Source organism: Bufo gargarizans, chromosome 3, assembly GCF_014858855.1.
Source record: "Bufo gargarizans isolate SCDJY-AF-19 chromosome 3, ASM1485885v1, whole genome shotgun sequence".
Classification (NCBI taxonomy): Eukaryota; Metazoa; Chordata; class Amphibia; order Anura; family Bufonidae; genus Bufo; species Bufo gargarizans.
In genome coordinates, this window is record NC_058082.1 from 114803927 (window position 1) to 114876015 (window position 72089).

The 72089-nt window shown below is 45.7% G+C and overlaps 1 long non-coding RNA gene across 1 annotated transcript; it reads left to right on the forward strand.

Annotated features, from left to right (window-relative positions):
* Positions 1 to 17587: 17587 nt before the first annotated feature.
* LOC122932772 lies at positions 17588 to 42097 on the forward strand. The gene is made up of 4 exons (XR_006388341.1): positions 17588 to 17691; positions 38476 to 38564; positions 38947 to 39043; positions 40650 to 42097. It is a non-coding gene; the product is annotated as an uncharacterized LOC122932772 (long non-coding RNA).
* The last annotated feature ends 29992 nt before the right edge of the window (positions 42098 to 72089 follow it).

Genomic DNA, 72089 nt, shown 5'->3' on the forward strand with positions numbered 1-72089 from the left:
GCCAAGAGGTGCATCAAATTACAATCAGGGCTGGGGGCTTTGAAGCAGGGAAATCCCTACCTCTGCTGTCTGTCAGCAAATGGGGGGTGTGAGGACATGGCTGACAGTAAATATTAATCCATATTCCTCACACCTCCGCCTTTTAGAGGGCGCCAGGGGGCAGCACATTCCTGTGTTCCCCCGTGCGCCCATCCGCGCCCTCCCTGGTGGTTAATGGCAAAGTGGTACGGCCGGAGAGCCAGGCTCCTGCGTACCAACCTCCCATTCGTTCCTGACCCAGGTGGTCACCTGGATTGAGCCTGACCCTGAGGCCACAATGGCTGGCATCAGACGGTACCATAAACGGCCGCGTGCAGTCGGCTGCCTGTAGTACCGGGAAGCTAGAAAGGGCATGCTCCAGCGCCTGGAAGGCCGTCTCGCAGTCGTTGGTCAAATCGACTGCGGAGGGCAGCTTCTTCCTGGTGCGGTCCGTCAGGGGCCTCGCCAGGCTACTATAGTGGGGTGCGAACTCCCTATAGTACCCGGCGGAGCCCAGGAAGGATATCGCCTGGTGCTTGTCCCGGAGGGTGATCCAGGATGAGCTGGCATCCCCTCTCCCAGGTTCCGGTTCCGAGGCTTCCCTGCCTACCCGGGGCCCCTCACTTATGCCCAGCTGGCACTTTCCTGGCGTAAGGGTCAAGCCTGCCTGGCAGATCTGCCCGAGCATCTGCGCCAGATGCTCTCGGGGATCCTCCCATGTAGGACCGAAGACGGCAATGACCTCCAGGTACACAGCCGCGTACCCTTCAAGTCCCTTAAGCAGCTTGACTATCCACTGAGAAGTGGCAGGGGCATACTCCATGCCCAAGGGCATCTTGGTGGACACAGTCCTTCCATGCTTGTTTGCTAACATTTCCCGGAAGGGGTGGCCTTCTGGGAGGGCACCTGCCTCCCGTGCCTTCTGCCTTCCCCGGGCGTGGTCCAGGGTGACCAGGTGCATCCTGGCATTGAGCTGCTGGTGCGCGAGGTACGGTCCCTCCCAGGCCGCCTGAAGCTTAGTCTGAGGTACCGAAACCAGTATCCATGCTTGCGGACCCACGTGATGGGTCCTCTCACAAGCTAACTGGTCGTACCCCTGCTTCTGGACGATCGGGGCCTGCCCCATACTGTCGTGCACCAACCGCGACAAGGCCGGCGCTTTTTCCTGGAAGCACACGACACACTAGATGACCGATGCCCCAGGAGTGGCTAGGTCTCCACTCCAAGCCTCTGCCTTAGCGGCCCCTGGGTATCTGGTTACCGGAGTCTCATGCACAGCCCACAGAAATTCTGCCCTGTACGGCTAGGATACCACAAATGGTCGGTCCCTAGGCCACGCCCCTGGTGAGCCCTGTGGGACCGTTTCCTGGCACAACCGACCTTGGTCCCAGACCGCCCTCTGGAGGTCTGAATCCAAGGGAGGCCGTGCCATATGCTCTGTGAGAGCTTTCAAGCTGGCGCTAGCCCCTAACGCCCCCTGAAACCCCTGGTGGGACGTGGTCAGAATGGATGAGACTGCCACGTCCCCTGTCAGTTCTACTAACTGCTGGTCCCTAGGCCACTCCTCCGGTGAGCCCTGCTGGACCGTGACCCGGCACAGCCTTCCTTGGTCCCAGACCACCTGCTTGAGGTCTGAGTCCGAGGGAGGCAGCGCCGCTTGCTCCCTGAGAGCGTTCAGGCTGGCGTCAGCCACTAACGCCACCTGAAACCCCCGACTGGACGTGGTCAGAATAGATGAGACTGCCACGTCCTCTGTCAGGTCCCTGGGACCTGTCTCTGGGCCTCCATCTGACTTGGCAGCCACTTGGTTGGAAGGGGGAAAGCCATCAGACCCCTGAGGGGCCCCTAGGGCCCCAGCACTCCCACCGCGCGTGACAGACGCTGCCACCGCTGGTAGTGCCTGCTTCCCCTCAGCTCCCGACCAAGTCGCCAGTCCAGACGGACTAACCTGGCCCTCTGACATCCCAGTGGTGGAGGAACACTGCACTGAGGCTTTACCTGGGAGCCCTACTTCTCCTGGGACAGCCCTGACCTCATTTGCATCCTCCTCCCCTGCAGCTGTCTGCCCCCTGCTTGTCCCCCCAGTCACCACACTGGAGGACAACAGGGTCCAGCAGGCTTGCTGGCTACACCCTGGGGCTTCAGCCCAGCTGGCAGGAATGCCCCCCTCTCCACTGAGGGGAGAGGCACACATCACATCCCCCACCTCCCCATCAACAGGCATGATGGGTACCTTCACAGTATTATCAGGGGGGGACATTACATCACATTCTGGGGAATCGGACCTTGGGGTGTCAGCGGCCACGTACTTAGACACAAGCCGCCCCAGGTCCGTCCCCAGCAAAACACTGGCAGGGATATTCGCGGATACCCCCACCTCCCTTACTCCTCGACCGGCGCCCCAGTCCAGATAGACCTTGGCGACGGGCAGCACCGGTTCCACTCCTCCAATCCCGGAGATAGTGAGGGATCTCCCGGGCAGTAAATCATGGGGTGTCACCAGTTCAGGCCGTACCAGTGTCATTTCAGCACCGGTGTCTCTAAGTCCCATGGCCACGGCCTGGCCCACGGTGACCGGTTGAACATTGTCAAGGGACCTCCCACCACCCCCACCCACACACAACACAGTGGACGGTTTCCGGGTTGATGACTGGGACGGATCCCTCGGGCGCTGGGGACACATGGCTTTGAAGTGTCCTGGCTGTTTACACAGGTGACAAAGTCGGGGTTCCCCCACCGACGTGGAAAGTGCAGCAGGGGCCGGTGCCCACTTGGGCCTAGGGGCAGGGGTAGCAGGTGCAGCGTGCGTCTTACCCCCTCTCCAGCCGACAGGTTTCCGGGCCTCTGAAGTCCTGTTGTTGGTGTATTCATCGGCCAGGGCTGCTGTTGCGGAGGCCCCCTTCCGGTCACGGAGGTACTGCTGGAGATCCTCTGGGCAGTTCCACAAGAACTGTCTGGGGCGATGAGCTCCTTCAGCTGCTGGACGGTGCTGAGCTCCAATCCTGTGGTCCATTGGTCAACCGCTCTCAGCAAGGCCCGCATGTGATCGGCCCAGCTCTGGGTAGAACCCCGGTGCAAATTCCTGAGCCTTTTCTGGTACGACTCAGGGGTTAAGTTATACTGCCTGACCAGAGCCTGTTTGATTTCCTCATAGCTCAGGATGGTCTCGCTGGGCAGGTACCCGAAGATTTCAAGGGCTTTTCCCCTGAGCCGTGGCGTGAGGAATCTGACCCACTGGTCCTCCGGCAGTTGGTATTGATGGCAGGCTGTCTCAAATGCCAACAAAAAGGTGTCCAGGTCCCCATCTTTGTCCAGTAGGGGAAAGTCCTCTGCCCGCAGTTTGGGAATCCGGACCTCTGGAGACTCACATTGGGCTGGGGAGGGCTGCTGGAATTGAAGCTTCAGCTGGAGCATTTGTAGCTGGTGCTCACGCTCGGCCTGGGCTTGCTCGTGACGCTCTGCAGCCTCTGCTCGCTCGCGACGCTCTGCAGCCTCTGCTTGCTCGCGACGCTCTGCAGCCTCTGCTTGCTCGCGACGCTCTGCAGCCGCCAGTAGGAGCTCAGAGGCTGCCTGGTCTCCAGCCTGGAGACGGTCCATGGCAGCTTGTAGGAGAGCAGCTGAGCCAGCTTGGCTGGGGGGATGGGCAGGTGGAGTGAGGCCCACCGCGGACCTCACTTCTGGCGACTGGCTCCTTGGGGAGCTTTGGCTGTGCTCCCCCTCGCCTTCCACCTCCTCTCCGCCCCCAATTAAAGCATCGGCCATCTCCTTCGATTTGCTCCTTGTGATACTGGCCGGCATTGCAACGGATGGTCACTGACACCACTGCAACCTGATGCACACACACCTTATTGTATCTGCACTCAGACGGTCTAGTTTTGAACTGATCTTAAGACTCCAGCAGCAAGAGCTACTGCTGGTCGTCTTTAGTGTCTGGAAGTATGGGTCTCACACTCACACACACTAGTATCTCGATCCCACTTTGCTGCCACCAATATGTGATGAATACCACCCCTCGTGTCCGCTGACGTCAACCACGTCGAGCTCACGAGACCTGGTATGATCACGGGGTTTACCAAAAACGTGAAGTTACGCCCTCCAGAGGAGCACGTAAGGTCAGGCTGGTATAGTTTACACACACACCTCCTGTCCACGCGGGCACAGAGAGGCAACAAGCTGGAAGGGCCTTTTCACTGCCGCAGTGAAAACAGCCCACACTCAGCCCGGGTAACTGCCACCAGTTTCTCGTTTTATATAAGCCCGGTCCGCTAACGGGATAATATAGGGTCAGAAACCAACCCGCAGTAGCTTATAACTAGGCCAAAACACGGACGTGGGGATTCGTGATCGAGATACAAGATAGCACAAGATTAAATTATAGATTTAACCGCTGTAAGAGCACACTAGATATGACACAATATACACAGACAATATATACAGTGGTCTGAGATTACAGATACAGATTATATGGGTACAACTGGGCTAAGCAGTGTAAAAGTAAGTTACCAAGTATGATGAAAGTTCTTTGTGATGTCCTGAGCTGGAGGCCACACGAGGGGCTGTGATCTCCTGCTATTTCCTGGGTCCCTCTAAACACATGTGTAGGATGTGACCCCTCTTCAGAGAAAAGACGCCGCCTACTTGCTGGCACCAGGCTTTTAACCTGTAGCTGGCCCATCCCCTCCCTGCCTCAGGGAGGGGTCAACTCCCCCTCTTCTGGGCTGACGGTGAATGACCCACAAAACCCTTTAGGGGTCATAGCTCCAGACCAGAGGGTCACAGGGAGATGGTTCTGGGACTAATGGACCTGCCTGGGTTCCGGCTACAAGTAGAGCCCAAACCTGGTACCGGTAGGTGGCTTCTATGGGGAGATATGGGTATCTCCCTACCCCGACTGGGTACGAGTAAACAAAGACCATGGGACCGTACCTCGTGGCCACCGGGACACAAATATGTATCCAGTTTGCGTCTGCGATGGCCAGGTGATTCATAATTCCTAATGAGAGGTAGGTGCCAATATGTCTAGGAAATCTCATTGATCCAGGCAAAAGCAGATACCCACAGAAGGGGGTTTTCCTGCAGATTCAGGTGGCTCCCAACTGCTGCACAGAGGTGTGAACTTCTCCTTGAAGCTTGGACCCCCTGAGGGGTGTCTTCCTGGCCAACTGACACTCAGTTGGCTGGGGGGGGGGAGTGGAAACTTATTTGGCATGTACACTAAATCATGCCAAGAGGTGCATCAAATTACAATCAGGGCTGGGGGCTTTGAAGCAGGGAAATCCCTACCTCTGCTGTCTGTCAGCAAATGGGGGGTGTGAGGACATGGCTGACAGTAAATATTAATCCATATTCCTCACACCCTTGATTTAGATCCATTGGAATGGGTACAGGGCTCTGGAAAGGCACTTGGTGGGTGTGGGTTCAGTCCTGCCTGAGTTGCACTTGGCACAAATGAGGCAAGACTGGGTATGTCTTACCAGGACTGGGGTGATTCCTGGGGCCACCCATATTTTGTCAATTAGTTCTTTCATGATGGTTTTGGATTGGTGGGTGGGCCCATGGGCCACTGAGGCTATTAAGGGATAGAGGGCTCTTGGTAGGCACACTCTCGTTCCTTGTGTCCAGAGTCCAGATTCTTCTTTGAGGGCTGACTCTTTCAACCAGGTTTTCTTTTCCATGGGAGTGGCCTGTTTCTGCATTTGTTTCAGTAGGTCCCATGTGACTTGTTTTTGTTCCAGGTCTTCCTGTGCTACCATAATCTGGTCTGACTGGACTCTGGCCCATTTAGAGGTATCAGCTCAAGTGTGGGCCTTTACCTTGATTACTGCCACTTGGGTGGGCAGAAGTACTGCTGCTATTAGAGCCACTACTGCTGAAGCATTCTTGATTGGGGTTCATTAGGAATGAAGCATCAGGGATCCAGTGTCTGCAGTAGGAGATGAGTCTCAGAAAGGTATGCAGCTGATGAGGGGTGTCCAGGAGTTGGATGTCAGAGATGGCCTTTCTCCTGGCACCGGTGAGGTGCTTGCTACCTTGAGAGATACAATGACCTAGGAAGACAACTTTGGGGAGACACAGCTGCAATTTGGCTTGTGAGACTCGACAGTCAGCAGAAGCCAGGAACTGCAGAAGAGAAACAGAAATGGATAGGCAGACTTGCGGAGAAATCAGGGATGAGGTGCAATATGGTTTGCAGCGAATGCCCTTGCTCATATGAATCAGTGACCTGATAAGTTGTTAATGCCATGAGGAGGCAAGTTTCTTCCGGGTATAGGGCTGTACTAAGGGTGACCGTCCCATCCTCTTTGAGCTGTATGTTAGCTTGGATTTTCTAAAGAAGATCAGAGCCTAACAGATTAAAGTGGCATGTTTGGCTGACAACAAATTGTGACATGAATCCTGCTGGAAGGTGGAGCCAAGGGGTTTTAGTCCTGGCAAATCCAGGGGAAGTGACAGAGTGGCTTGGTAACGGGGTTATGCTGCACGACCCCTTCTAGACCAGAACAGGGTAATTGAATGTCAGTGAGCCAAAAAGGGGGTACAGCAGTCTCACATAAAACACTGCGGACTGCACCAGTGTCTACAAGGGATGAAAGTTCCTTCCCTGCCACCTGGAGGGTGACTCAAGGGGCGGAGACTGCCATACATGGAGTGTCCCCTCCCTGCACTGGTTTGCCAACGTCCTATTGCGATGAGGGAGGCGGAGTGTCTCCCTGTCGCTGTTGATTGGTTGGCCACAGATGTCTGCTACTGCAGTTCCGTTTGATGTGTCCGGGCTTGCCACACCCATAACAGACATGAGGTGGCGGGCGTTCTACACTATCTTCTCCTGACATTATGGCTATCACAGCCGCTCGAGTTTTCTTAGTGTTGCTTTCCAAACCCTTTGCAATTTGCTCCAAGACTTCATGGGTCAGGGATTTCCACTCAGGACGACAGATCACATGGGCGTGGTTTATCTCTGGTTGCAGACCATCGACAAAAGAGCGGGCCAGGATTCTGAGGTGTACAGGTTCATTCTGGCTGGAACCCATGTCCTTGTAATTCTGCTTGACTCTCTGTACAAATCTCTCAACAGTTTTGGTTTTCTTCTGAGCCATGTCCTGCAATGTGGTAGATTGATCAGCTAGCTTTGCTTTTGCCTATTTGTGTAACCTCTCTATGAAGTATTCCCCAGACTCATGATCCCGAGGGTTGAAGTTAAGACTCCTTAGGATAGGGGTGGGGATATGGTCCATTATTAGTGAAGAATACTCCTCTGTCTTGTTTTCCACAATACTATGTAGGTCTGACAATGTACATCCATACGTTTGATGTACTTGTGACAGTTTCCTGAAAAAGGTCATGGGATGGGTTTCAGGATCTGGGAGCAGGTTCACTATGGTAAATAACTGCTGCGGGGTAAAGGAAACATATTTTAGAGGTCCTTGTGGTCGGGTAAGAGATAAGGCTTCCTTTACAACTTCGAAATTGCCCCTTTCTAAAGTTTGCATATTACTTTGTAATTCATTAATCTGGTCCTGGAGCAGAGTTGGTCTGGACAGGCTCAAGGGTTGGGTGCCGGAGCCACTATAGTCTATTGGGGGTGGTCGCTTAGAAGTCTGTATGTTTGAGTCTACAGGACCAACAACGCTGTCCAGATTCTCTTGTTCAGGTACTTCTGACTGTCCCTATCATGATTGAGGCAGGAGGTGGATTACTAGGGGCCATAAACGTCACGTCTGGATTTATCATGGGATATAACGGAGCCACTGGTAAGATTACAGGGGCAACAGGAGGATCAGGGCTGAAGGACATTAATGGTCCAGCCGTGGGCGTCGGCTGGGAATAAGATGGCGCCGTAGCAGGGACTGGGAGGACATGCTTGGGGCTTACAGGGGTGTGACTATGTGGGGATTTTGCTGACAACATACATTACAGACTCACCCACTTCTTTTCTTCTCAGCGCCATTATAGGCTGTGGCTGCCCCAGCCCAACAAGATTACCAGGTTTACAATAATATCTGCCACTAGCTTCATCAAGATTTTGCTCTCCTCCCATCTGTTTAAATTCCTTGCTACAGTCCAGCCACACTTGGACTGTATCCACAAACTTCTCATCTTCTAATCTACCTTTCTTTTCTGTCAGCAAAGTTTGCCATGTTGTACAACACAAAGTACCACCTTTACATATACCATATCCTTTCTCTAGCTTGCTCAGACTTTTCACAAATCGTTTTCCTCTCCTGTCCGCCATGTACTGCTCAGGTGAGCAGTAACCTCTTGGGACACTTGCGTTATGTCCTATCGTCTCTCACACCTACTGGAGCCATCTAGAGACCTCTGTATAAAGTAATAACTGGACCTGATGAAGCTTTGAGTCCCAGAAAAGCACACTCTGGACTGCTGTGGACCACTCTCCCCCCTTCTGTGGTAGAGTCAGACAACCGGGCTGCAGTCCGATACAGGCAAATAGGAGAACTCTCTGTGTCGCAGTCAGTGATACTTGTCAACAGAATTTTCAGTTTTTAAACATAGTACATCAAGACTTTAAAACACATGGGGTTGTTACTTTCATGCCCTCGAGCACGCCCCAAGCTGACACGGCACCCCTCCCTCATACAGGCACGGATGGACTACTCCAAAGCTACACATGGTGGCAAGATAACACGTTGTCCTATCTCTTATCACGGGCCTGCAGTCCCGGTGTCCATCAGTGAGGTCCTCCTCGTCTGGTCATCAGGGGTACTGGATCACAGGGTCATGTCCTTCGAGCCCCACGCTGAGCGTCAACTGTTTTGGATCTGGTCAGGGTACCAGGTAGGTTGATGTACTGCTCCAAATTAGTAGAAAATTATCTTAACGTGCACGGAGAAATCAAACTCTGACACACCCAGTTTGGAGTCAAAGTAAATTTCTACTTTAATTGTAAGTGGTCACACAGAATATACCCTCCCGGTGGGAGGTGACTAAATGTGGTGCATTTTTATTGGTTACTGGGAAGCAAAAGCAAGCATTCAATGGATTAATCTTACACTTCTTTTTCATCAGGATGACTTAACAAATCAACTAACAGCGCAGCTCCGCAGCTACCTAGGGCTTTGGAATGTTCTCCTTCTCCCCCCCATCTTCAAAATAGTGGGAAAGCTGTGTGCATGCCTGGTGGTACATCCAGGAAGCAGGATTTTTCTACTAAGCGGTGTCTGAGCAGTGTGACACAAGTGTATAAAGCAAGCAAGTATCCATACTGTTATAATAGTCCATAACAACTTCACATACTTCAGCAATGATGGGTTCAGCCCTTACTAGCGTTAAACTGTAATATGAACAGCCCAGTCATATTTTTCATCACTGTTCTCAGGCACTGAGGAAGACTATTTAGAGTTCCTATTTTTGGTCTGAATCTACCCCTTGACTTGTGCATCTAATGTCACTGTTTCTAGTCCTGATTCTGGATCACTCGCTAGTTATGTCATCCTCAATAGTTTGCCTAATTCCTTTGGCCTGACTCTGCTTTGTCCATTGATTGTGGCTTTAGTTTGTCTTCTAGAAAATGACTCTGACTACTAGTCCAGGCCTGTTTACTTTATACTGTATCCTGACAGCTACCACCTAATGGAGATCATATTGTAATCTGCAACCTGGGCAATGGCCTTACTTACTTATAGGGGTCAACAGTGAAGAGCAGAGATTCCCTACAGTAGCCTGCTCTGAAGTAGTTGCCCAGCATCCAGATTCATAATAATAACCTAAAACAATCAGAAAAGCTACAATATTCAACATTGTCTCCATAATTAAAGGGGTTCTCTGAGATTTTTATATTGATGCCCTATCCTTAGGATAGGTCATCAATATCACATTGGCACGGTCCCACTCATAGTAATCCTGCCAATTAGCTATATAAGGAGGCTGCAGTGCTCTGTTAGCACTTAAGCCTCTTCCTAGGCCATGTGACATCATGTTCATTGGTCACATGTCCTAGGTGTAGCTCGTTCACATTTATTTGAATGAGCCTGAGCTGCAATACTAAGCACAGCTGCTATCCATGGGATGGTGCTGTGCTTGGTAAGCTGTGAGGAGGCTTTGAAAATTACCAGCTTCCTCAAGCACCTTATCAATGGGGAATTTAGTGATTGACAAACATTGGCCAGGACGATTCGCAAACACGATCAAATGTTGGCGAACCGCAAATTCGCGGCGGGCCCCATTCACCCAAACCTTCAGGTCATATTTCCAGCCACCAAATACTTACTAGAAGTGCACAAATCGTCCCACAACATGGACAGTGACATACCAGAGGGGTATCAATGGCAAAAATTCCTACAAAAAAATATGTATTTTAATCAGGGGACATTTTTATGTGTCTTAAAGAGAAACTCTCAAAAAAGTGCCCTGCTGGAGCCTAGAAAATTTTTATTTTAGGCCACGGGAGTACAGGCCCCAAAAATTAAGCATTCACCTTACAGAAAAGAACAAGTGATTATGTGGCTGGAGGTACATTAGGCGATCACTGAATAACAATTTTACTGTAGGCCAGTGGAGTACAGGCCCCAAACATTAGGCATTCAACAGACAGAAAAAAACAAGTGATTATGTGGCTGGAGGTATAATAGACGGTCATTGGATATCAATTTTACTGCAGGCCAGTACAACTACATGTTAAATACATATGTTTAAAATAACTAAAAATTTTATTAAAAACATGGCTAACAAAATCCTCTCTCTTGAATAAACCCCAAATGATAAAAGGTTGCATTCGATAACTCGTGGTCGTCACAGGTGTTGAATTCCTCCAAGGCCCCAACAATTAGGCATTCACCGTACAGAAAAGATCAAGCGATTATGTGGCTGGAGGTATATTAGACGGTCAATGGATAAAAAATTTACAGCAGGCCAGTGGACTACAGGGCCTAAAAATTATTCATTTACTGTACAGAAAAGAACAATTGATAATGTGGCTGGAGCCTCTCAGCAGAACCGCACACAAATGCTGCACAATACAAATGCACTATATAGAAAGTATATTATACCCCTGCCTCAATCAGCAAAAGCCATGGTCCACAGAGAGCTTCCAAAGCATCAGAGGGATCTCATTGTTAAAAGGTATCAGTCAGGAGAAGGGTACAAAATAATTTCCAAGGCATTAGATATACTATGGAACACAGTGAAGACAGTGACATTACCAAGAACTGAAGAAGTATTGTGGAGTCGCACTCACCAGAACTTATGGTCATCCGAAATGCAGCAGCCTGCCTGGAGTCCTAGATCCATCAGGGCTCCTGAACGTACAGTCCAATGAATAAAGATGGAGGCAGCATGTCCGGTACAAAAAATCCCTTTATTGGAATAAAGGCTATGTGTTAGCCGAAACGTAACTACCTTCTGCACGTTTGTTCACTTAAGCAGCTCCCAATAAAGGGATTTTTTGTACCAGACATGCTGCCTCCATCTTTATTCATTGGACATTACCAAGAACTGGACGTCCCTCTAAAATTGATGAAAAGACGAGAAGAAAACTGGTCTGCCAAGAGGCCTACAGCAACATCAAAGGAGCTGCAGGAATATCTGGCAAGTACTGGCTGTGTGGTACATGTGACAATAATCTCCCATATTTTTCACATGTCTGGACTATGGAGTAGAGTGGCAAGACGAAAGCCTTTTCTTATGAAGAAAAACATCCAAGCCAGGCTACATTTTGCAAAAACACATCTGAAGTCTCCCAAAAACATGTGGGAAAAGGTGTTATGGTCTGATGAAACCAAGGTTTAACTTTTTGGCCATAATTCCAAAAGATATGTTTGGCGCAAAAACAACACTGCACATCACCAAAAGAACACCATACCCACAGTGAAGCATGTGATGGCAGCATCATGCTTTGGGGCTGTTTTTCTTCAGCTGAAATGGGGCCTTAGTTAAGCTAGAGTGAATTATGAACAGTTCCAAATACCAGTCAATATTGGCACAAAACCTTCAGGCTTCTGCTAGAATGCTGAACACGAAGAGGAACTTCATCTTTCAGCATGACAACGACCCAAAGCATACATCCAAATCAACAAAGAAATGGCTTCACCAGAAGAAGATTAAAGTTTTAGAATGGCCGAGCTGCAGCCCAGACCTGAATCCGATTGGAAATCTGTGGGGTGATCTGAAGAGGACTGTGCCCAGGAGATGCTCTCGCAATCTGACAGATTTGGAGTGTTTTTGCAAAGAAGAGTGTGCAAATCTTGCCAAGTCAAAATGTGCCATGCTGATAGACTCCTACCCCCAAAAAATGCGTGCTGTAATAAAATCAAATGGTGCGTCAACAAAGTGTTATAGAAATATCAATAGTTGTAATCAGCTCGCATCAAAGTTTGTGTAAGGATAAAGGTTTGATTGTTTTTGCCTGAAATGTTAGTTTTGTCGAATAGTTATCTTGTCTTTTTGTAACCTTTCTATGTACAGTTTGATTTTGTTTTGATAAGTTTTGTGATATCAGTGGAGTGTCCGGTTATGGTATAGCGCAGTGACCAGTCTGATACAGGAATCATTGTGTGAGCATTAGTGGCAGTTTAGTGGTGAAATCGTCCTATAGTTGATGATTCTGCTTAATGTTTGTATATCTGTGGCTGTTACACTGAATTGTAGACTTGTTTGGCATAATTAATACTGGTACTACAGTGTAGAAAGGTTCTCTGCCAAAAGTATTGGGACAACTCCTAGAAATTGGTACTAGTGTTTTGTTTTTTTGTAACAACCATTGTGGTGTTTGTTTTTTGTGCAATGGAAAGTATTTTTTAAAGAAGTAGCAAAGTTGAAGGACACGGCAGCCATTTTTCAGGCTATGCAGGGATCTACTGATCCATGGCTGCAGGCCCAGAATTGTGTAGCAAACCTGATCGGTACCAAAAAATGGCGCAAAAGGAAAGGCAAGTATGCTCTGATTTTTGCTGCTGGGTGGATAGCGGATAAATATCAGGAGTCTTGTAGGCTAAAGCTGAGTTTGGAAGGAGAAGTGGAAGATTTAAAAGTGGAAATTCTTAAATTGAGAACTCTTGTCCAGCAGACAGCTGAAGCTAGCGCTAATTATGAATGTACTGTGACGTGTAATACTGAGCTGCGCAATGAAAATGAAAGTCTATCTGAAAGCCTGACGCATGCACAGGGTGCTGTAAGGGAATTGCCAGAGTTATTGAAACAACCGTTGGAGAGTAATGTGTCTGGGATTAGAGGCAATGTATGGGCTGAAAGCAGGGATAAGTCTGAGGACTGTGGGTCACATAGTGGAACCGACTCAGGGATGGAGATGGACAATGTGTCTGACCCTGGATTTGGGCATATTAACACAAGGCCAGAAGATTCCTCAGATGAGTCCGTGGTAAGTGGACTCAATACAGATCGTAGTGTGGGATCTACCCATGCTAGGATGGTTAATGTTGTGCGCCAAGTCAAATCGCCATGTGCAAGTTATTGTGGGGGGAGGCGAGCTATTCTTTGTTTCGCATGCAGGGAATACGGGAACATTGCACGATATTGTGACGTTGCTAATAGCAACAGACACAGGTTTGTTAAGTACCCCAGAAGCACACCTAGAAGTGAAGTGGTTTATTCAGCAAGGTGGGGTAATGGTCCCAGACATACTTCTTTGCAAAGGCAGAGAACCCAGGGACCGCTAAGGTCATTTATCAGTGAAGCAGATTTTAAATCACAATATGAACGGCTAAAATGTGAAATAAACCGGTTTTGGGACCTTGTGATGTTAAATCCTGCTTCTCTGGTCAAATGGATCTGAAGCTGTTTGGGGCTGGGCAAATTAACATTTCAATTACTGGGTGGGTAGAATTTCAGGGGAACCCTCCAGGACATTGATTTGTTAATTCAGTCCTATACAAGTGTATGTGTTCCTAAGGTTTTAGTTTTTGTATGTGTTTTGGGTTAAGGTAAAATTTACTTTTTACTGAAGCTCAATGTATGTAATCAAGTGTTTTTTCCTTTTTTATTTTTCAGTCATTTTTGTCTATTTTTGTTTGGGTATTTCTTTGATTAATTTACATTTACATTTTTCTTCTTTTACTGATCCATTTTTATTTTTTAGGTTTTAGTCTATTCATAATTTGGTGCTTTTCTCTTTTTTCTTTCTTTTTCTCTCTCGCTCCCTCTCTTTTCTCTGTAGATTTGGTTAGGAGTACTGGGGGTCTCATGATATTGTGTGGGAACTACTGTCTGAATTCAAGGGCTGCTGCTGAGCGAGAGGTTTTTGATCAGTCACTGCAAAAAGGGCTTTGTGTGCTGTTCAGCTTGACTATATAGAATCATATCGGCAGAGGAAAGTGAGTTGATGAGCATTTTTTTAAGGAGACAAGGTGATATATATCACTTGGGCATACCAATAGCTGTGTGAGTAACCCCGTTCCCCCCAGGAGTACTGTGTGTTTGTTTCCTGTGCACCCCTCGTCCCCACAGAAGGTACTGTGTGTTCTCTGTGCACCCCTTTTTCCACTCCAGGTCAATTGGAAGCCCTTATCACCCGATGTCCACCACCGAGTTCGGGAGTTTCTCCTGGACCCAGACTCAATAACCAGTGTTCATTCTGTTCAACCAGGTGATTGGGTCGTGCTAAAGAAACATCCGAGGACGGGACTAGAGCCAAGATATCTTGGGCCATTCCAGGTGCTGCTGATGCCAACCTCTCTGAAGTTCGAGGGACGAGACAACTGGATCCCCACCGGTCACTGCAAGAAGCTGCTCAACTAAGTCAAAGAATGCAGACTATCACTTTTGTTTATTTGTTACAAGGAGGCATTTGTTGATAGACGATATTAATATTAGCTCTGGCTCCTGCTCCTCGCTTCTTAATCCTGTATAGGTGTCCGGGCAGCTAGGCAACCCATAGATGTGGGATCCTCCAGTTGTGAGGAAGGTATATGGTTATGCCAGGCTAGCAGACACCATTGACAATGGTCAGGCCCATACTGACAGGAGCAGGGCAGGGGCGTAGCTATGACTAGTGAGAGTCAGATTCCTTTTTAAAGCTTTGGGAGGTCTTGGGGCTCACTGGTTTTCCATTGGATCCGGGCGAAAGGAAATAGGACATATACTTATGTTTTTTTGTTTCCATTCCTTCTATACGCCGGAGTGAGATGTTCCTGATGTCTAATCGACTGATATACCAAAGCCCGAACAGACAAGACGCCCTGAAGACCAGACCATGGACCAGATGCAGAGGATTCCAAACCAGCCTGCGTCAGCTCTCAAAGAAAAGAATCTCTGAGTCAAGATTTGTTTTAAGCTACATGTCAAGATTGACTTTCTGTTTTCCATCATCTGTTTTGTTTGATGGATTCAGGACTTTTCGTAGACAAGACAGTTTTTTTTTTTCAAAGAGGAAGATCGAGATTCGTCAAGGGACACTGGGGAGCATATGACAAAGAGGAGGGACTGTTGTGGAAATTGTGTTAGGATGTGTATTTAATATATTGTGTATTGTCATCATGTCTCTCAGTGGTAATGGTAGATTATTGTATACATGTGTTTGTTAGCTAAATTATGGTGTCTTGTCTTCCTATGTCATCACTTCCTGTATGTCATCACTTCCTGCATCCTTGTCTTGGGCCAGCCCCTTTTACACCTTTTGAGTTAATAAAAGTGAAGACACTGAGCAAGGGGGGGAAGTGCTCAGCAAGATTTCAATAAAGATGGTAGCAACTGGGTCTTTCTCTAACTGCGGCTGATGGAAAATGGATTTACCTTTTTCCTTACACAAACTTTGATGCAAGCTGATTACAACTATTAAGGTTTCTACAACAGTGTGCACACTTATGCAACCATAATATTTTAATTTTATATTTTTTTCTTCCCTCTACCTAAAAGATTTCAGTTTGTTCTTCAATTGAGTAGTACAGTTCCACATTAAAGGTGGAAAAAGTTCTGAAATGATTTATCTTTGTCTGTTTTTTTTACAGCACAGAAACCTGACATTTTAACAGGGGTGTAGACTTTTTATATCCACTGTATATCCCACCCCTGCCTCAATCAGTTTTTTGGTGGGGCAACTGGTATATCACACCAGTAGAAATTATTTGTTCCAATAGCGTTTGGCACTCTGTGTGGCTGCAGTATCACATCAGAACCGCACACAACTGCTGCACAATACAAATGCACTATAATATACTTTCTATGTTAGAAACTATATTATAAGTATATCACACCCCTCAGTATATCACACCCCTCAGTATATCACACCTATTGATAGCACACCTATACCAGACTTTTGTGGCCCTATTAGCTAGCGTTTGGTGTCTCTAACAGTCTGTCCCTGCTCCACACAGCAACCTCTGCCTATGCTGGCAAAAGACTGAATGTAAAATGGAGGCCAGATTGGGTTTATTTATAGGGTGAGGGTGTGTCCATGTGCTGAAACGTCTCAATTGGCTATCCTGTCCCACCTGATGGATGTGTCATGGGTCAAAGTTCGGCACAATGCAAAAGAATATGGCGCCGGCGTACATTGAAATATGTTTGTATCTTTTACGAAACCGCAAACGAGCAAAGTTCGCTGCAAAGCGACCGCCAGGCGAACTGCAGGGCTAACTCTAATGGGGATTCCAGGAGTTTGGCCAAAAGTCTAGGCCAAAAGTCCAAGAAAGGCAAATCTTTTAGTGTAGGTCCCATCTGTTAGAAGCCAGCTTGTCACTGGTAGGATGGGCCCGACACAATTTTGATCAAACATGAGCAAAGAGCTTCAAATTTTCATATTGTAAGTATGGCAGTAATGCAATTTACATTTATTCATGTTGTCAGTGTTTGCAGTGTGCCGTTACTTGTAGTCCTTGTTTGCTTTTACATTGCAGCCATGGTAGCTTGCACCTGAACCCCTTCTTTATATATAGTTTGGAGGTGCTGGTGTAACTTTCTTTTACTAACCTGAGGGTAGGCCATCAAAGTCAAAATCCCAGAGAACCCCTTTAATAACAAAGGTTTAGCCACCGCAATGTTTTAATAGACTAATGTATTTATTGGTGTAAAATACATGGACTAGTAACACCAAGGTGCAGGAGAAGATCAACTCAGAACTCCACTTAACACCTCATAATTCTAGCTCCCTGGTATTTCAGTTATAGATTAAGCTATTATTTGTAGACAAGTGACTTTCTATCATTATGTTCCTTGTCACCAATGTTTTACCGTGTAGTTGGAGCCTCTGCTCTATTACAACTCTCATAATTAGGGATGATTAATTGAGCTCTGCATTTTCATTTATCTCAGTTTAATTGTCGGTTCTGAATCATTGAATGAAATGTCCCAAGCAAATGCCCCATGAATAAAAGTAATGTCATTTAGCACATTTAAAGAAATTGTACTGAAATAATGATCACAAAAAATAAATAAAAGAAAGAAATCAATACAAGCAGGAGAACCGGGGGGCATGTACACTCTGGACTACGATGGAAATGAGATAGATAATTAAATTACATCCTCTACATCCTCATTACACAAAATCATGTTAGGTGGAGGAGTGGGTTTTAAAGAGAAACATGCTGTAAATCAACTGTATACACCCACCCTCAATTGTCACCCTCTCCTTAAATAGGACTCTCCTAAGCAGAGACAAATGCTGGGACCTGTTACTTGTAGAAGTCAGCAGAGCAGGACAGAAACTTGGAGAGAATGTGGTGGAAGCTTTCAACATTCTCAAAGCAGGTGAAGAAACACCCTGGAGTAAGTCCTGCTTTTTGTATTATTTTACCTATGTTAGCTTGTAGGTTACTAGTAGACATTGTAGTAAGTGTAAGGTTTGTAGATCTACAGTGATAATACAGTATATACTAACCAGTTTTTATAGTTTTTAGTACAAATGCATCTGCCATGTCACAGCCCTCAATGTTTCTATTATTGGTATTGTACTTCTCATACTGGAGATTTTAGATAGTACAACAGAGCCCAGCTAACCTTCACAAGATAATAAAGCCTAAAGAAAACTGGCCGAAATCCAATGTGAATAAGGTCCAGCAGGTCGAGAAGGATCCAATTAAAATTCAGTCTTTATTATCAAAAAAAGCTGACTCAAGCTGGAGTTTTTAACCTTGGATAATAAAGACTGAATTTTTAGTTGGATCCTTCTTGACCTGCTGGACCTTATTCACAATTGAAAATTTTAGATGCAACATTCATAAGCTGGTTCTAATAAAAGACTTGTCCCACATCAACAGGTGGTCTACTATTTTATTCATACCACCTAGATAATAGTAAATGTTCTTTACCAGTCTCAATGTTATTCATTGACAGATGAGTTGTCACATAATAATGTAGTTCCATAGGAAACAGATTGTTCCATATGGTTAATGTAAGTGGTGAGAGATCTCAGTTACTGTGATGCTATGGACCATTTCTCTTGGATGAGGGATGCCACTGGTCTGTTGGCATGGTCCAAGGTGTTTGCTGCAGGATGCAACCTGTCGTAGTGAAGTCCTCATAAAAAAATGAAAAAACAAGACTTTATCAGGAAAGATTCCTTCTCATTTTTGCTTCCATGTGAGGACACTTCTTTCAGGTACAATATGTATAGGTGTTGTCTGAGCGAGGGGTGGAACTGGTAGTCTCCTACAAGAGAATATAATGTAAGGTGCAAGACTCTGGAAAGCAGCCTAAAGATTATAAACTAGCTACTGAATAGTATGTTTAGGTGAAACTCTACTTTGAAGCCATACAAGCATATTAGAAAATTACATAAATAGCAATTCCCTTGTGTACTGTTACCATATGTTGCATTTTAAAAGTAATGCATTTTTGGATTGCTACTAGATAACAGTTATCACTATTTCTTTATCCCATAATGTAGCATACTGCTATTTATCCATATACATCATTGTTGGTGTGAATGGAATGTGTATATTTTTAATGAAGATGAAAGTAAACCTTTGTATGCGCACTCATGTGCTTGGGAATGATTATGTTTAACACCACAGGGTGAAAGGTCCACACAATTTGGAGAATATCCAGAAGAAAAGTACACTTCCCAGGACCTTTCTCCCCTCCTGGATACATCCCTGAGTATTCCCACTACTCTCATCAAATCGCTTAGAGCTATTGCAGAATAACTACCTCTTGTATCTCGCCATTGTCTCAGCGTGAGGATCTTCGGGTATATAATTCCTCAGTGCTACAGTCCATTCAAAGAGGCATCGCATCACACTGCAGATGAAGTGCTGTATAATGTGGATCCTGGAATCTGGTTCTCTAGTTCTACATAATAGTGTCCATTATGCTCTGTCTGCAATCTGGTGCAATCATTGCTGCTCGAATTGCCAAGATATTATCAATGATATGTCCATGACTGAAATTGCCATTGTGTGCTTTCATTTTACCATAAACTACAAATGTGGCAAAGCTTAGTGTGTTAATACACTGGGGGAATTTGTCATATTGCTGTAATTTGTGTCAAATTTATAAAATGTTGAATTTTGTTTGATAAATGTGGTGTATCTTTAAAGATAACACTTATACAGAGATTTTACTCTAGTATATTTAGAAGTAGGGAGACCAGTGTTAAATGACAAAAACTTGCATTTTTTTTAACAAAAATTGGTAGCACCTAAAATATAAGAATTCTAGCACAAATGCATACTACATCTGTAGACCAGAATTTCACAAACTTCTTCAGCCCAGGGTACCTCAAACGAGACCCCACAAAGCAGAGGTGGACTGACCATAGACCCTATCCTGATAATTCTTGGGGGGCCACCCAAACCCTTTTCTTGGCTGCTGGTCAGGTAAATAACAATCTGGTGCTCCCGCTATTAATTAATGCTGGGAGCACCACTTACATACACAGCTGGCAGCCTCAGATCCCCCTCTTGATTCAAATGTATCGCTGTCCTCAGGACAACCATGTCATTGAATATTGCTCTGGGTGCAGGTCTATCAAACCATAGGCCAGAAGCGGCCTGTGCCCTACATCACAGGCAGATGGTATTATTTTTATTTATTTTTTCTTTGATGGCCACTTGTGGTCCATTAGGGACAATACTGGGGGCACTGTGGGGACATTATTGGGGGTTTGTGAGGGACATTATTCGGGACACGGTGGGGACATTAATGGCAGCACTATAGGGGGCATTATTGGGGCACTATGGGGGGATTTTAAATACTGGGGACACTCTAGGGGGCATTACTGGGGCCTTTTAATACTGGAGCACTATAAGGGGCATTACTTGGACATTTTTTAAGCACTTGGGCACTATACATTGCATTACTGGAACTTTTTTTTTTTTTTTTTCCTATGAGGGGCACCACAGTGGGCATTACTTGAAGTACTTTCAGCTTTTTTTATACTGGGGCATTACTGGTGCCACTGTGGGCATTTCAATACTGGAGCACTATAGGGGAACTGTTAGTTCTGGAGGCATTATTATTGCTGATGGCACTCTAGGGTACATTATAAATATTGAGAGCACTATATGGGCATTAATGCTGACATACAATAGGGGGTATATTAACTGAAGGCAATATAAGGGCATTTGTATTACTAGCATCATTTATTATGCAATATTGAAGAGGCATTTTAGAGGGCATTATCACTACTGGGGCACTATTTCAGCTGTATAGTATTTAGGGATATTGGGGAGTCCAGTGTGCACAGTATTGGGGGTGACAGCAGGATGTCACTGTTAGAGTACAAGGATGGGGAGTGTGTGTTGACAAGATGGGAAGAATGATGGAGAAGTTGGGAATCTAAGATTTCTGTGTTGCAAACTGGAGAGACAAGACATGGTTTAAACAATCATGGTGGTCTGGGTCAAAAGGAGAATATAAGGAAAGAGAACATCTCAAGAGATCGCTGGATGTAAAAAAAATACGTAGTACTGTATTCTCCTGTATGTTTGCTAGCACTAAATTACCAGACAAGATTATGAGAAAAGTAGTGCTAGCTTGGTGCTGTGGTCCACATCTAACCTCTTTAGCCTCCTCCTGATATCTTAAGAGACAACTGAAGGAGGAGGACAGAACATGGTAGCTGGCACTGGTCATCACAGAAGGGCAGCTTCTGGGGAGGTATTGTGTGTTGCTAAGGCAGGATATTCTGCATTGTGGTATTTGGTACTGCCTGGTTAGTATTTTGTGCTATACTGCGACATTTTGTTCTGCAGCAGAACCAAATACCAAAGTGCAGCACAATACACTGCAACAGCTGGCACAAATACCACAGTGCAGCACTAGATACCATAATGTAGAACAAAATATTAACCCAGCTGATCCAAATAAAATAGTGCAGCACAAAATATTGTCCCAGCAGAACCAAATACCACAGTGCAGCACAATATACTGTGCTAGCAATAGTTCTTCTGGTATTTGCTTTTGCTGGGGTAGTATATTGTGCAGCACTGTGGTATTTGGTTCTGCTAGGGCAGTATATTGTGCTACATTTTAGTATTTGGTTCTGCTGTGGGAATATATAGTTCTAATGTGTATTATTTGCTGCTGCTGGATCAGTATATTGTGCTGCACTGTGGTATTTTGTGCTGCTAGATCAGTATATTGTGCTGCACTGTGATTTTTTGCTTTGCTGGGGCAGTATATCGTGCTGCACTGTGGTATTTAATTCTGCTGCAGAACCAAATACCATAGTATGTCACAATATACTGTCCCCCTATGATATTGCTAGGTCTACTATTTAATTTGGCCCCACCGTCTGTCTATTTGGGCCCCCCTACAACATGAGGCCACTTTTAGTTTTTTTTACAGGGATACTTTAAAATTCCAGACCAGCTCTGCCACTAAGGGTCCCAAACTGGCATCAATTAATGGCCTAATTAAGCACAGAGAAAGTGGAAACTCACACATGTCCAGTGTCACTCTATTTAGTCTCTAAGGGACTTTGCTGAAAAGTAAATACTCTCCATCCCTCGTTGTGCCATAGCAAATGGAGTAGTAGCAGTCATGTACAGCCTTCCATTCCATTTTTACATACTCTGTAGGCATGGGACCCCCATTCTTGTGTTTGGTGAGAGTTCCGGCATTTGGACCCCCACCAATCACAAACTCATCACCTATCCTGTAAAGCAATGCTTCTCAACCTTTTCTTGCCAAGTACCTAGTGAAGAGAAGTTCCAACCGAGAACCCCCAAGGAACAAAATAAGGCTGTGTTCTGAGCTTCTGTCAGAAGTTGCTTCTGATTTGATGGAAAGAATAGCGCAGTATGAAGTGCTAATCTTCCTGTCAAAATAACAGACACAACATTTGGACCCATGATGGAGGGCTGTGTGTGCCCAGCAAATACTGCCCATGACAGTAATAGTAGAGAAAAAGGTTTCTGATCAGGCGCAAACACACAGGATCCAATCCGTCTCTTATAGGTGAATCTTCTTTAATTGCATAAAAAGTGTAGAACAACGCGTTTCGGGGCTCAAAGTGTCCCCTTCATCAGGTTAACAGCGTTGTTCTAAACTTTTTATGCAATTAAAGAAGATTCACCTATAAGAGACGGATTGGATCCTGTGTGTTTGCGCCTGATCAGAAACCTTTTTCTCTACAAGCATCCTTTGGGGGATTGGGCCTCCGATCCCAAAGATACCTCTTCTGCGGCTGCATTCACGGATCCCGAAAGTCTCTCTTTTACTTACATACCTACAATAGAGTTGTGTCTATTATTGTACAACCTAAAAAGGTGAGCACCTTAACTTGTTTAACAATTAAGTTTGTATTGAACCTACTACCCTATTGTGCGCCCCCCATACCCCTTTTTTTGTCTCTGTGTTCCCCTCCTGACCGAGGGGAACTCTAGACTTGCCCATGGTTACCAAGACATGACAGTAATAGTGGCATACATAGTGTCTCCCAAAAATAACTTCTCCAAGCTGATACTGTGCCATGGCCCACCCAAACGCTCATAGAAATAATGCTTCAAAAAGTCCTAGCAATATTATTTCTGCTTCCCCCAGAGTGCCCTATTAGTAGTAGTGCAATAATAGTGCCCTATACTGCCCTCAGTAGTAATAATACCCCTTAGTACCCGCAGTAATAATGATGTTCCCCATAGTTAACCTAGTAATAATAATCCCCCTATAGTGCCCCAGTAGTAGTAAAGCCCACCATAGTGCCCCTCAGCAGTAATAATTACCCATATTCCTCCAGTAGTGCTAAATCCCATCATAATGCTCTTAGTAGCAATAAACCCACCATAGTGCCCCTAAGTTTTAACAATGGCCACATATAGTGGCCCCATTAGTAATAATGCCCGTCTATAGTGCCCCAGTAGTAAAAATGCTCCCTTATAGTGTACCCAGGAATACTAGTGCCCTGAGTAGTAAAAAAAGTCCACCATACTGACTCCCAGCAGTAATAAAGCCATTATATTGCCCTCCAGTAGTAATAAAGCCCCCATAGTTTTCTCCAGTAGTAGAAATGCCCCACTTTAGTGCCCCCAGTAGTATGTATGCCTCCTATTTTTTTTCCAGTAGTAATAAAACCCATAATAGTGCCCCTCAGTAGTACTTCCCAAACTGGTAAAGGAAAATAACAAAATAGAATACTCACCTTACTCCCATCCCAAGCCGCTGTCTGCGGTGAGGTGCAGGAACTAGGTAGACCCCAAAATGCTGCCATCTGCATGTTATCTCGTTCAATTCATCTCCATCATGTCTCCCTGTGGATTATCTCTTTGAAAATTTGAACTTGTTATACACCTTTTGGACTCACATGGTTCACATGTGGATTTTTTCTTATTCAGATTTTATCCTTTTGTTAAGAAGGAGTTAATAAAGAAGCAAAGTAATATTTGGAAGCGTCCTGTTGCATTCCTGGACGAGTTTGGGAGCCTCATGAACTATGCACTGGCTGTTGGTGTTGATTTAGTCTTCAGGACACAGGTCTCTTCCGGCCTGCCACCTGGGCTCAGGCAGTTGCGATGACGATGATGTCATTGCATCATCAGCATCATCCTCTTCCTGGCCTGTGGCCTATGAGGGTGATTGGCGGGGGAAGGTAAGACTTGGGCCCTGGAGGACAGTGATACAGTTAAATGTGGAGCAGCTCTAGCAACCAAAGTGAAATATTCCTGGATGCTAGGGCAGACTTGTGTACCACTTGAGGGCTCATGCACAGGACCGTATGTATTTTTCAGTCCGCAAAAAACGGATCCGCAAAAAATACGAATTACATCCGTGTGCATTCCGGATTTTGCGGAACGTAACAGCTGGCCCTTCATAGAACAGTACTATCCTTGTCCATTCACCAGCACTGAAGAACGTACTATCCTTGTCCATAATGCGGACAATAATAGGACATGTTCTATTTTTTTGCGGAATGGAAATACGGACATACGGAAACGGAATGCACACGGAGTAACTTCCTTTTTTTTTTTTTGCGGACCCATTGAAGTGAATGGTTCCGCATACGGTCCTAAAAAATAAAAAAGAACGGACACGGAAAGAAAATACGTTCATGTGCATGACCCCTAACCATGTGGCATGTATTCCAAGTCTTTTTGCACCAGGGACCGGTTTCATGCAAGATAATTTTCGTGTGGACCGGGGGGGAGGGGCGATCGCTAATCGTGCAGATAACAAAACACAATGAAGTGCATATTACTGAATCTGTAGCCAACATCACCAATAATAACACTATATAAAGGCCAAATAATGCCCATGACCATATCCATGTAGGTCCCAGTCATTAAGGATGTTTTTAACCATCGGCTATGGATTTCAGCAATGGATCCGAACTATATGATAAACCCATGCATAACATTTATTTATGAATACGAAAAGGGGCACTGATGTTACTTGTATACAGGTAATTCAGACACAACATAGTGAAAAAATTGTACCTTACCAGATCTCCCTTATTATTGTATAAGTAACATTAAGTGGTTTCTAAAACCTTACAAGATATAAAATATTATTCAAAGGGACCCGAACGGATGCATGATTTGAGGTTCCGGGGCTCTGATGCAAAATTTGGAACAGGTATCCTCCTATATGTGACAGATGAACAGTTGGAGCACCTGAAGTACCTGTTCCCAGATGTGACTGCATCTTTTGCACCTCATGTGATTACCCATTGAAAATGCACACAGTGATGTCACTGCACAGAAATACGTGTTACAATTATATCAAAGAAAGCATAAATATACTGATACATCTGCCACAGGAAAGTCTCAATACAGGGATGATGAGCATATCGATGTCACAACAGCAAAGATAACAGACATCGCTCTGTGCAGCGATATAGTCAGTAATGTCATAGAAATCAAGTCACAGTGATGTTGTGGCACATGGACTAAGGACCATAGTGAAGTAATATCGGGAGAGCAATAGTCACAGTGATGCACACAGTAATGCCATACTACATGGATAATTAAGCATTGTGATGTCATAGGAAAATATTATTGCACACAGTAATGTCACATCAGGAGCGTAACTACCATAGTGGCAGACAATGTGACTGTTATGGGGCCCAGGGCAAGAGGGGGCCCAGTTGGGATCATCCCCTCTTCTACTGTGGGTGAAAACTTGGTCAGGACTCTACCCTCTAAAGCAGGCATGTCCAAACTGCGGCCCTCCAGCTGTTGCAAAACTACAACTCCCAGCATGCCCTAATAGCTGTAAGCTACCCAGGAATGCTGGGAGTTTAAGTTTTGCAACAGCTGGAGGGCCGCAGTTTGGACATGCCTGCTCTAAAGGAACAACTTTACGCAAATGAGGCAGTGGATAAAATTGCCCAAGGGTCATTGAAAAGGGTTTAACTGGAAACCCTTCTGTCTTGTGTGGGGGGCCTGGTTTGATCCTTGCTATGGGGCCCTTACTTCTTTATGTATGCCACTGTGTCATATTATGGGTAGTAAACCGAGTGATGTCACAGATAATAGCTAGGACCACAGTGATGTCACAGATAATAGCTAGGACCACAGTGATGTCACACCACGGGGATCATACATTGCACCATGATGCAGGAATGAAAGATATTGATGTCTTAGTACACAGATAATAAATATTGGGAGAGTATTTCTTATGGAGGCAAATCGACCTTTAGGCCTTCTCAGACCCTAAAAACCAGGGGGGGACGGAAAACTGATGTGTATACAGATGAATGTGCCGGAACCTGCTACACCGCCCCCTTCCATTTCCACCTTCACCACACCACATTTTTTTGCCACTTCAGAAAACTGTCATGAAGAGGTTGCACACAAAATTAGCAACTTTTTAACGCCACAGAAGAGGCGTATATAGCAAGGTAAATATCCCCCAGGTGCAATTACAACTTCTGTACCGGATCTGAGGAAAGTCGCACCAACATTTTGGGATTAGTACGGTAAACTACCATATCAGCCATATGAAAAAGTAATAATGGACTGTTTTTGTTCATTTTCACTGTAAGTGAGCAGATACCTTTATTAAACTGAGTTCAGACAGATGCCGATTGAGTATGGAGGAAATTTCCATAGTTGCAATATGTTTTATACCCCTGCAATTAGGTTGCCATTGCAAAATGTACAAAAACACAGAAAAAATATACTATAAACTATGAAAAATTTGACACATAGTTTTTGACAGTAGAACATTGTGAGCACAAATGTTAGATCTTCCCCACCAACACTGATATCCTGTCCTGAATCGCTCACCGCCATCCACACTTTTATTATTTCCACAGTTTGTAAGTGAGAGCTATTCAGTGTGCCATTGGTCCATTCCAAATGAGACAATCAGCAGCAGTACATAGCCTGGCAGGGGACTCTAGCTTAGTTAAGGTCAAGTGCTTGTGTATAGTATCCAATTGAGGGCAAAGCTTTCTTTCCCTTGGGACAAACACAGGCAAAGTAGACCTGAAGACAGCAACAAAAGCCATTATTCTGAGAAATGGAGAAACAAAACTCTTATTAGTGCGTTAAGGAGGTAGGGTTTGACCCATCAAGTGCTGGACAGGGTTGGGATGCTGCCAGGATGATGTATTGCTACTAAGATTACTATGCAATTTTTTTTGTCCTGTTTCATTTAGCCAGCAATTAATCTTGGAAAGGTTGAGAAAAGTAAATTGCAAAAATATATCTAGATATTTGTACAATTATTTAGTTAAAATAAATGTATAATGGGCTTGGTTACCAGTATATTAAAAAATTAATCGGAAACCCAAAAAATCTGGGGTTTTGGCCCTGGGTGATTTGTCCAGGGTCCAGAATGTAGTGATCGCTCCTGCACTGTTACTTTCAGGGGTACTATTTGCTGGACACAATTATTTTTGAGGGCACTGTGTGGCAATAATTATTTAAGGAGGAACTATCTCTGTGGTCAGTGTTGGACTGGGGTACCTACGGCCCACCAGTAACATTTATTATGGGGGCCCATCGTATGGATACATTCAAATATATTAAATAATCTAACATGTTTTTTATTTGCTAATTTTTTTTTTTTATATGAACATAGTCTGGTTGAAGTGCTGTACATTGAATATATATATATATATATATATATATATGTAGTGCAGGAAGTCTACTGTGTTATGTGCCACTAGTGCAGGGGGTGGGAGACTAGGGGCCCACCTTACTCAGGGGCCCACCGGGGGATTACCCTGTATCGCTGTGGGCCAGTCCGAGCCTGTTTGTGGTGCTACTATTTATGACACTATTATCTTTGCAGTATAGTGTACGGGAAAAAAGAAAACTAGGGCCCTCCCAAGAGCAGGGGCGGGCTGGAAACTTAAAGTGGCCCTGGAAAAAATAGTAGTCTGGTCCAAATTGATAGAGGGCAGGGCCAGCAATACCATATTGTAGCACATTATACTACCCCAACAGAGCCAAATACCACAGTCCATCACAAAATACTGCCAGCAGCGCAAAATACATCCTCAAAAACTTCCACTGGCCGGCCGTGAAGAGGGCCCAGGTGGCCCCCTGGGAATGGGCCCACCGGGAGATTTCCCTGTAAGGTGTATGGTCAATCCGCCCTTGCCCAAGAGTGAAACCTGACAGGTAGACAGCTTACTGAATGAAGTTGTGCATCCTTAGGCACAACTCTGGTCACAATAGCTGAAGCTCTGCTCCTTCGAGTTCAAGCCACAGTTCCTCGAAAAGTAGGAAAGAAAAGGAAGAAAAAATGGGCTATATAAGAGTGCTTCTATGTGTATACAAATATTTTGTTAAAAGGACAGTTAAAATTACTAAGAAAGTGGATTATTAATTTCCTCAGGCACATGTGCCTCTATTTTTGTCCTCCATTTCACGTTTTGTATTTGGGGGCACTGGAGAACACAGCGGGCACAGTTTTGGGGGTAGCAGCAGGATGACACTGTTGGGGCACAGGGACAAGGAGTTTGTGTTGAGAAGGTGGGAAGGATGATAGAAAAGTGAGGAATCCAAGATGTCTGCATAGCAAACTCTGCAGAGATGCAATGTAACTGGAAGAAGTCATCATGGAGGTCTGAAAATGAGGAAAGAAAATGTCTATAACCACAGGGAATGTTGTATTCTCGTTTATGTTTGGTAGTGTTAACTCTAATTTGAAATAATATCTGGCCAGCAGGAAAAGGCGATAAGTAGTTCGAACATTTTTGAAACCCTGGCAACTCCCCTGGTTGGAGTCAAAGTGATTTTGTGATAGATTTATTTTGTTAAAGTGATATTGCATTGTTTAAATATCAAATTAATTCAAACATGAGCTGTGTGCGCTCAAATTTGTGTATTGCTCAGCGTTTCAGGACAATCAGCACATTCCCAAGGAGAATTGTATAAATGGATACATTTTACTGTAGGCCAGTGGACTACAGGCCCCAAAAATTAATCATTCACCGGACAGAAAACATCAAGTGATTATGTGGCTGGAGGTATATTAGACGGTCATCGGATATCAATTTTAATGCAGGCCAGTGGAGTACAGGCCCCAAACATTAGGCATTCACCGAACAGAAAACATCAAGTGATTATGTGGCTGGAGGTATATTAGACGGGCATTGTATATCAATTTTACTGCAAGCCAGTACAAATACATGTCAAATACATATCTTTAAAAGAACAAAAAATAATAAATTGGATTAAAAACATGGCTAACGAAATCCCCCTTCTTGAAAAAACCCAAAATGATAATAGTTAAAATTCTATAACACGTGGTCGTCACAGGTGTTGAATTCCTCCGTGGCCCCAAACATTAGGCATTCACCGGACAAAAAAAGGCCTTTTATGCCGCTGTATTTACATAGGACAGGGACCATAATTTGTTCTGGGTTGTGGCGGATATGTGTGGGCTGGCATGAGTACATTTAATTAAATGTGGTCTTCACAGGTGTTGAATTCCTCAGAGATGCCTCATTCATTTTTAGAAATGTGAGGTAGTCCACACTGTCGTGAGCTACGCGAGTGCGCTTATCGGTCACGATCCCCCCTGCTGCGCTGAACGTCCTTTCAGACAGGACTCTCGACCAGCGGCAAGCCAAGAATTCCATGGCAAATTGTGCCAGCTCTGGCCACAGGTCAAGCCTGCACACCCAGTAGTCCAGGGGTTCCTCGCTTCTCAGAGCGTCCACATCAGCCGTTAACCCAATGTAGTCAAACACCTGACGGTCTAGGCGTTCCCTGGGGCTGGATCCGGAGGGCGGCTGTAGGGTTGGCTGCAAGAATGATCTCATATCTGAAGTGACCAACACATCTTCAAACTGCCATCTTCTTGCATGCACTGTAGGATTGGTACCCGCAACTGTTTCTCTGTGGGTGGAAATTTCTCTGCCAGCGCCCACAACAGCAGAATGCAGCTCTCTCGAAGCAAGGCCTGGAAATGCTGCTTTCTGACAGCCCTCTGTGATGCTGGTAACATGTCCGCCTTTTTGTGTTGGTACCGAGGGTCTAAGTATGTTGCCATCCAGTACTGGTCCTTGCCCTTTATGCTTTTTATACGGGGGTCCCTCTTCAAACACTGGAGCATGAAGGCTCCCATCTGCACTAAATTGGAAGCGGTGGAGCGCCCTGGCTCCTGCTCATCGCCCAGGAGAATGTCGTCCTCGGTCTCCTCCCCCCATCCACGGACAACACCAGGGATCCCAGAAAAGTTTAAAGCATCCTCCTCTGACTCCTCTTCAGACTCCTGCTGACTTGTCTCAGATGTAGTAGCCCCCCCAGGGAATTCATTCAGCATTGCGACTTCCTCATCTTCCTGCTCCTGCTCCTCGACAGCTTGATCAATGACACGACACAATGCATGCTCCAGAAAGAAGGCGTAAGGTACAATGTCACTGATGGCGCCCTGGCTGCAACTGACCAGTTTGGTGATCTCATCAAATGGCCGCAGAAGTCTGCATGCATCGCGTATGATCAGCCACTGGCGTGGTGAAAAAAAAAAAAACTCCCCAGAACCTGTCCTGCTGCAGAGTTTGTACAGGCTTGTCTGGAGCAGCCTAACAAAGCATGTACAAGGTGGAGTTCCAGCGCGTCGGGCAGTCACAAATTAGACGTCTGACGGGCAAGTGGTGTCACCGCTGAACGTCAGCAAAGCGAGCCATGGCCGTGTAAGATCTTCTAAAATGACCAGAGATTTCCCTGGCCTGCCACAAGACGTCCTGGACCACGGGGTATTTGGCAACGAATCACTGCACGACTAAGTTCAGGACGTGTGCCATGCACAGCACGTGTGTCATTTTTCCATGTTTCAGCGCGCTCAGCAGATTGGCACCTCTGTCACACACCAGTTTACCAACTGTCAAATTGAGCGGGGTTAGCCACTGATTGGCCTGTGACCACAGAGATGAGTGCAGGACCGGTGTGGCTCTTGGCTTCCAGGCACAACAGCCGCAGCACAGCATGGCAACGTCTCACCTGGCACGTCAAATAGGTTCTGGGGAGATTGGGGGGTGCAGCGGAAGAGGCAGTAGCATTGGAAAAGGAGGAGTCAGTCGAGGAGGAGATGGAGGATGGAGGAGGAGAAGAAGAGGCAGGCCTGCATGCAATCCGTGGCGGTAACACCAAATCCACATGGGTGCCACGAGTTGCATGCTTGACAGCCGTCAGAAGGTTCACCCAGTGGGCAGTAAAAGTTATGTACCTTCCCTGCCCGTGTTTGCTAGACCACGTGTCTTGGCACCGACACTGTGTGCCAGAGATACATTCACTTGCCGCTGAACATGACCATATAGCTTTGGGATGCCCTTCTGGGAAAAATATTTCCTTCCGGGGACCTTCCATTGTGGTGTGCCAATGGCCACAAATTTTCTAAAGGCCTCTGAGTCCACCAGTTAATATGGCAGTAGTTGGCGGACTAGCAGTTCCGACAAGCCGGCATTCAGCCCTTGGGCAAGAGGGATATGTTCAACTTTTTACGTTCGAACATTTGGGCCACGGAAGCCTGCCTTTTGCCAGATAAACGCGATAACGGCATGGTGGAAATTGGAGTGGAGGACAAATGGGAGGAGAGAGGAGAAGGAGAAGAGGCAGGACATGGAGCGCCAGGAGTGTGGCTTTATGGGTTCTGATGGTGTTGCTCCCACTGGGTTTGGTGATGGGAGGCCAGGTGTCTTCTTAAGGCGGTCGTCCCTAGGTGAGTGTTGGGCTTATCGCGACTTATGCGTTGATTGCACAGGCTGCAGATGGCAACACTATTGTCAGCAGCTGACACGTAAAAAAAAAAAATCCCAAACTGCGGAGCCATCTGCCGGTATCCTGGGAGCGCCAGATGTGACCGTGCATGGTGGAAGGCTCACTCCAGATACATTTGCAGTCTGCTTTTTGCCTCCTGTGCACTGCAAGTTCTGCCTGCTTCTACTCCCTATCTGCTGCTCCGTCTCTCCCTCTGAACGCCCTTCCTCTCTTGTGGGCACCCACATGACGTCCATAGACACGTCATCATCTTTACCTTCACCACCACTGACATTTGAGATCTCGGAGTAGGCAGCAACAGCGGGAAACGCCCTCCTTGGGCTGATCAGTGTACTGTTGTCAGACCGCTAGGTGGCGGCCGTTGCTACCTCCTCTTCCGATGCCAAGAATGACTGCGTATTGGTATGGTCTGGGAATGGATGGAAAAATAATTCCTCTGACTCGAGTGGAGGGGCTATGGTGGTGGTGTCTTTGGGGGTGCACACAGAAGAGAGTGAGGAGGGTGCTGATATAGAGGATGAGGAGGGTGCAGAAGCGGAAGGCTGAGTGAGGCACTCAATCAACTCTGGTGCGTCCTCTGACGTAATCGCACGCACCTTCTCCAACTTCCCACTTAGGCTCCGGCCTGGTGCACCTGCCCAACCCATACCACCCCTGAGGAATGGCCTGCCTCTTCCTCTGCCTATAATTTTCAAAATGACCCTGTGACAAAGTCCCTATAGAAGAGCAGTATTTGTGGGAAGCTGGTGTATCGCAGGCCTCAATCTATATTTGGTGGAAGCCGGTGTATCACACCCCTCAATCAATATTTTGTGGAAGCAGGTATATTGAACCTCTTAATCATTTTTTTTTGGGGGGGGGGGGCAGCAGATATATCACACCAGTTGCAATTAGATATTCGAATAGCGTTTGTCCCTCTGTCTAGCTGCGGTATCTCAGCAGAACCACACACAACTGCTGCACAATACAAATGCACTATAATATACTTTCTATGTTAGAAGGTATATTATAGGTATATCACACCGCTCTATCAGTTTTGTTTGGGGGGGCAACAGGTATATCAGACCTGTTGCTATTACTTATTCCAATAGCGTTTGTCCCTCTTTACAGCTGCAGTATCGCAGCAGAACCGCACACAACTGCTGCACAATACAAATGCACTATAATATACTTTCTATGTTAGAAAGTATATTATAAGTATATCACACCCCACCCTTCAGTATGTCACACCTATCGATAGCACACCAATACCAGTCCTTAAAAGTACTTTTGTGGACCTATTAGCTAGAGTTTGGTGTCCCTAACAGTCTGTCCCTGCTCCACACAGCAACCTCTCCCTACACTGGCAAAAAACAAAATGTAAAATGGCTGCCAGATCGGGTTTAATTATAGGGTAGGGGGTCTGTCCATGTGCTGAAATGTCTCAATTGGCTGTCCTGTCCCACCTGATGGATGTATCATGGGTCAAAGTTCGGCGCTATGCAAAAAATATGGTGTGTGCAAAGTTCACTGCGAAACGACCTCTAGGTGTAACGGCAATGCCCACATTGCTCCTAGAGGCTCATTTGCATATATTTAAACATTATTTTGCTCTGCAATGCGGCATATATGAACATGGGACCAACACAGATGCCTTCAGCTGCCAAGTGCACATGTAACAGGTCAGCCAGTTTCAAAGGTACAAATCTTCTGGAAGATGCCATTTAAAGGTATTGTCTCATCATAGAAAATGGGGGCATATAGCTAGGATATGCCCCTATTGTCTTATAGGTGCAGGTCCCACCACTGGGACACGCACTTATACTGAGCCCCGGTCCGGCCACCATCAAGCCAGTTCCCCACAGAAGTGAATGGGAGCGTAACTTGCATGCGCGGCCCCTGCTCCCTTTCATTTCTATGGGGCTGACGTAAATAGCCCAGCCAGTGCTCGGCTATTTTCGCCGGCCCCATAGAAAATAAATGGAGGGCTGCTGCGCATGCGCAGTGCACCCTCCTTCACTTGCGGGGCTCTGTTCTCGATATAGGTGCGAAAACCAGCGGTGGGACCCGCACCTATAAGACAATGGGGGCATATCCTAGCAATATGCCCCCTATTGTCCATGATGAGACAACCCGTTTAACCTTTATTAACTCTTTCAGAGGGACAGATGAAAAAAAAAAGCATCTGCCATAAATGTTTGGTGTTTTAAATTTTGTTTCATTACTACATATTACCTTGATTCTATGGCTCAGTACTACTGCAATGATGTGTAATGATGTATGATATGTATGCATATAATAATAAAATATGTATAGTTTTTATGTTTTACTGAAAGTGTGGCTGGTCAGCATAAGAACTTTTATGGGTTTTTGCTTCAAGAATGAATGTGCGACTACTGCACCTGCCACTCCTGATCTCTTTGAGCAGCGTTACACGGACCAGAGCGGTGGTTGCCTTTGCCACCCCCAAACAGCTTAACATTATAGTTAATATAATACCACAGAAAAAAAAGCACACAGTAGTGAGGGTGCAAATCCTTCAAATAGACCAGAGACCAAGATCCACTCAATAGTAGTAGAAAAAAAGGCAGCACTCCATCATAATGTGAAAAAGGTGGATGGTTTATTAACCCATCTAGTAGCATATAATACCACACTACATATAATTTGCTCCGGGCTGACAGTCATCATAGTGATATGTACTCTCTCAGTCTAAAAGCATAAAACACACAAGAAAAATAAAAATACAAGATAGAAAAGAAGGAAAAACTTGAATTAGGTGTCTATCTGTAAATTCAAAAAAGTGAGAGTGGGCACCATAACAAGGGCAAAATGGAGGCTCCCTCAAATGCTATTCATGTTATGATGTGATAATGCCATGACAGTCAGATGCCTTTTAACCCTCCTACTAATTTCTTGCAGAATTGTAATGGACACCACACCAGCTAACTAGTTTAACTTTGGGCTAAACCTAAGGGCATTGTCCTGTGGTTCCCTGGTATTCATCCTTCTGCTCCTGTACAGCGATCTGGAGTTCGTTGCAGGGAACCAGCCAGGCCACTACCTCCTGCAGTAGTCCTGGTGTAGTTGGCCGATGACCTATTGGGGTCAGAGACACCAGTGTGAAGCACCAAGGCTCAGGTAAAAAGTGTAGTCTGAACACAGTCCATAATCAGGGCAGGCTAAGTACTTGCGTATTCCAAATAACAATTCCAAGTTTAGGGCAGGCGGAGTACATCTGTAGTCCAGGTCACAGTTTCATGGTCAGGGCAGGCGACAAGGAACAGAATCGGTAGACAGAGAGGGTGCAGTAACTGGGTATTCAACAAGAGGTGGATCCACAGCCCAGCTAAATAGGAAGGCTGATAATCAACTTAACCAGCACCTGGACTAGGGCAGAAGGAAAGGATTCATTATCCTAGCACTGAAAGGAAGTTCACAGAGCACTAGTCCCAATACACACAGGGAGAGTTGAGTGATGCCTGCGCATGTCCAGGAGAGCAGGACAGCGGCAGACATGTGCCACCAGCCTAACAAGGATTTAATGGATTAGTGGCCCTCAGATTGCTTTCCCTTAATTGCATGTGAAAGGTCTTGTGGAGAGGAGTCCTGTATTGGTTCATGTTACCCATGGAAAACAAAGATGGGGCAACCGTGTTTGGGTCCTCGTCATTTATAAGACTCTTAGTAGCCACATCGGCTGCCTCTGTGGTATAATTATTTTTACAACTCAAGTATTAGCCAGCCCGATGATGCCATCATGCCATGGCTGTTTCCTATTTTCAGTCCAAAGAACAGATCCTTGAAAAACAGACAGCTTCTGGGGGCATTCCAGCTTGATAGGCTATTCTGACCTATCAAGCACATGGGACCGTGAAAAACATGGAGTGTGCATGGCCCTGTTCAATTGTATTGGTCAGTGTGCAATCCATTAGCACCCTGAAGACAAATATGGTGGGGTGCATGAGTCGTAAATATGACATATCAATAATGAAAACATGTATAGAACTATAAATATGGTATTAATGTGGAAGACAAAAGCATAATGTAAGTGTAATAGTTTATATAAAATATTTACCTTTATTGTGGTCCATTACAGTCCTCCACAGCTAAATAAATAACATATAATAGATATGTAAGGTGAAAATTGCATTAGACTTGAAGTTTAGTGTCACATAAAGTATGAATATCGGGGTAAATATCAGGTATTTCCAGCTGCCTACTAATCTATCTCAAAGATGCTTCTGCTAAAAATGAATAATAAAACACCTGCATCCAGAGAGCTCTTATATTAACACCTACAGTTCTGTAATATTATTATTCATAGCTGTGACATCATATCCATGAGAACACAATTACTTGGGCTACATGGTGGGAAGAAAATGAATTTTATTCTTCCAATTAAAAGGAAGATCAAAAAGAAGAGTTTCTTCAAGTTTAGCGGTTAGTTGCAGTCTGTCACATAGATAGATAGATAGGATGTTGCTGCTTCATGTATTTTTACACAGCTGTGTTTTGTCCAACATGGGCAAATAATTGTAACAATCTCTGCTCCAGAAGCCAGGCAAAGAAGTAAGAGAGGGAGTAGCCTGAGAGTTGTGGCAATATTTATCTGCTCTTACTTCTTACATGGAGCAGAGAGGCAGAAGAGGTCTTGGCTTGAGAGCAAATACGTTGAATCTGTTCACTACTTAATTCCTGCTGTAAGTGCAGTGGCCCATGCCCGCCACCATCCCACTCTTCATGGCGGCATGGCCACCTCGCTACTCATTTGCTCCCTCACTTCTGCAGTCCAACGACCTGTACTTCCCCCCTCCATTCCCATCTACTCCTACACCTTCAAGGATGCCCGGCTTCCAGAGCAGCTCCCCACTCACTCTTGCAGACTGCAGGCCTACTTTCAGCCAGCACTGCCACTTGCTGCCTGTAGGGTGCACTCTTTCCTGCTCTTAAAGGGCCATCACATGTGCACCCTAATTTTATGCAGCCAATGGCTGATCACGCAGTGGTACTTTAGGCATTCGCTCCAGTGGGGAGGTGCCTGAGCAATATGTTTCAGTTTGCTAGTTCCTGATAAGGTATGTTTGATGTTTGATTGGCCATGTACCAACTTCTGCCTGTTTCCTGGGTTTTGATAATTTACTGCCTGTCCTGACTTCTGTATTGACCCTGAGCTGCCTGCCATGACCCAGGACTGTATACTGGATTGCATATACTCTGCGTCCCCTAACCTTGTCCTGTCCTTGATTACAGTTTTGCCTGATCCCTCAGTGCTGTCCCAGCATTTATTTTTTCCATTTAGATAAATGGCTGTTTGTGTTATTATATCATTACCTTGTTTTGTAATGCTGCCACCCTGTGGTCACTCTTGTTATAGTTTTCCTGAAATGTATTATGTAAATTCAATTGCCTTTGCTCTCTGTTATACTCCTCCCTTTCTGTGAAATCACATTCTGTGCTCTGTTCCTGTGTCTTCCTTTCCTGCAACAGACTCAGAGCTGGTGAGAGCATTTCATTTGGACCTCTAATGTCCTCTAGTATCCTCTAATTTCCTCTGTGTTTTGCTCAAGGTAAACTCAATAAATTACCAAAGCATCTCCATTGTATTCTCCTCACTGGATTTTCACATACATATGGTACCACGACCTAGGGATATTAGTGAGTTCAGCTGTCTACCATTGCTTGTACAGAGATTACCACTCACAACCAGTCAGAGACTTCTCTAACGTACATCTGTGGCAGAATACCCTCAGTGTTCTGCTGCTCCAGTGTCTCCTGATCCCAAACTTCAGCACTAACTTGACAGAGACTACTTTGAGGGGTGGCAGCCTGGTGGTTCCCCTGCAGTAAACCCCAGATCCCCGGGGCACTTAGATAACACCCTTGGGAGTAGAACTAAGATAACATTTGTTCAAGTGATAGCATGGGTCCACACCCACTATGTATCACCTGCATTGAAATTTCTCAATGTCAGTTATTGTACTTTTAACCTGGTTGTTGTGTATGTAAATTGTTAGTATCCTTGCATTTTGGACCGGGCTTGTCTACATGTTTACTCTTTTCCTTCCCATGCATACTGCTGTATTTGACCTCAGACTGTTAAGTGACCATTCTCATGACTTTGCATCTCTGCACTTTTGTCTCTCTTGGTTCTAACTTTGGCTTGCTTCTGACATTGCTATTGGATACTGTTTTGGCTCTGACATTTGTCCACTCTGTTTTTGACCTCCGCTGGTACGACTACTCAACTTGTCCACTCCATCTGCCAGCAGCTCCCCACTTAATGCATCATAGGAATTCATACCACCTGGAGGGACAAGGACTCAGGGTTAACTAGTTTGGTTCCTGAGTGGGATCGGCCTTATTGGGGTGGCTATTCTGCTGTAGGCAAGGCTGCTGTATTTATACGGTTGTTGCAGGGCAAGCTCACAGCTCTTGCTGAACCAGGTAGCTGGCAGTGGATGCGCAGTTTGCAGAACAGGTTACTTGTAGGCTAATGTGAAGAATATCACCTACGATGTGTGCTTAGCCTTTTTTTTATTGTGTATGCCTAGTGATAAGGAGTTATGTCTAACCTTATACTCAGAATATGTCTATATGAAAGAGTGCTGCCCAATCTCTTTGTTTGAATCACTAAAGTCGTGGATTCAAACCCAAACAAGATTTGAACTGTATCTTTGTGGATTTGATTTCCTCTTTCACTCCAATCGGTCAATGCGTCCTTTTGAAATTTAGATTGTGAGCTGTGCTGGAGAGAAAATATTGACAGCACTGCAGAATATGTTAGTACCATATAAGCAACATAAGTACATGAGACTCTAAGATATTGGAAAAATTATGTGCTGATTATTTAATTATGTACTGTAATCAGAACATGATAGTGCCCTGTGTATGTATTGGCGGTACACACTGTTTTGAATATATACTAATATACTATGTTACTTTTGTCCTACAGTTGGTGCCTTTGCTTGGTTTCACAATGTTGGGCATCACTAATGGAACCATCTACCTGATGAAGTCTGCCCTTTCCAACCCAAAATTAAGGTACAGTAAGACAAGAAACACTATGCATCTCTTAACATCGCTTCAATACATTTCCAAAATATCACTGCAGTCCAAACATTTGGATAAGAAAATGCAGATACTGGGCAATGTGATGCCCCAGTATTTCCACTGCTATGACTGGGATTGCTGCTACTTTGTATCACGCTCACACTGACTCCATCTGCTGCACTGCCATCTAATACTTATTGGGTTTCATTCTATCAACCACAAAGAACTGCCATGAAAGAAACTTCTTGGCCAATGTTAACGCAATCAGTGTTCCAAATCTCACAAGATCAGTCCATTAATGTCCTTTATCTGTTCTATGGCAGGGCAGACAAAAAATAATTTGACTTATATTTTCTGTTCTGACTTGTTTCAGTTGGGTAAAGAAAGAAGAACCGGAGCCTTGGTATAAATGAGGTCCAGACCTCTAGAGGAGAGGTGAAGACCTACAGATGCTCTTATAATGAAAACAGGTAGAATGGATTGAAATCTAAATGACTGTACTTGTACATATTGTAGTGGTAGATTGCTCAGCAGATCAGATAGCCCCCACATCAATGTCCTAAAAGCATGTCAATCTCTCTAGTTATTCCTTTCCTGAAACCTCCAGCTGAAATGAGGTATTAGATGGGCTATCATTTCACCTTGTTTTCCTATATTCCCACAAGGTTCAGTTCAGCATGTGCCTTTGGTCTTCGTAGTAAGGCCTGCATCTCCCTATGGGGCTAAATAAAATTCAGACACAATACATTTCCATGTAAATTATGATTACACATGGTGGAGTTAAGATAATGTTTTGGGGTTGATAACATGAGAATCTTTATATTTCATTTTATAATCTTTCCCAAAACTTCTATACATTAAGTTTAGGAAAATAACCAGTCACCTCGCTGAGGTGGACACACATGCTCACTTTTATCCTTCAACTGCCTCCTGAGTTGTGATAGGGAAAAAGTTGCAGCAAAACGGACACGCCCTCTAAGCTGCCAGCTTGATATAGATCTATTTAGTGCAACACGCTCAATGCCTATATACAGTATATATCTATATATATATATATATATATATATATATATAGTGCCACACACTCTTTGCCCCTTGTATATAGTACCAGGTTCTGTGCCCGTTTTATACATTACTGTAGGCCTGTGGCCCTTCTATTATAGTCTGTGCCCCCTGTATACAGTGTCTGTTGCCTGTGCTCCCTATAGTGTCTCCTGCCTGTTGTGTTCCCTGTAGTGTCTCCTCCATGCTGTGCCCCCTGTATACAGTGTCTGTTGCCTGTGCTCCCTATAGTGTCTCCTGCCTGTTGTGTTCCCTGTAGTGTCTCCTCCATGCTGTGCCCCCTGTATACAGTGTCTGTTGCCTGTGCTCCCTATAGTGTCTCCTGCCTGTTGTGTTCCCTGTAGTGTCTCCTCCATGCTGTGCCCCCTGTATATAGTGTCTCCTGCACACTGTACATTCTGTAGTTTCTCCTGCCTGCTATGCCCCCTGTATATAGTGTCTTCTGAATGATGTGCCTCTCCATGTACCCCCATATATAATTACTCCTGTCTACTGTGCCCCCCATGTGCCCCCCATGCCCCCCATATAATATAAAATGTCTCCTGACTCCCGTGCCTCTGGCCTGCTTTGACCACTGTATGTAATGCCTCTTGCCTGATGTGCCACACGCAAACACACCCATAGTATATGGATACTCACCAACTGTCCCCAGTTCCACAATGTCCTGTAGTGATGCAGACCTGGCCTCACAATGACATTGCCGCCATCTCAGAAGAGCAGTTCCTTGTCCTACCAGTGCTGCCAGTTGTTCAGTTGTATCTGCATCCTGGGGACACAGACACAGTTGAGTGTAGGATCCCAGAAACCATTGACCAGGGGCCAAAAGCACGGCTCTTTCTGGCCTAGCGCTGCCTCGTTGCTGGACTCTGCTGACTCCTTCTCCTGATCACATGTCCAGAGAACAGAGTCACTACTGGTGCACTAGTTTATGAAGGCGGTACATTGCATTTATATCTGGTTTATCTATTGTATTATTTTATTTATATATATAATATTTTTTTTTCTTTTTGGTAGGATCTTTAACATTTCTCCTGAAGAAGATGCTGAGCCACTGATTGACCACTGCGAAAAATTGTATTATTCCTTTTCCTTCTACATGAAATCACAGCTATCTCTTTTTACTCTGGGGGAATGAACATCTTGTTTGACCAGTCCAACAATAATATCTTTAAAGTAACACTAAACCTCTATAAACACTTACAAAAAATATTTAAATACATGTATAAAAACCTCCCACTTAGATGTGCCTCCAAGTCTATCAGCTGCACAAGCAAGCAGTTTTGCTGAAATCTTGGAGCACAGAGGAACCCTGTTCTCCCTGTCTCCTCCATCTTCAGCAGGAGACTGGAAGTTCAGGGGAGATGGACGGAGCTTAGCCCCCATTGAGTATAATTGAGTCCATAGTCTGTATAGTGCTGATGAATCTGGGACCAGAGAAACTCCAAGGTAACAATTACAACATAGATAGTAAGGCAAATAAAAATATATAATGGGTTCACCCAAGTAAAAATAATAGCCCCACCTGTGCATATTCCGCTTTATACACCCAATTAAATAAAACTGAATATCTAAAAATATTTAAAAAGACCAAGGCTGTACAGTGGTAAGGTAAAAGCAATTTAATCCATATAAAATTAAAAAGTATAAAAATACAAAACAGTAACAAGAATAAAAATATAAAATCAATTCAATCTTAGTCCCAAATGAAACATGTAGCGGGTCCCTCGCTATAGTAACTGATATTGTGTGGATGAATTAACTGTCCATACAAATGTCCACAATACCAGGCTGGTATCAATGCTAGTATTGGATCCTTGGATCAATGTTGTGATGAGATATATTTAATATTCAGCCAAACCCAAGTTTGTAGAACTCGTGGCAATTAACATGAACATTAATGAGAAGTTAAAGAGTTAGGTGAGGATTGTATGTTTGTTGTTTGCATTTACCTTCAGTAAAATTGCTACTCTTATTATTACCCTAACTTTGTGTAAACTACACAGCTTTTACTGAGACCCGAATAGGCAAATACGACTAGCTACGGCACAATTTGGCAGCTAGAAGGGGTATTTATTTAGGTACATTTAGTATTACCGCTCCACATGCTATGTTACCCAGATTTCCGCTAGATGGCAGGCAATTGATTGAAATGACCATCCTGCTTCTCCCACTCCAATAAAATACCTCCTCTTAAAGTCTGTCAACTGGACAAAATGTCTTTGTGTGCGTCATATTGGCATGTCTAGCAGTCAATGATGTCTCACCAAGAGGTCCACTACCCAAAAGTAGTTTTTATTACTCATTACTTTTTGTTACTCATTATCCACTACTGACTAATTCTCTATACCAGTGATGGCAAACCTTTTAGAGACCGAGTGCCCAAACTGCACCCCAAAACCCACATATTTATCACAAAGTGCCAACATGGGAATTTCCCCTGAATACTACAGTCCAGTATAGTATATCTTCCATGTACTTTTCGCTATAAAAGCCTGTTTACACTCAGTGCGCTGCCTGTGGTGTTCATAGTACGCCTGCGCTGATGAATGGCAGGAAAAGTCTAAGGCCTCCTGCACATGACTGTAGGTGTCCCGTTGCCATATTGAGGACCGCATTTGCGGATCCGCAATACATGGGCACCGCTCCACGTGCATTCCGCATCACGGATGCGGACACTTTCACTTTAATGGGTCCGCCAAATCCGGAGATGCGGAATGGTGCGGAACGGAAGCACAGAACGGAACCCTACGGAGAGGTTCCATGGGGTTTCATCCCGTACTTCCGTTCCGAAAAAAGATAGAACATGTCCTATCTTTTTGCAGATCGTGGACCCATTAAAGTGAATGGGTCCGTGATCCACTGCGGCTGCCCCATGGTCAGTGTTCTTGCATTGCGGCCCGCAGCACGGCCACGGGGTTCGTGTGCAGGAGGCCTAAGGCATATTGGTACACCATAGACTTTTCCAGGGTGCAAGTGCCCACAGAGAGGGCTCTGAGTGCCGCCTCTGGCACCTGTGCCATAGGTTCGCCATCACTGCTCTATACTGTCTTGTATTTTATTAATACTCGTGTTCCATTCTCGTGATTTTAAATAGAAAAGGTGAAACATATGTAGGTAATGCCATTAGCTTGTTATGTCTCCAAATCTGCTTTGAAAATCCATTAATTCCCATTTTCCAGGCCTCTCAAAAAGGCATCATGCAACAGTTCTGGTCCAGTTATGACCCTAATATATTGTATTTCAGCAATTGAAAACACAAATAACCACTTAAGGCAAAAATGAACATACCCATTGGCATCAGTTTTTCAACCCATTATTCATTGACTTCAATAATAATAAAAAAGATTATGACAGAATTCAGGGGTATAGCTATAGAGGATGCCGAGGTAGCAGTAGCACCTTGCATCCACTGTATAATAATCACTCCCATAAATCCTCATGCCCCTCCATGTTCCTAAAATCAGAAATGAATTTGCACTAATAAATGTACCATACTGCTCCAGAAAGTGTCTGCTTCTAGCTGTATATTAGAACTGTATTTTACACTTCTGGTGCAAACAGGATCTTAAAAATGTCTCTATTTAGATGAGTTTTGTGTTATTAATATTGAAAAAAAATTCAGGCAGATAGATATGCATGAAAAAATTGATCTTAAATGCAATCAGCCATAAGTGTTCTTCTCTGACCATCCAAAAAGATGGAAGAATGTAAATAACACAAGCTACCAGGACTACCAGGACTTATTCAAACACCAGCATCTGTGTCACTGCCAAAACCAGTGCAGGAGTGGCCATGACTACAAGAAGTCCAAGATAGGACCATAGGCTCTAAGAGCAAATTTCCTAAAATTTGTTTCGTTCTGATCCCCAAATTAGGCAAAAAAATTGATTCGGAATCAAAAATGCTTTTAATGCCGCGGTCTCCCTCTCTCCTCTCATGTTATCTGACCAGAGTACCCCATATACCAGTTTTGTCCTAAATACCTGTTTCTCATGTCAGCACTTTCGCTTCTTTTTCTCACATCTCTGGATTCTGCCAGGATGTTTACATGCAGAACTTCCTGTTTTCCTCATCTTCCTGTTGGACTTGCTAACTAAATCCGGCATGCTTTGCTCTGCAGTGCTTCATGAGGAGCGCTCCTTCCGGCTTAGATGGAGAAGTGTGGTGTAGAGGAAGTCATTGCTAGAGAGGGAATGGTGTGGCTGGTGGGGAAACCCTGTAAAACAGAATAAAGCATGCTGGGATTAGTTAGAAAAAACAGAAGAAAACAGGAAGATCTGCATGTAAACATTCTGCCAGATGTAGTGATGTTAAGAACAGGGGAAAGAAAGTGCTGACATTTGCGGACAAGAATAGGCATATTTTATTAGTGCCGGCGATGTGCAGTCTGCAAAATGCGGAACGCACATTGCCAGTGTCTGTGTTTTGCAGATCCGCAAAACACACTACGGACGTGTGAATGGAGCCTTAGATGTACACCAAGAAGAAGAATACTTACTGTCCAAAGTGCTCCATATAAAACATAGTCCAGCCTTTTGTTACATTACGACTGTTCTTTTTAGTTTGAATAAACTTTTTTTTTTTTCGTGCAAATTCCGACGACTTTGTTGAACTACTAAGCATGAAAACTATGAGAAACAGAACCCTTGCCATGATCCTGCTGCTGTCAGGATTTGTATATCATACTATAGGAGATGGATGAATGCTATACACCGGAAGAGCTTCACACCTCCCTTGACTAGTGAGGCTTGTGTGGGTGTAGTGATGCTTTATGTCAGCAGGGAAAACTCATAAATACATCATACTGAAAAAAGGCGTGCTAGTTTAATTAATCCAGAACGGAAATCGAACGTTTTCTGTATACGGAAAGTAAAGGAAAATGGATGTAGTGTGGTTAGTTTCTTTTCACTGTCAAGAGAACTGCAGGTGATAGGCTTTGTGATCTGGCAATGTCATCATTATAGGTCTGGTTACTATAGTTCAGTCAGTAGGTAAGCTAATCAGGGCAAAGCTATGGAGGGTATAGAGCTGGCCATAGCACATAGTCCTTGAGGGGGCCCAAAGGTCCCTCTGCTCCATACGAAGACTTCTGATGGGACATGTTAAGAGCATTGTTACAGATTGCTTTTGCTTGGGAGCATCAAGTTACACCTCTGGCTAACACTATAGTCTATCAAAGAAGTGTTGTGGTATGGCTATGAGCTTTGTAAATGAGAATTACTGTAGATCCTGGAAAAATAGCAGAGAAGGAGCGGCAAAAGGGGCAATTACCTATTTTAGTAAGTTTGGGCTTAAGAGCCTAAGGTCCCCACTGGACACCACTTTCTGGCCAGGACTTGACACACAGCATGGGGCAGCCAGTCACTGGCTGGGGCAGGACATGGACCTAGGGGGAAGGGAAAGTGTTTGGCCTGTTTTTGGACAAGTATGGCTTGGGGTCCTGCTCTTTAACAAGTGACCAAAGTTCAATCAATAAATACCAAAAAGGAATGTTTCACCTGTGTAGAAGGTACATAAAGGAAAATTGCTCCAAAAATATAATGAGAAAAACCAATGTACTTTACTGTTGATATTTGTCTATTGATGTAGCAGAGTGTTATACCATATCTGTATGTCTGGATGTTAGCCAGTATTAATAAGAATTAGAAGTGACTACGTAACTGATGTGATTTAATGTGTCTACTGTATGGAACCTACAGAATACAATCAATAAAGGTCATTTTTGAGAATCCTCCTCTTCTCCTGGTATCTGTCTGATTCCACTGCTGGATATAAGGGTTAATTTACTCCGTTACTTTGATGTAATGGAAGCTTTTTATACATCTGTTTGTGTGAAAGGTCAGCATTTCCTGCTTTCTATGACTCTATGGCATTTCTACTGCTAAAGTTCAGTGTACAATCAGCAGCTGCCAGTGAAGGTTTCAGTGTAAGTGTCTATTCACACTGCAGTACATGGAAGTTATGCATCAGCAGGAATTTCTTCACAAATATTCTATGTCCAATGTACAACTCCGATGTATGCCATTGTACCGGCCAGGGATCATCAACCTACGGCACTCCAGCTGTGGTGTAACTACAACTCCCAGCATGCATACTTGTGGTTTTCAGAACTCCTATAGAAGTGAATGGAGCACGCTGAGAGTTGTAGATTCACCACATCTTGAGTGCTAAAGCCTGCTGACCACTGGTATAGGCAATAAGTGACATATGTTGCACCTAAACTCCCAAGCTAAAAATAAAAATGCAGTATTTTGGAGAATATACTATTCCATGCAGTTGAAAAAAACTTATATGTATACTCAACAACCAGAGCACAAATAAAAGCATAACTAGTTTAGTTTTCCTGGGATGCTGTGCGCCACTTATATCACTATTCACTTATGCTAGTGTCAGATAAGTGTGTTCACTGCGTGAAACACATTCCGTGTGGGAGCATGAATTGCCATAGTGAACTCTGCTCTATTCACTGGACCGCATGGAAGTATAATGATTTATAATGCTGTGTGTCTCTGTCCGACCTCAACTCTAGTTATTTGTACTGAGGGCATTATGTTAGAATAAATCATTAGAGTTGAGGTTGGGCAGAGACACACAGCATTATAAATCATTATAATGCCATGCACTCTGGTTAAAAAAGCAGAGTTCACTAAGGGAATTCACGCTCCCACAAGAAGTGTGCTTCGGGCAGTGAACATGCTCGTCTGAAACTGGCCTTGGTGGCAGTGGCTGTTGGTAAGTAGACTTGAGCGGACACCTGGATGTTCGGGTTCGGCAGGTTCGGCCGAACTTGAAAAAACTGTTTGGGTTCGGGACCCAAACTTGACCCGAACTTGACCCCGAACTCGAACCCCATTGAAGTCAATGGGGACCCGAACTTTTGGCCACTAAAATGGCTCTAAAATAGTCCTGGAAAGGGCTAGAGGGCTGCAAAAGGCATCAAAATGTGCTTAAGAGCATGGCAACTGTTTCACCATGTTGTTCAAATGCTGCCTCCTGTTAACACGCTCCATATCAGCAGCTGGGGACTGTTGTTGCGGCGAGGTGACAAAGCTTTTCCACATGTCGGCCATGCTAACCCTGCCTTCTGAGGTGCTGGCGCTGACACAGCTGCGTTGGCGACCTCTTCCTCCTCCCCTGCCTTCGCCTTGTGCTTCCACTTGTCCCCAGGCGTCAGTCGGGAATGCTCTCAGGAGCGCGTCTACCAGCGTGCGCCTGTAGTCGCGTATCTTCCGATCACGCTCCAGTGAGGGAATTAAGGACGGCATATTGTCTTTGTAATGGGGATCCAGCAGGGTGGCCACCCAGTAGTCAGCACACGTTAAAATGTGGGCAACTCTGCAGTCATTGCGCAGGCACTGTAGCATGTAGTCGCTCATATGTGCCAGGCTGCCCAGAGGTAAGGACAAGCTGTCCTCTATGGGAGGCGTATCGTCATCGTCCTCCGTATCCCCCCAGCACCAGTGATGGGCCCGAACTGCGTTGGATGCCACCCCGCTGTGAACATGCTTCATCCTCATCCTCATCCTCCTCCTCCAGTAGTGGGCCCTGGCTGGCCAAATTTGTACCTGGCCTCTGGTGTTGTTTAAAAATCCTCTTTCTGAGCCACTTCTAAAAGACTGGCCTGAAAGTGTTAGAGATGACCTCTCTTCCATCATCGCCCTAAGTGTTTTCTCAAGGAGACATAGAAGTGGTATTGTAACGCTGATAACGGCGTCATTGCCACTGGCCATGTTGGTGGAGCAACAGGGCACACAGGTCTCGCATGGAGGCCCAGTCATTGGTGGTGAAGTGGTGCTGTTCCGCAGTGCGACTCACCCGTGCGTGGTGCAGCTTAAACTCCACTATGGCCTGCTGCTGCTTGCACAGTCTCTCCAGCATGTGCAAGGTGGCGTTCCACCAGGTGGGCACGTCGCATATGAGGCGGTGGGTGGGAAGGCCGACGTTACGCTACAGCGCTGACAGGCGAGCAGCAGCAGGGTGAGAACGCCGAAAGCGCACATAGACGGCCCGCACTATATGCAGCAGCTCAGACATGTCGGGGTAGTTGTGAATGAATTTCTGCACCACCAAATTCAGCACATGTGCCAGGCAAGGGATGTGCGTCAAACCGGTTAGTCCCAGAGCTGCAACGAGATTTCACCCATTATCGCGCACAACCTGGCCCGGCTTGAGGCCCACTGGCAGCAACCACTCGTCGGTCTGTTGTTCTATACCCCTCCACAACTCCTGCGCAGTGTGGGGCCTGTCCCCCAAACACATCAGTTTCAGAACGGCCTGCTGACGTTTACCCCTGGCTGTGCTGAAGTTGCTAGTGAAGGTCTGTCGCTGACCGGATGAGGAGGTGGAAGAGGAGGAGGAAGCCGAGTAGGAAGAGGAGGCAACAGGAGGCAAATAATGATGCCCTGCGATCCTTGGCGGCGGAAGGACGAGCGCCAAACAGCTCTCCGCCTGGGGCCCTGCCGCCACTATATTTACCCAGTGTGCAGTTAGGGAGATATAGCGTCCCTGGCCGTGCTTACTGGTCCACATATATGTGGTTAGGTGGACCTTGCCACAGATGGCGTTGCGCAGTGCACACTTGATTTTATCCAATACTTGGTTGTGCAGGGAAGGCACGGCTCTCCTGGAGAAGTAGTGGCAGCTGGGAACGACGTACTGTGGGACAGCAAGCGACATGAGCTGTTTGAAGCTGCCCGTCTCCACCAGCCTGAATAACAGCATTTCAAAGGCCAGCAGTTTAGAAATGCTGGCATTCAGGGCCAGGGATCGAGGGTGGCTAGGTGGGAATTTACGCTTTCTCTCAAAGGTTTGTGAGATGGAGAGCTGAACGCTTCCGTGTGACATGGTTGAGATGCTTGGTGACTGAGGTGCTGTTGTTGGTGGCACATCCTCTGTTTGCTGGGCGGCAGGTGCCAACGTTCCTTCAAAGGTGGAGGAAGAGGCCGAGGCAGCAGTAGAAGAGGGAGCAGGAGGGGCTTTCTTGGTTTTGAAGGTGCTTACTCCACTGCAGCCCGTGTCTCGCATGTAGATGCCTGGTTGTGCTAAGGTTCAGAACTTTAATGCCTCGCTTCAGGCTCTGATGGCACAGCGTGCAAACCACTCTGGTCTTGTCGTCAGCAAATTGTGTGAAGAAGTGCCATGCCAGGGAACTCCTTGAAGCTGCCTTTGGTGTGCTCGGTACCTGGTGACGGTGGCCAGTAGTAGGCAAACAGTTTTAGCGACGGCTGCTCTGCTTTTGCACCCTGCTCCCGCTTTTGCTACGCTGTTGGCTCAGTCTCACAACTGCCTCTTCCTCCGAACTCTGAAAGTCCGTGGCATGACCTTCATTCCATGTGGGGTCTAGGACCTCATCGTCCCCTGCATCGTCTTCCACCCAGTCTTCCTCCCTGACCTCCTTTTTGGTCTGCACACTGCAGAAAGACGCAGCAGTTGGCACCTGTGTTTCGTCATCATCAGAGACGTGCTGAGGTGGTATTCCCATGTCCTCATCAGGAAACATAAGTGGTTGTGCGTCAGTGCATTCTATGTCTTCCACCCCTGGGGAAGGGCTAGGTGGATGCACTTGGGAAACCCTGCCAGCAGAGTCTTCAAACAGCATAAGAGACTGCTGCATGACTTGAGGCTCAGACAGGTTCCCCGATATGCACGGGGGTGATGTGACAGACTGGTTTCAGACGCCACCTGTGCGCTTTCTGCAGAAGACTGGGTGGGAGAGAATGTGAACGTGGTGGATCCACTGTCGGCCACCAAATTGACTAGCGCCTGTACTTGCTTAGGCCTTACCATCCTTAGAACGGCACTAGGCCTGACCAAATATCGCTGAAGATTCTGGTGGCTACTGGGACCTGAGGTAGTCGGTTCAGTAGGACGTGTGTAGCTGTGGCAGAACGCCTACGTCCTCTCCCTGCACCAGAGGCTCAACCAACACCACCACCACGACCATGACCGCGTCCCTTATTAGATGTTTGCCTCATAGTTAGCGTTTACAAAGCAAAGTAAAAAGTGGTTAAGTCTGTTAAAAAAAAAATAACCCCCAATAAAAACCCTGATGTAGGGTATTGCACTCAATTATATATTTTTTTTACTCTATATGACAGCGGCATTTGTGGCCTAAATGTGACACTCACTTATGCACGTCTTATCCCAGACGTGCGGTATATCAGATGCTTTTTTCACCCCAGTAACCAAAAAGGCGTATTTCTTGCCTAAATGTGACAATCACTTATGCACGTGTAATCAGAGATGTGCAGTATATCAGAGGGTTTTTTCACCCCAGTATGCCAAAGAAGGATTTCTGGCCTTAATGTGATAATCACTTATGCACGTGTAATCACAGATGTGCAGTATATCGGAGGGTTTTTTCACCCTAACCAAAAATCTGTATTCCTGTCCTAAATGTGACAGTCACTTATGCTTGTCTAATCCCAGATGTGCAGTATATTAGAGGGTTTTTTCACCCCAGTTTGCCAAAGCTGTATTTCTGGACTTGCAGATAGTGCACCAGCATAGTCTATCGTTGCATAAAATGGCTGCCGATCAGGTATTGATATTGATGAAATTAAGAAAAAAAAGTTCGTTTTCAGCAGTAGTTGGCTCAGGGCAGGCTTAAAAAAATTGTGCACTGCACACACAAAACACTTTTTCTGTAGATCGCTGAGTACATAAACCAGTTCTTGATAAGATCGTTCCCTGATCTCTCCCTCACAGCAGCTGCAGCCTCTCCCTACACTAATCCGAGCAGAGTGACGGGCGGCGCTAAGTGACTACAGCTTAAATAGAGGCTGGGTCACATGCTGTAGTTGGCCAATCACAGCCATGCCAATAGTAGGCATGGCTATGATGGCCTTTTGGGGCAAGTAGTATGACGCTTGTTGATTGGCTGCTTTGCATCCTTTCAAAAAGCGACATAAAAATTGCCGAACACCGAACCCAAACTTTTACGTAAATGTTCGGGTTCGGGTCCCGAAAAACTTTACAGTTCGGGTTCGCTCAACTCTATTGGTAAGTAAGGATATCCAGACCATATGCCAAAATTATGTAACACACATAGGTCCCACTTCAGAGACACCCATCAATTGGATATGCCATGAAGATGAGTAACCCCCAATAATCCATTGTATAGGATGACCAGCTGCTAGTTATAAACCAACCATATATGTCTTGATATTCACATAATTACTATTCAATACAGTGTGTTTTTAGTTTGTTAAGATAATGACCACCAGTAACTAATGGAAATACATAATGGAGTGATTTATTAAGTAAAATGTGTCAAAATTGTGCCACAAATTGTTATGGCATTATTATGGCAAAAACTAATGGCATGCCCCACTACCGTCACAGAAAGGTAATGTTTATGATGAGCCTTATGTCCAACCATGTGCATCTGACCTGCGGTGATCTCTCGCCAAACACGCCAATCAGCTGTTTTTTAGTAGCTCCATGTCTGGCAATGGGCACACGAACTACACAGCTCTGTCCATTGTGTAGTGGACAGAGTTTGTGCTCCTATTCATTTCAAATGGAGCAGTGATTCAGTTATCATCTTCGGCCACTACCAGTTAATCTTTAGGTGTATCAGGAGTTGGACCCCCAGCAATAAGATATTTATGACCTATCCTAAGCACAGGCCTGGAAAACCCTTTTGAGCTGAATTGGGCCCTTAGCAGCACCATATTTACGGGTCGTTAAAGTGGTTGAAGTCATATTACTACTATGGGAATAGTTGCCAACTGTTTTAAATTTGCCAGGACTGTCCCTGATTATCAGAAACAGTCTCAGCAAATTCTGGCTGTCCCGAGCCGAAAATGGGTGGGTCTATCAATAATAGGCCACAAATTGGCATTTTTGGGAGGAGTCTGATGCTCCTGTGGGCAGGGTTTTGGATGCCCTGATTTTGCCAAACTTTGGTAATTATGGATCTGCCATTAATTTCTGATCAATAGTAGTCCGATGGATGGGATTCCCACCAACCATGAGAATGACGGGAGCACAGCACTAGTTAACTACTGCAGACTGGCCCTCTCCACCACCAACAATTCAGAAGCCATAAATCTGATTTAGCTTGTCACATATTTGCTGTGGAGTCCGAAACAAAAATCTGCAAAAAAAAGTACAGTACGATGTAAGTAGGGTTTCAACAAAAGCCATTCACTTACAGCATAGGATTCTGCATTGGATTCTAGGTATTTTCAGATTTACAGCATTCATTGAAATGCAATGGGTGAAACCTGTTATTTACTACTTAACATGTGTGGATTTCCTTGTGAATTTTGGTGCAGATCTCTTTGCTGGTTCAATAGTATTATATTTATGTGATGTGTGAACTCTCCCTAACACATCCCCAGTCAATTGAATGAAGTGTGTAGCAGGTCCCAGCACAGCAGGTGCCAGATGCGCTGATGTTATAAGGAAATTAAAATGTGCACAGGTTATAATAGATACACATCTAAGGAATTATAATTCCATTATGCACATTTACATTCCACCTCTTCCTCAACAGCGCCCATAAATTTCTATATACTCTGCTGAAGTATCTATCCACTAAGAATAGCAAAGTACTGCGTAATGTATGGAAGTTGTGTAGTCTGAGGACAAATACTGTACGTGCTGCTCTCACCATGGCTGCTATTGTAATGTTCCTTGCATACTAGTATTCGGTCCGTCCAGGGGTGGGGTTCATATTTTTTAAAACAAGTTCCCTACTTAAAGGGATTATCCCATTATAAAAGTGTAAGGGCTCTTTCACACAAGCAGATGCCATGAGTGGAATCCATTGCGTGAAAGAGAGCCAAGCCCTGTTCGGTACAGTTGAGACACAGAGCATTAACATGATTAATAATGTTTCTGTGCCTCTCTGTGATCTTTTTACTACAAAATCACAGTGACAATTTTATCTCACTGTGATTTTGTAGTAAAAAGATCACAGAGGGGCATGGAGCATTATTAATCATGTTAATGCTCCGTGTTCTGTCCCCAGATACAGTTGTTTCTGTGTGTTTATCAGTTTGACATTGCATTACCTGTGTTGTAATTCATGTGCATTACATTGTATGGTAACAGCACCATCTACTGATGAGTTCATGCATTTCATCCAGCCTGTTTTATTATGGGAGTCCCAGGGCATTGTGGGTAGTTCCTGGTTCTTTCTAGTCTTGTGCTGGTACAGCAAGCAGCCACCATCTTATGTCTCAGGAGCCACACACTCTCACTGGTTTTCCTGTCCCATTCATCTGTCATTCACCCTGATTTTAAGCATAGTCGGTAAAGGCACTATCTTTGTGTCATTATACTGCAGTTTATTATGTTGTTGCATTTGATTGTCATTGCATTACCTCATGTACTTTATGTATCGCAAATTATTCGGTGTCCTATACAATGTACTATTGATGTATATGTTCTAAAATACTACTGTTTTATTGAGTAGTTTCACCTTTCCTGTCAATCTACGATCAATAAAGAGAAATTTAAAGCAGTACAGTTTTCTATTCTTATCAAGACAGAGAAGGTTTAGCTACATGTCAGATTACACACCGTGCTAACGTGAATGAGGACAGTAATCAGGACTGAGGACTGCTGAGAACAAGCTCAGCAAATAACTTCTGAAGACAGCAGTGAAATAACTGCTGAGAACAAGCTCAGAAGATCAGACTAGATGGAGCCCGCCATTATCCACGCGGAGCCTGCATACGGATTTCGCAACAGTCTCCTAACAGTCGCACCGAATATCAGACTATAAGGAGCCCACCATTATCCACACAGAGCCTACTTACGGATATTGCAGCAGTCTCCTAGCAGTCACAACATGTCTAACAGTCAAGCATCTTCAGTCAAGACAAGGTCTCAGATAAGTGGCTCTAACAGGACATCAATCAGAAAAGGCACCGCCATTGCCCACGCAAAAGCAGAAGCTGCAAAGGCAAAATCCAGCTTCATGGAACAAGAAATACAGATAAAGCTGGAGAAAGCGCAACTTGAAGCTTCCCTGACTATGGAGAAAGCACAACTTGAAGCAACTCTAGTAAAACTCAATGCTGATAAAGTGACAGCAGCTACCATACCAGAAGCAGAATATCTAGAAGCCACAGAACATCGAGAAACCAAGAGTCATCACAGTATCGTCCATCCAGAACTTTTTTTTTTTTTTTTTATTTGTCTTTATTTTATTTTTTTTAAACATAAGATTAATACATAGACCAGTATCAGTCACATTAGTGTGAAAAGTATAGCAGTATATAACATAACCATCACATCTATGTATATAATATAAGAATCCTAGACATCCCTATATCCCCCCCCCCCCCCCCATTGGCTGCTGTTCCCCTCAATTCAAACAAAGACAGCATACAACAAATACATTAGTTATTTCCACGTGGTTCTGCGTGCAACTCTCCGGTTCCTTTCGATATCCTCGTATATTTTAATTTGCTGAAGGTATGAACCCCACTCCCTTGACGAGGGCTGGGAGGCAGAGCCCCAGTACCTTACCACTATAGCTTTCGCTACCATCAATCCTCTCATCCATACCCGTCTAACCTGATGGGGGACTTCCGTTTCTGAACTATAATCTCCAAAGATCACTATCAAGCTCCCCGGGTTATAGTTCATTGAGGATTCCTTTTGTAGGGCAGAGAAAACCTCCTCCCAATATTTTCTTATTTTGCTGCAGCTCCAAAGCATATGGGCATAGTTAGCGTTCACGTATCCACATTTAGGGCAACAACAGTCCCGATCCCTATTTTGGGGGAATTTTCCTTGGGTTTTGGGCGTATAATATAATCTATGAAGGATCTTAAATTGAATCAATCTATGCGCACTGGATACTGTCGCCTTTCTCACATTCCTATAGATAGTAGGCCACTGTAAAGGAGGGCAATTCAGCTCTTGCTCCCATTTACTTGGGCTTTTAAAAGGGGTTACAGAAGCCAGTGCCTTTCGGAGTTTAGCATATAATCGAGATAGTTTCACCTTCTGGTCCTTCTGTGCGTCACAATAATAAAAAAATATATTCTCTTGTGGAAAAATACGGCCCCTATTCCTAGAGGCTTCAAATATATGTTTCAAACGTGCATACATAAATAAATCTAATGGTGAAATGTCAGTTAAGCCAAATTCTGCAAGTGATTTAAATCGACCTAAATGAAATAGGTGGGACACCCTATTGATACCATTACGAGACCAGTACCCAAACTCTGTAACTTTAAAAAACTCCTGCGTACTCGGCTCTCTACCACCATCATTTAGAGAGGGGTAAAAACAAACGGGCCGGGGACTTTAAGAAGCTCCTTCAGCCTATTCCACACCCTCTGCAATGAGAAAGGGATCGACAAGGATTTCCTCATTCCCATAAACCCACTTTCTAAACATGAAAAAATATTCTCTATTGGCTTTTCAATGACTTTATTCAAATACCGTGAAAGTAAGCTCTCTTTCCAATTACAACACCGCTGAATCTGTGCACAAAAAAATAACCTTGAAAAAAAGGTAGTGACAACCCACCATCTACCTCCGACAACCATAGATATCTCTGTTTTATATGCACCCTCTTCCTGCCCCAAATTAAATCATTAATCAGGGTCTCCAATCTATAAAAGAAGATATCATCTATCCAAATAGGAGAGGCACACAACGGAAACAAAATCATAGGCAAAATAACCATCCTGATCAATGCGATTCGATCTATCTGTGCCAATATCAATTTCCGCCAAGCACCAACTTTGATCTTAACTTTTTCCAAAACTGGGGCCAGATTGAGCTCATAATACCTACTTATAGGAACCCCGATCTTAACCCCCAAGTAATCTAAGGTATCGTTAGGGGCCAAGACACGGACTCGGCTCCCCTCATCTACAGCTTTCCGGTTCAGCGGGAGGAGCGATGACTTTGCCCAGTTGATCATATATCCTGATAATTTACCATAATGTTCTATTACCTCTATAACATACGGAAGGATTTTCCAACCCTGATCCAAAAACAGGATCACATCATATGCATATAGGCTTATTTTATCGCTCGTTCCCGCCACCCCGAAGCTATACCCCTCTCTGAACGGATCCGACAGGCCAACGGTTCTATAAAGAGAGCGAAGAGTGTCATGGAACCATGAACCAGACGTACAACAAGAGATAAGTGGAAATAAGAAGGCTTTATTGAAAACCAAGCTGTAAGGCAAAAGTCCAAACGGATGGCTAAACCGAAGCAGGGTCTTGCGAAGCCAGAGGTCAGGAACCAGAAGGGTGGTCAGAGGAAGCCAGGATCAGGAACCAGAAGGGTAGTCAGACGAAGCCAGGATCAGGAACCAGAAGGGTAGTCAGACGAAGCCAGGATCAGGAACCAGAAGGGTAGTCAGACGAAGCCAGGATCAGGAACCAGAAGCAGCAGCAGTCTTAGAAGCATGTGAACACAGGAGGACCAAGCAAGGAACTGAAGCCACAGACCTCCTATATATATGAGCTAGGCATCCAGCTCCTCCCAGTGGGAAGGAGAAGCCGCAGGGTGGGAGGCTACAAGAAACCCAGAAACCAAGATGGCCGCCAGCACATGTCAAACGAAGGAGAACAGCAAGAAGGTAAGACCATGACAAAGAGGAGGGGAGACAGGGGACAACCCTGTCTCATCCCTCTCCGCATCATAACAGGAGAAGTAGTAATACCGTTAATATTAATATATGCAACCGGCTCTTCATATAGCATTTGTGTCATTTCCAAAAAAAAGCTTCCCAAGGCCAGAATGAGACATTGTAGCCCACAAAAAAGACCACTCCATCCTGTCAAACGCCTTTGCGGCGTCTAATGACAGGATGGAGTGGTCCACTCTGCCCCCCACAGACAAATTCAAATACACCCTATATAGACTCGACTGTATATGGCGGCGCCCGGAATAAAGCCCGTCTGGTCAGGGTGTACCAGATCAGCTATAACCCTCTTCAGGCGACAAGCCAGAATTTTTGCAAAAATCTTGTAATCCGTATTTAAAAGCGATATAGGTCTATATGACCCCACATCGCATGGGTCCTTATCCTTCTTCAAGACCAAAACCATCACTGCCTCTCTAAATGATGGTGGTAGAGAGCAGAGTACGCAGGATTCATTAAAAACCCGAAGAAGGATTGGGAGGAGGGACTTGGCATGGTACCTATAGATTTCGAAAGGCAATCCATCTGGGCCTGGGGATGAACTATACTTTAAGGACGGGAGAATCGCTTGGAGTTCCTCCAAACAAATGGGGGAGTCTAACATTTCTCTATTTTGGGTAGTTAACTGGGGAAGCGCCAGTTGTTGAAGATATTGTTCCATAACGGTACGACTAAACATAGACTCAGATTTATAGAGAGTAGAATAGTATTTCACGAATTCCTCTCTAATCTCTTCTGCGGATCTCACTCTATTTCCTTGTGGATTCCTGATTTCTTTTATACTGGTATCCTCTCTCTGGTTGGCCACCAAACGAGCCAAAAACCTACCCGTTTTACCAGACACGCAAAAACGATTCTGGCCTTGGAATAGTAGCTTGTGTTGTGCTTTTTTATATAAGAGTGTCTTAAGCTGAGAGTTAGCCTCCTTTAATTGGGTGATGAATTGCTCATTATAACTATCCATCAATGCGACCCGCAGACTGCTTATTGAGTCTGTCAGTTGTTTTTCCCTTCGTCGTGATTCCTTTCTAAATCTATGGATTTTATTGAAGTACAGACCCCTAATATGGGCCTTCAACGCGTCCCAGACATAATGAATGTGAGTTGAACCTACGTTGAAGCCCCAAAATTCCTGAATATCCTGGTCTACTCGGGACTGCTCCCCAATCACCTCAAGCCAATGCGAGTTCAATTTAAAAGTTCTTCCTACGGATGGAGCCTCCACAAACGCAATCAGTACTGGGGAGTGATCCGAGATTCCATGAGGTTCATACCTCATCCTCAGGACACGACCGCACAGATCCCTACTTGCAAAAGCCAAATCAATACGGGACATAGACCCGTATGACTGGCTAAAACATGAAAAGATTTTTTTGTTGCCATAGAGGTGGCGCCAGATATCAACCAGCGCCAGCTCCTGGAACACAGCATTGAAAGGGGACCCGCTGCGACAGTGCCCAGAACGTGAAGAGAACCGATCCAGCTCAGGGTCCGGTACCTCATTAAAATCACCCACCACCAATAAGGCACATTGATTTTTAGTAGCTATATATTGAGCTAAGTGGGAAAGAACTGTTGCCTTAAATGGAGGGGGGATATAAATAAAAGCCAATATCACCTCCTGCCTTTTCCAATACCCATGAAGAAATACGTATCGCCCTTCTTTATCGATGGAACTGTCTAGTGGTTGGAACTCCATCCCTCGATGTATATACACACTAACCCCTCTTGCATAGGAAGAGTATCAAGCGTGGTACTCCAAAGAAGCCCATTTCCTTTTCAATGAATAAATCCTATCAACTGTTGCATGGGTCTCTAGTAGAGTTGAGCGAACACCTGGATGTTCGGGTTCGAGAAGTTTGGCCGAACATCCCGGAAATGTTCGGGTTCGGGATCCGAACCCGATCCGAACTTCGTCCCGAACCCGAACCCCATTGAAGTCAATGGGGACCCGAACTTTTCGGCACTAAAAAGGCTGTAAAACAGCCCAGGAAAGAGCTAGAGGGCTGCAAAAGGCAGCAACATGTAGGTAAATCCCCTGCAAACAAATGTGGATAGGGAAATGAATTAAAATAAAAATTAAATAAATAAAAATTAACCAAAATCAATTGGAGAGAGGTTCCATAGCAGAGAATCTGGCTTCCCGTCACCCACCACTGGAACAGTCCATTCTCAGATATTTAGGCCCCGGCACCCAGGCAGAGGAGAGAGGTCCTGTAACAGAGAATCTGTCTTCATGTCAGCAGAGAATTAGTCTGCATGTCATAGCAGAGAATGAGGCTTCACGTCAGCCACCACTGCAACAGTCCATTGGCATATATTTAGGCCCAGCACCCAGGCAGAGGAGGGAGGTCCCGTAACAGAGAATCTGTCTTCATGTCAGCAGAGAATTAGTCTGCATGTCATAGCAGAGAATGAGGCTTCACGTCAGCCACCACTGCAACAGTCCATTGGCATATATTTAGGCCCAGCACACACACAGGCAGAGGAGAGAGGTCCCGTAACAGAGAATCTGGCTTCATGTCAGCAGAGAATCAGTCTGCATGTCATAGCAGAGAATGAGGCTTCACGTCAGCCACCACTGCAACAGTCCATTGGCATATATTTAGGCCCAGCACACACACAGGCAGAGGAGAGAGGTCCCGTAACAGAGAATCTGGCTTCATGTCAGCAGAGAATCAGTCTGCATGTCATAGCAGAGAATGAGGCTTCACGTCAGCCACCACTGCAACAGTCCATTGGCATATATTTAGGCCCAGCACACACACAGGCAGAGGAGAGAGGTCCCGTAACAGAGAATCTGTCTTCATGTCAGCAGAGAATCAGTCTGCATGTCATAGCAGAGAATGAGGCTTCACGTCAGCCACCACTGCAACAGTCCATTGGCATATATTTAGGCCCAGCACCCAGGCAGAGGAGGGAGGTCCCGTAACAGAGAATCTGTCTTCATGTCAGCAGAGAATTAGTCTGCATGTCATAGCAGAGAATGAGGCTTCACGTCAGCCACCACTGCAACAGTCCATTGGCATATATTTAGGCCCAGCACCCAGGCAGAGGAGGGAGGTCCCGTAACAGAGAATCTGTCTTCATGTCAGCAGAGAATTAGTCTGCATGTCATAGCAGAGAATGAGGCTTCACGTCAGCCACCACTGCAACAGTCCATTGGCATATATTTAGGCCCAGCACACACACAGGCAGAGGAGAGAGGTCCCGTAACAGAGAATCTGGCTTCATGTCAGCAGAGAATCAGTCTGCATGTCATAGCAGAGAATGAGGCTTCACGTCAGCCACCACTGCAACAGTCCATTGGCATATATTTAGGCCCAGCACACACACAGGCAGAGGAGAGAGGTCCCGTAACAGAGGATCTGGCTTCATGTCAGCAGAGAATCAGTCTGCATGTCATAGCAGAGAATCAGGCTTCACGTCAGCCACCACTGCAACAGTCCATTGGCATATATTTAGGCCTAGCACACAGGCAGAGGAGAGAGGTCCCGTAACAGACAATCTGGCTTCATGTCAGCAGAGAATCAGTCTGCATGTCATAGCAGAGAATGAGGCTTCACGTCACCCACCACTGCAACAGTCCATTGGCATATATTTAGGCCTAGCACACAGGCAGAGCAGAGAGGTCCCGTAACAGACAATCTGGCTTCATGACAGCAGAGAATCAGTCTGCATGTCATAGCAGAGAATGAGGCTTCACGTCACCCACCACTGCAACAGTCCATTGGCATATATTTAGGCCTAGCACACAGGCAGAGCAGAGAGGTCCCGTAACAGACGATCTGGCTTCATGTCAGCAGAGAATCAGTCTGCATGTCATAGCAGAGAATGAGGCTTCACGTCAGCCACCACTGCAACAGTCCATTGGCATATATTTAGGCCTAGCACACAGGCAGAGGAGAGAGGTCCCGTAACAGACAATCTGGCTTCATGTCAGCAGAGAATCAGTCTGCATGTCATAGCAGAGAATGAGGCTTCACGTCACCCACCACTGCAACAGTCCATTGGCATATATTTAGGCCTAGCACACAGGCAGAGCAGAGAGGTCCCGTAACAGACAATCTGGCTTCATGACAGCAGAGAATCAGTCTGCATGTCATAGCAGAGAATGAGGCTTCACGTCACCCACCACTGCAACAGTCCATTGGCATATATTTAGGCCTAGCACACAGGCAGAGCAGAGAGGTCCCGTAACAGACAATCTGGCTTCATGTCAGCAGAGAATCAGTCTGCATGTCATAGCAGAGAATCAGGCTTCACGTCAGCCACCACTGCAACAGTCCATTGTCATAAATTTAGGCCCAGCACCCAGGCAGAGGAGAGAGGTCCCGTAACAGACAATCTGGCTTCATGTCAGCAGAGAATTAGTCTGCATGTCATAGCAGAGAATCAGGCTTCATGTCAGCCACCACTGCAACAGTCCATTGGCATATATTTAGGCCTAGCACACAGGCAGAGGAGAGGTTCATTCAACTTTGGGTAGCCTCGCAATATAATGGTAAAATGAAAATAAAAATAGGATTGAATGAGGAAGTGCCCTGGAGTCCAATAATATATGGTTATGGGGAGGTAGTTAATGTCTAATCTGGACAAGGGACGGACAGGTCCTGTGGGATCCATGCCTGGTTCATTTTTATGAACGTCAGCTTGTCCACATTGGCTGTAGACAGGCGGCTGCGTTTGTCTGTAATGACGCCCCCTGCCGTGCTGAATACACGTTCAGACAAAACGCTGGCTGCCGGGCAGGCCAGCACCTCCAAGGCATAAAAGGCTAGCTCTGGCCACGTGGACAATTTAGAGACCCAGAAGTTGAATGGGGCCGAACCATCAGTCAGTACGTGGAGGGGTGTGCACACGTACTGTTCCACCATGTTAGTGAAATGTTGCCTCCTGCTAACACGTTGCGTATCAGGTGGTGGTGCAGTTAGCTGTGGCGTGTTGACAAAAGTTTTCCACATCTCTGCCATGCTAACCCTGCCCTCAGAGGAGCTGGCCATGACACAGCTGCCTTGGCGACCTCTTGCTCCTCCTCTGCCTTGGCCTTGGGCTTCCACTTGTTCCCCTGTGACATTTGGGAATGCTCTCAGTAGCGCGTCTACCAACGTGCGCTTGTACTCGCGCATCTTCCTATCACGCTCCAGTGCAGGAAGTAAGGTGGGCACATTGTCTTTGTAGCGTGGATCCAGCAGGGTGGCAACCCAGTAGTCCGCACAGGTTAAAATGTGGGCAACTCTGCTGTCGTTGCGCAGGCACTGCAGCATGTAGTCGCTCATGTGTGCCAGGCTGCCCAGGGGTAAGGACAAGCTGTCCTCTGTGGGAGGCGTATCGTCATCGTCCTGCCTTTCCCCCCAGCCACGCACCAGTGATGGACCCGAGCTGCGTTGGGTGCCACCCCGCTGTGACCATGCTTCATCCTCATCCTCCTCCTCATCCTCGTCCTCCTCGTCCTCCAGTAGTGGGCCCTGGCTGGCCACATTTGTACCTGGCCTCTGCTGTTGCCAAAAACCTCCCTCTGAGTCACTTCGAAGAGACTGGCCTGAAAGTGCTAAAAATGACCCCTCTTCCTCCTCCTCCTCCTCCTGGGCCACCTCCTCTTCCATCATCGCCCTAAGTGTTTTCTCAAGGAGACATAGAAGTGGTATTGTAACGCTGATAACGGTGTCATCGCCACTGGCCATGTTGGTGGAGTACTCGAAACAGCGCAACAGGGCACACAGGTCTCGCATGGAGGCCCAGTCATTGGTGGTGAAGTGGTGCTGTTCTGTAGTGCGACTGACCCGTGCGTGCTGCAGCTGAAACTCCACTATGGCCTGCTGCTGCTCGCACAGTCTGTCCAGCATGTGCAAGGTGGAGTTCCACCTGGTGGGCACGTCGCATATGAGGCGGTGAGCGGGAAGGCCGAAGTTACGCTGTAGCGCAGACAGGCGAGCAGCAGCAGGATGTGAACGCCGGAAGCGCGAACAGACGGCCCGCACTTTATGCAGCAGCTCTGACATGTCGGGGTAGTTGTGAATGAACTTCTGCACCACCAAATTCAGCACATGCGCCAAGCAAGGGATGTGCGTCAAATTGGCTAGTCCCAGAGCTGCAACGAGATTTCGCCCATTATCACACACCACCAGGCCGGGCTTGAGGCTCACCGGCAGCAACCACTTGTCGGTCTGTTGTTCAATACCCCGCCACAACTCCTGTGCGGTGTGGGGCCTGTCCCCCAAACATATGAGTTTCAGAATGGCCTGCTGACGTTTACCCCGGGCTGTGCTGAAGTTGGTGGTGAAGGTGTGTGGCTGACTGGATGAGCAGGTGGAAGAAGAGGAGGAGGAAGCCGAGAAGGAGGAGGTGGCAACAGGAGGCAAAGAATGTTGCCCTGCGATCCTTGGCGGCGGAAGGACGTGCGCCAAACAGCTCTCCGCCTGGGGCCCAGCTGCCACTACATTTACCCAGTGTGCAGTTAGGGAGATATAGCGTCCCTGGCCGTGCTTACTGGTCCACGTATCTGTGGTTAGGTGGACCTTGCTACAGATGGCGTTGCGCAGTGCACACTTGATTTTATCGGATACTTGGTTGTGCAGGGAAGGCACGGCTCTCTTGGAGAAGTAGTGCCGGCTGGGAACAACATACTGTGGGACAGCAAGCGACATGAGCTGTTTGAAGCTGTCTGTGTCCACCAGCCTAAATGACAGCATTTCATAGGCCAGTAGTTTAGAAATGCTGGCATTCAGGGCCAGGGATCGAGGGTGGCTAGGTGGGAATTTACGCTTTCTATCAAATGTTTGTGAGATGGAGAGCTGAACGCTGGCGTGTGACATGGTTGAGACGCTTGGTGACGGAGGTGGTGGTGGTGGTGGTGTTGGTGGTACATCCCCTGTTTGCTGGGCGGCAGGTGCCAACGTTCCTCCAGAGGCGGAGGAAGAGGCCGAGGCGGCAGCAGCAGAATAGGCCGAGGCGGCAGCAGCAGAAGAGGTAGCAGGGGGAGCCTGAGTGACTTCCTTGGTTTTAAGGTGTTTACTCCACTGCAGTTCATGCTTTGCATGCAGGTGCCTGGTCATGCAGGTTGTGCTCAGGTTCAGAACGTTAATGCCTCGCTTCAGGCTCTGATGGCACAGCGTGCAAACCACTCGGGTCTTGTCGTCAGCACATTGTTTGAAGAAGTGCCATGCCAGGGAACTCCTTGAAGCTGCCTTTGGGGTGCTCGGTCCCAGATGGCGGCGGTCAGTAGCAGGCGGAGTCTCTTGGCGGCGGGTGTTCTGCTTTTGCCCACTGCTCCCTCTTTTGCTACGCTGTTGGCTCGGTCTCACCACTGCCTCTTCCTCCGAACTGTGAAAGTCAGTGGCACGACCTTCATTCCATGTGGGGTCTAGGACCTCATCGTCCCCTGCATCGTCTTCCACCCAGTCTTGATCCCTGACCTCCTGTTCAGTCTGCACACTGCAGAAAGACGCAGCAGTTGGCACCTGTGTTTCGTCATCATCAGAGACATGCTGAGGTGGTATTCCCATGTCCTCATCATCAGGAAACATAAGTGGTTGTGCGTCAGTGCATTCTATGTCTTTCACCGCTGGGGAAGGGCTAGGTGGATGCCCTTGGGAAACCCTGCCAGCGGAGTCTTCAAACAGCATAAGAGACTGCTGCATAACTTGAGGCTGAGACAGTTTCCCTGGTATGCATGGGGGTGATGTGACAGACTGATGGGGTTGGTTTTCAGGCGCCATCTGTGCGCTTTCTGCAGAAGACTGGGTGGGAGATAATGTGAACGTGCTGGATCCACTGTCGGCCACCCAATTGACTAATGCCTGTACCTGCTCAGGCCTTACCATCCTTAGAACGGCATTGGGCCCCACCATATATCGCTGTAAATTCTGGCGGCTACTGGGACCTGAGGTAGTTGGTACACTAGGACGTGTGGATGTGGCAGAACGGCCACGTCCTCTCCCAGCACCAGAGGGTCCACTAACATCACCACGACCATGTCCACGTCCGCGTCCCTTACTAGATGTTTTCCTCATTGTTATGGTTCACCACAACAACAAAAATATTATTTGGCCCAATGTATTGTATTCAAATTCAGCGGGATATAAATTTGAGGCCTAGTATTTAGGCGCTGGGTGACCGGTATGGATTTAGTGACAGAATTAGACTTGGAAATGCACAGAAGCGTGTGTGTGTGAAGTTATTCTGAATGACCCAATGTGCACCTTGAATATTATATACCCTTTTAGGGATAGATTTCAAATAGCTCTGATATAGCAGAAACCACTAAATTATGAAATTGCTAAATTGGGAATTGTATTTCAACCCAGAACAAGAAATGTGCTTGAACGGACACTAAATAACTCGCCCAGCTACAGCACTAAGGACAGATTTAGCTGGATATAAATTTGAGGCCTAGTATTTAGGCGCTGGGTGACAGGTATGGGTTTAGTGACAGAATTAGACTTGGAAATACACAGTAGCGGGTGTGTGTGAAGTAATTCTGAATGACCCAATGTGCACCTTGAATATTATATACCCTTTTAGGGATAGATTTCAAATAGCTCTGATATAGCAGAAACCACTAAATTATGAAATTGCTAAATTGGGAATTGTATTTCAACCCAGAACAAGAAATGTGCTTGAACGGACACTAAATAACTCGCCCAGCTACAGCACTAAGGACAGATTTAGCTGGATATAAATTTGAGGCCTAGTATTTAGGCGCTGGGTGACAGGTATGGGTTTAGTGACAGAATTAGACTTGGAAATGCACAGTAGCGGGTGTGTGAAGTTATTCTGAATGTCCCTATGTGCACCTTCAATATGATCTACCCTTTTAGGGATAGATTTCAAATAGCTCTGATATAGCAGAAACCACTAAATTATGAAATTGCTAAATTGGGAATTGTATTTCAACCCAGAACAAGAAATGTGCTTGAACGGACACTAAATAACTCGCCCAGCTACAGCACTAACGACAGATTTAGCTGGATATGAATTTGAGGCCTAGTATTTAGGCGCTGGGTGACAGGTATGGGTTTAGTGACAGAATTAGACTTGGAAATGCACAGTAGCGGGTGTGTGAAGTTATTCTGAATGACCCTATGTGCACCTTGAATATTATATACCCTTTTAGGGATAGATTTCAAATAGCTCTGATACAGCAAAAACCACTAAATTTTTAAATTGCTAAATTGGGAATTGTATTTCAACCCAGAACAAAAAATGTGCTTTGACGGACACTAAATAACTTTCCCAGCCACAACAGGACAGCGGTAACGAGAGATTTAGCGGGATATAAATTTGAGGCCTAGTATTTAGGCGCTGGGTGACCGGTATGGATTTAGTGACAGAATTAGACTGGGATATGGCCAAAAAATAACCACACTATTGCTGGTTAAATGCACTTGGTGATGGGCGCAGCTTGCCCCTGATGTAGTATATGGCCAAAAAATGAACAGACTATTGCTGGTTAAATGCACTTGGTGACGGGCGCAGCTTGCCCCTGATTTAGTATATGGCCAAAAAATGAACAGACTATTGCTGGTTAAATGCACTTGGTGTGATAGCTTGACCAACCACACTACTGAGGGTTAAATGCACTTGGTGACGGGCGCAGCTTGCCCCTGATGTAGTATATGGCCAAAAAATAAACAGACTATTGCTGGTTAAATGCACTTGGTGACGGGCGCAGCTTGCCCCTGATTTAGTATATGGCCAAAAAATGAACAGACTATTGCTGGTTAAATGCACTTGGTGTGACAGCTTCACCCTGATGTAGGCTTTAGCCAAAAAACAAACGCACCATTGAGGGTTAAATGCACTTGGTGACAGGCGCAGCTTGCCCCTGATGTAGTATATGGCCAAAAAATAAACAGACTATTGCTGGTTAAATGCACTTGGTGTGACAGCTTCACCCTGATGTAGGCTTTAGCCAAAAAACAAACGCACCATTGAGGGTTAAATGCACTTGGTGACAGGCGCAGCTTGCCCCTGATGTAGTATATGGCCAAAAAATAAACAGACTATTGCTGGTTAAATGCACTTGGTGTGACAGCTTCACCCTGATGTAGGCTTTAGCCAAAAAACAACCACACCATTGAGGGTTAAATGCACTTGGTCGCAGCTTGTGCTGGCGCACCACAAGACACAAAATGGCCGCCGATCACCCCAGAAAAATGTGACTGACAAACGGTCTGGGCAGCCTAAAAACAGTGAGCAATTGAGGATCAGCAGCTCAATGATCCACAGCTGCAGATCGATCAATAATCAAGTCCTTTGGAGGAGTTAATCTGCCTAATCTCGCCCTACTGTCGCAGCCGCAACCTCTCCCTACGCTAATCAGAGCAGAGTGACGGGCGGCGCTATGTGACTCCAGCTTAAATAGAGGCTGGGTCACATGGTGCTCTGGCCAATCACAGCCATGCCAATAGTAGGCATGGCTGTGATGGCCTCTTGGGGCAAGTAGTATGACGCTTGTTGATTGGCTGCTTTGCAGCCTTTCAAAAAGCGCCAAGAAAGCGTCACAAAAGCGCGAAGAAAGCGACGAACACCGAACCCGAACCCGGACTTTTACGAAAATGTCCGGGTTCGGGTCCGTGTCACGGACACCCCAAAATTCGGTACGAACCCGAACTATACAGTTCGAGTTCGCTCATCCCTAGTCTCTAGTAGTGCCACAATCGCAGGCAGATGCCGGACCACAAGGTCAAAAACCACTGTCCTCTTCACTCTGTCTCCCAACCCTCTCACATTCCAACATAAGATGTTACACGGCATATCATATACGTAGAGGTATCGCCAATCTCAGCGGATAGGCACGCACTGCCACGTGGCAGAGAACAGCAGCCAATCCCTCCCTAAAACCCTCCCACCCACCCCCAAAGAACCCCCCTGCATGGTTGATAAGGCATTTCACAATACCCATCAACCTCTCTCCTTCCACCACACCTCCCCCCCGCCACCTCCCCTCATTCACCTCCCTCCTCACCACCTTTCCATACTATTTCATAGGCCCCTTGAATCCAACCATTGGACCGCCTCCGTCTGTGTGGAAAAGAAACGCACAGAATCATTATCCACCACTCTCAATTTAGCGGGATATAACATTGAATAGTTAATCTTGGCTACAATCAATCTTTTTTTCACATCAAAGAAAGATCTTCTTTTATTTTGGGTCTCTCGCGAGAAATCGGGGAAAATTGATATCAGGTTACCGTCAAAATGTATATCTGCTACTTCTCTTTTACATCTAAGAACCCAGTCCCGATCCTTTGAGCAAACAGATTTTGCCAGGATTGCCCTAGGAGGGGCCCCTGGAGGAGGTTTTTTGAATGGGATTCTATGGGCCCTTTCCACACAGAAGTTAGATATATCATAATCTGGACCTAAACTTTCTACCAACCACTTCTGAATGAAATTCGGCGGATTATCCCGTTCTGCCCCCTCTGGGAACGCTATTAACCGCAGATTATATTTCCATCCAGAACTTTAACCACCACTTAATACAAAGCAGTTTGTTGACAAGCCAAGCCAACATGCTTATTCGGATCATCAGAAAGTCGACTATCAGTCTCCTTGCAGCAAACTAGAGAATACACATCAGAGTGAAACCGGCTACAACAACTTCTCTCCAGAACAGAGAATCAGAAATCCGCCCCTGCTAAGAGAGATGCCCTTCGCTTCAGAACGGTATTACACAGACCGGATTAAACCAGATACTTCCAACAGGTATGGCCGTGCACCACACATTCACTCTGAAAACACAACACCAGCCGGTTACAGCGCCAATCAAGCCACAATGGACTTTGCCAGGTTCCTTGCTCGACGTGAGCTGGTCACCAAGGGACTTGTAAAGTTCAGCGACTGTGCTGAGAACTATAGAGCTTGGCGAGCTTCCTTCCAAGATGCCACCAGACTTAGATCTGTCATGTAGTGAGAAACTGGATCTCCTGGTAAAATGGCTGGGAAGCGAGTCCGCCGAACATGCTAGAAAGATTAGCAACATCAATGTAAATTATCCAGACATTGGTCTAAAAAGGGTCTGGGATAGACTTGATGAGGTTTATGGCTCAACAGAGGTCATAGAAAGCGCCTTATTTAAGAGAATTAAGGACTTTCCTAAAATAGCGAACAAAGGCTATGCAAAGCTTAGAGAGTTAAGTGACTTATTAATAGAGCTGAGTGTAGCACAGGCAGAAGAAGGAGATCTGGTGGGATTGACATTCCTTGACACTGCTAGAGGTGTGAATCCCATAGTTCAGAAGCTTCCATACAACCTGCAAGAGAAGTGGGTCATGTATGGTTCTCGGTATAAACAGACTTACAATGTACCATTTCCTCTATTTAACGTGTTTGTAGATTTTGTCTCTGAACAAGCAAAAATCAGAAATGATCCTAGCTTTGATTTCATGATGTCATGTGTCACCACCTCAGTCAGTAAACCTTGTAGGGCTACGGTGGAGGTCCACAAAATTAACGTTACTTCCACAGGTTCAGTCCATAAAGAGCTCAGCTCCTATCAAGGAGACAAGCCCAAGGAACCAAGCAGACAGTGTCCCTTACACAGGAAGCCTCGTTCCCTACTTAAGTGCAGAACCTTCAGGGAAAAGTCATTGGAAGACCGCAAGACCTTCCTCAAGGAGAACAACATCTGTTTTAAATGCTGCTCTTCAGCTTTGCACTTTGACAGGGACTGTGTGGTTAATGCAAAGTGTGACGAATGTGACAGCACAGATCATAACGCAGCTCTACACCCTGGGCCACCACCGTGGGCTTCACCAAAAACAAAAGAGCATAGCGGGGAGCTGAAGGACAAAAATACTGACACTTTGGCAGTTACTTCTAAATGTACAGAGGTTTGCAGAGACCTCAGAGGAGGCAGATCCTGCTCTAATATCTCCCAGCAGACGACCGAAGCAAAGCCATCAAAGTGTATGCAATTCTAGACGATCAAAGTAACAAGTCGTTAGCGAAGTCTGCCTTCTTTGATAACTTCGACATCAGAGGGCCTGGTGCCCCCTACTCTCTGAGAACTTGTGCTGGTTCTGTGGAAACAGCCGTAAGGAGGGCAAGTGGCTACATAGTCAAGTGTGTCTGCCTTTACCGGGATACCCACGCCAGAAGTAGCAGCGCATCAGCCTCACCTGAAGCTTATAAGACACCTGATCCCGAACCTTGATCCTGAAGCTCAGATAGTCTTACTCCTCGGGAGGGATATCCTACAGGTCCACAAGGTTAGACAGCAGATGAATGGACCTCACAATGCTCCATACGCCCAGAGACTTGAGCTAGGATTGGTCATTGTAGGAGAAGTCTGTTTGGGAGGTGTACACAAACCAACAACTGTCAACAGCATGCTTACCAGTACACTTGAGAATGGACACCCATCTCTTCTCCAACCATGCGAAAATCACTTCTTCATCAAGGAACTGCCTCAAACCACTTCATCACCAGGTATCTTTGCAGGTCCCACCTATGAGGACTTTATCTAGGAGGGCAATCAAGACCACCTGGGATCCACAGTCCTCCGCAAGACTAAAGAGGACAATCGTATGGTGATGTCATTCGAAGATAGACTGTTCCTAGATATAATGGCGCAGGGAATGGTGCAGGACAAAACAAGAAGCTGGGTTGCACCTATACCCTTTAAGCCTCAAAGACAACGCTTACCCAACAATAGAGAACAAACGATTTCAAACGATTTATCTCTCTCAGGCACAACCTACAAAGTAAACCTGAGATTAAAGATCACTTCTTTACCTTCATGGAAAAGATATTCTGTAACGGTCATGTAGAGTTAGCACCCACACTTCGAGACTCAGAAGAGCGCCTATACCTGCCCATGTTTGGGGTGTATCACCCGAAGAAGCCAGGTCAGATCAGAGTAGTGTTTGACTCATGTGCTAAGTGTGAAGGCGTATCATTGAACAACGTTTTACTGTGAGGCCTGGATCTAAACTACAAGCTCATAGGAGTGCTTCTCCGTTTTCGCAGAGACTCCATTGCATTCACGGCTGATATCCAACAGATGTTCCATTGCTTCCTAGTTAAGAAAGAACATAGAAATTTCTTGAGATTCCTATGGTTCAAGGACAACGATCCCTCTAAAGATGTTACAGAGTATTGTATGAAAATTCAAATCTTCGGCAATAGTCCTTCTCCATTCAGTCGCCATCTATGGATTAAGATGCGCAGCTTAGAAAGTAGAAGAAAAGTACGGAGCGGATGTCAGACTCTTTGTAGAGAAGGACTTCTATGTGGATGACTGTCTGAAATCAATACCCTCAGATGAGACTGCAATCAGTCTTCTTAAAAGAACCCAGGAGATGCTCTCTCTGTCTAACCTGAGGCTACACAAGATCGCTTCTAACAGCCAGAAATTGATGGAAGCCTTAGAAGACTTAAAGGATTTAGATCTAAGCTGTGACTCACCTCCGATGCAACTGTCACAGATGATGTTGCAGATAGCTGGAAGTTATGAATAAACGTCCGACTGGCTTGATCCCAAACTAAGGAGCATATAGGTGACCCCTATAAAACCCCTAGAGCTCTCCCTGACTGCTAAGCACATACAAGGGTCTCAAAGGTAGACGATTGTATGCCCACGTACCTAAGACTGTGTGACACCTGAAAACCCTATAATAGTGAGGGGACATGACCACCGGCTACCTGCACTTAATACGGAGGGAGTCAGGGTTACCTAGAATCAAGCCAGAAAGGAAACACAATACATGAAAGGACTTATCTGAACAAGCAGCAGCAGCCTCCAGCAGTGAACACTAAATCCAGTAAGTAATATAAACCGCAAAGTGAGGCAGTATGGGAGGGAATATAAAGGAAGAGGATTAGTTTAAATGACACCTGGTAGAAGGAAAATAGATGAGAAAGTTGTGACGAAACCAACCTCGCCACTGTGTTTTGGAGGGAGCTGGTTGCTAGCCTCTTGCCTCAGGATTATGGCCCATAGTAACTTTTAAACCCCTGAACCTATTCCAGGGAATTTTGGATAGGTTTGTCCCCCAAGTTATACTGTTTAAATTGATGTAAGTTATATGTATGGACAATGTAACCTCACAAAGTTGTAACAACTTATAATAAGTGTAACTTGTCAGCTTGGGAGGAATATGCTGGGTGTGGTTCTATTGTCCCATTGTGTGTTTAAATGGTGATGTCTGTCCTGTTGTCTCCACATGTGTATTGGTGATCTCCCCTTTGTCCTGAGAGATAATTGGATTGTCTTCGGTCGTCTCCCAGGTAGAGAGGAGGAAACCATGATGCATTGTGGGGATATGTTGTATCTGTTCTGTGTCGCAGTCTCCCTTCTGGTCCTCTAGGGGGCGGGAACGATTGGTTGCTGTATTTACATTGTGTGTGTTGTGAATTACTGATTGGTTGGATTTCAAAACCCTGTGGGCAGTACTATGTTTGGTTTTTATCAATAAAAGAGGCTGTACTTGAAGTACAGTCAGATCACTGCTGACCCTCAAGACAGAGCCTTGTCTCGTTATTGGGGGGATTCCCTGTATGCTGTTAGAGACTGATTGCCAGGAGTGTAAGCTGATTGGATCCTTTTCCTGTTCGTCTGCTGACAGCTATTTGTGAGGTTCCAGTTTGGAGTGCTATTTTGTATCCCGTTCGGGAGGTTGGTGTTCTGCAGTAGCTGTGCCTGTCTCTCGGAAAGGGGCATATCGCCTAAACGGATTTTAACCCCTTGTCTGCTGAAACGGTCCGTTACAAAAGTGAAACCAAAACAAAGAACATTATGCAAGAGGTAGAGAAGGACGTCTGCCAGATCTTCTGACAGAACTGGCGGTGACAGTACTCCTCCCTCTACGGGTGGA